The sequence below is a fragment of the Calonectris borealis genome, chromosome 4, assembly GCF_964195595.1.
Source record: "Calonectris borealis chromosome 4, bCalBor7.hap1.2, whole genome shotgun sequence".
NCBI classification, from domain to species: Eukaryota; Metazoa; Chordata; class Aves; order Procellariiformes; family Procellariidae; genus Calonectris; species Calonectris borealis.
Window position 1 is genome coordinate 612,720 of NC_134315.1, and position 66,715 is coordinate 679,434.

General features: G+C 65.6%; 3 protein-coding genes across 5 annotated transcripts; 2 read left to right on the forward strand and 1 right to left on the reverse strand.

The window, feature by feature from the left end:
• The first annotated feature begins 455 nt into the window (after window positions 1–455).
• On the forward strand, window positions 456–13,874 carry ADISSP (adipose secreted signaling protein). Of its 3 annotated transcripts, XM_075148315.1 has the most exons (6): window positions 456–519; window positions 2,467–2,568; window positions 5,578–5,720; window positions 8,300–8,438; window positions 11,997–12,119; window positions 13,075–13,874. In XM_075148315.1, exons 2-6 carry the CDS (start codon window positions 2,550–2,552, stop codon window positions 13,173–13,175), a joined length of 525 nt encoding a protein of 174 aa, XP_075004416.1. In that variant the 5' UTR covers window positions 456–519; window positions 2,467–2,549; the 3' UTR covers window positions 13,176–13,874. The 3 variants fall into 3 exon arrangements, with proteins under 3 accessions (XP_075004416.1, XP_075004414.1, XP_075004415.1); XM_075148313.1 differs by lacking the exons at window positions 456–519; window positions 2,467–2,568 and adding an exon at window positions 2,579–2,817; XM_075148314.1 differs by lacking the exons at window positions 456–519; window positions 2,467–2,568 and adding an exon at window positions 2,579–2,761.
• A 999-nt stretch (window positions 13,875–14,873) lies between these two features.
• HSPA12B (heat shock protein family A (Hsp70) member 12B) lies at window positions 14,874–27,145 on the reverse strand. The gene is made up of 12 exons (XM_075150497.1): window positions 27,103–27,145; window positions 23,980–24,080; window positions 22,317–22,441; window positions 21,697–21,883; window positions 21,153–21,257; window positions 20,860–20,976; window positions 20,179–20,350; window positions 17,980–18,066; window positions 17,332–17,436; window positions 15,948–16,206; window positions 15,641–15,744; window positions 14,874–15,517 (listed from the first exon to the last, which is right to left on the reverse strand). The coding sequence occupies exons 1-12, from the start codon at window positions 27,143–27,145 to the stop codon at window positions 14,874–14,876; spliced, it is 2,049 nt and encodes a 682-aa protein (XP_075006598.1).
• Window positions 27,146–47,648: 20,503 nt separating this feature from the next.
• SIGLEC1 (sialic acid binding Ig like lectin 1) lies at window positions 47,649–65,665 on the forward strand. Its single transcript, XM_075150498.1, has 21 exons — window positions 47,649–47,697; window positions 48,482–48,838; window positions 48,920–49,216; window positions 49,703–49,966; window positions 50,758–51,012; window positions 51,556–51,855; window positions 53,030–53,284; window positions 54,032–54,334; window positions 54,983–55,237; window positions 56,007–56,306; window positions 57,259–57,513; window positions 58,558–58,860; window positions 59,481–59,735; window positions 61,180–61,485; window positions 61,771–62,022; window positions 62,329–62,628; window positions 62,758–63,012; window positions 63,463–63,759; window positions 64,548–64,647; window positions 64,751–64,823; window positions 65,208–65,665. The coding sequence occupies exons 1-21, from the start codon at window positions 47,649–47,651 to the stop codon at window positions 65,223–65,225; spliced, it is 5,049 nt and encodes a 1,682-aa protein (XP_075006599.1). The 3' UTR covers window positions 65,226–65,665.
• The last annotated feature ends 1,050 nt before the right edge of the window (window positions 65,666–66,715 follow it).

A 66,715-nucleotide genomic window follows, 5' to 3' on the forward strand; every position in this document is an offset into this window, starting at 1 on the left:
CCGTTCCTCCCGCTTTTCCGCCTCTGAACGCCGGCGGAGGCTCCGGCCCGAGCCGAGGTGTCGTCGCGCTGTCGCAGCTCGGCCGGGCTCGGAGATTGGGGTCTGAGCGGCAAAGATTGTCAGGGAATGACAGGTTGCCATGGCAACCGCATCGCCCGGGGATGGGGGGGACCGGGCGGGTGCCCCCCCCGCCTCCACGGCGCTGCGCACCCGGCCGCCCACACGCGGCGCCCCACCGCGGGGCGCGCCCGCCCCCTATTGGCTACCCCAAACCATCGCCACGCCCCCTAGCGACAGTCCCGCCCCTTGGAGACGACCCTACCCTCTCGCGGCCGCTCGGGAAGCGGCGGCGCCGGAGCCGCAACCGATGGGCGTGGCGGGGAGGCGTGACCGCCGAGGGGGCGGACCAATGGGAACGGCTGAGGGTGTGTCGGGCCAATGGGAAGGAGGGGGGCGTGTCCCGGTAGTGGGAAGCGGGGAGCGGGGACCGCGGCGGCGTCCGGGACGCACCGGCCGGGGGTGAGTGAGGGAGAGACGGGGGGAGCGGGGCCGGACCCCCCCATCCACCCCCCCGGGCTTTCCCTCTCCCCGGGGCGGCGGGCCCCCTCCCCGCATTGCTCCATCCCGGCATGACCGCCCCGGTGGGGTCCCCGGTCTCCCGGTCCCGGTGGGCTGGGGCAGGATGCTCGCCCAGGCCGGTCGCTGGCCCGTTGCGCAGCGGGGAGCACCGAGGCCGGGGACGCATCCCCGCGTCCCCTCTTACAGCACCGGGGCTGAGCCGGTGGCGGGGATACCCACACCCACGCGTGACGGGGACCGGGGCTACGCGGGTGATGGCGGAGGCAGATTGGGGCCACCCGGCGCGGATCGGGCGGGGAGGCGTGCGTCAGCTCCGCCGCCTCCGTACTGCCGGCCTCGGGGTGCCGGGTAGCCCCAGGAAGGGGCTGAGCGCTGGAGACCCGCTGCCCGGGGCTGCAGCCGGGAGGGTCTTGACCCCCTCAAGGGCACGGGAAGCCCGTGGGCCCCGCGTTCGCCCCTGCTGCGAGCCCAGGCGCGGTGCCCACCGTGGTCCCCAAGCCCCCCGCCGCCGGCTCCACACTTTGCTCCTGCTCAGAGGCCGCTTGCCCCGTGCCCCCCTCCCCACCCCAACCCTCCCGTGGAGCCATGTCCCGTCCCGGGGTCTCCTCCCGCCCCGTGCTGCCCATGGACACGTTTCCGTGTCCCCGGCACATCTCTCGAGGCATCCCCAAATCCTGGGCTTTTCCCTCCCGGCTCTTTTCCAGGCTGGATCATCTCGTCTTTGGGCAGCAGCACCGTGGGGGCCGCAGCAAGGGTCTGCCACCCACATGGCCCCCCTGGCTGCGGGAGAGGCTCCCCGCCCTTTCAGCTCTGCTTTTTTATAATCTTATTTTCCCCCAAGGCTGACGCTGTTGATGCTTTTCCCATGAATTTCCCTGTGCTCGGCAGGCCGGGCTGCTGACGGGGCCGTTTTGGGCACCTGCCTCCTACTGCCGGATTCCTTGGGTGCCCGGCGCGGGACCGGGTGCCTGGTGGTGTTACCAGCCCGTGTTTGGGCTCCCATGGCCTCCCGTGGGGCGGCGAGGCTGGGTGAGCCCCAGGGAGGAGGTTTGAGCCTCAGCTTCCATCAAAGGGGTCTTTGGGGGGGAGGTGGGGGACGTGAGCCCCGTCACCCCCAGCCTGGCTCCGGTGGTCCCCCCGCCTTGGTGCAGGGGCAGTGCCCACCCTGGGGCTGGGGGTGCTGGCAGGGGCCCCCCGTTATCCTGTGGGGCTGTGGGGGAGCGCAGCCCTGGGGAGGCAGCGTCAGAAGGGCCGGAGAGAGCAGCTTTTCCTGTGGGAGCCGTGCTGGCAGGCCTGGGGAAAGGGGCTTGGGGGGGTCTGGGTTTGGGGTCCCTGCTGTTGCTGACAGCCTTTAAGGCTTCCCCAGCTTGGGGCTCAGTGTGGTGCTGCCAGAGCCTTTGCAGGGGGGGAAATGGGGAAACTGAGGCACGGGGCGCTCTCTGCTCGGTGCTGATGGCTGGGAGATGCGATGGTTGTGTCCTGGCCGCTGTGCCGGGGTGCAAATCCTCCCTTTCCCGGGCAGGGGCTGGCTGCATCCCCGAGTGCCGGCGGAGCAGGAGCCGGGGCTGGCCGGGTCATGCCGTGGGCTCGTGGTGGAGCGGGCAGAGGGGCTGCTGGTCCTGCCGCTGCTCCTGCCCTGCCTGCGCCCATCACGCCCCCGGGTAGGGCTGGGCGCAGGCTCTGGCGTGCTGCCCGCCGCTGCCCAAAGCTGGGCTGCCTGACGCCCCTGAGCTGCAGGCAGGCTCCTCCCCGGCAGGTCTGTGCCGGAGCAGCGCCGGAGTCGCAGTCGTGCCGTGCCGTCGCGTCCGCGGTGCTCGGCTGGCTCCGGGACCCAGCCAGAGGCAGCGGCTGCCTGCTCCTGCCTAACCCTGCCTGTTCCCTCCCCAGCTCCGGCGCTCGGGAGGCCCCGGAGGATGGCCTCCTGCCCGTGCCTTTGAAGTTTCACGCAAGGACAACCGCTGCGGGGACACATGGCTACGGCGAGCAAGGGTGAGTCCCCGGCGTCCCCCTCCTGCCTGCCCGCACCTCACCCCCTCCCGGGCTGCCTGCCCTGACCTGGGGCCAGTCTCCAAGTTTGATGCTCCTTCCTGGCGAAGCCCCTCTGCCCGCGGCCCTACCCGGGGTTCCCTCTGCCTGCAGCCAGGGATGCTGCCCGCTCCATGCCCGGGGAGCAGCCGAGCAGGTCAGAGGCTACGGAGGACCCAGGGGGACGTCGCTGCTGTTTTTCCGCTGCAAGTTGTGAGTGAGCAGCCACTGAGGGGGCTTGCGGTGGGGTGGGGGCTCTGGTGGGGTTCTGCCTGCACCACTCAGCCGCGGTCCCCCCTCTATTGATCGGCACAACCCCCGGCACCCCCCGCCCCAGGCAAGGCTGCTGTGGGAGGCGATGGGTGCCAGGTGCTCCCAGCCTCTCCCAGACCCCGGCTGCCTCCCCAAAAGGCTCTGGCAGTGCCAGGCTCAGGGAGTCAGGTGCTTTGTGGGTGCCGGGAGGGGACCCCGAAAGGCCGCTGGCGCAAGGTGCGCTGCAGCGGCAGCGCCCGGCTCTCCGCTGTGCCGAGACAAAGACCGAAGAGGCCCTTTGTGCTGCTGCTGGGCGTGATTTCGTCTCCCTTTGTGCACCCGGGTCGTGGCTCCAGCCTCTACGGCTCCTTCCCCGCTGCCGGCAAGCGGGATGGCTCCATCCCGGGGGCTTTCCTCCTGCTGGCGGTGAAGCCCCCTCCAGCTTCCCGGCGGGATGAGGGCCAGGCGAGCGGTCCCTCGGTGGCAATGCCAAAGGACAAGCAGGTTGCCTGCTCTGGGCTGCCTTGTTCCTGGCAGCATGGGGGAGAGGGGCTGGGGGTCCCTGTGGGGAGCAGCGTGGTGGGGGAGCCTGGAGCCCCCGTGCTTCCCACTCTAGCCCCGCCTCCCTGGGGACACTGGGACCTGGACACCCTCATTTCGGGAGAGACATGGTGACTCTGAAGGTGGCACCCGCTCCCAGGACTTAAATAGCTGCTGACACGTGCAAGGCAGGCGTCCCCCGCCGTGCCCCCCCTCCCTGCTACGAGCGTGGGACGGACCCCCAAACCCACCCCCCCAGGCGCCTGGGGAGCGCGGCTCCAGACTGGGTGTCAGCACGCTGACCGTGCAGGGTCCGGCGCGTCCCAGTGACCCTCCTGCCATGACTGTAGTGGGACTCGGGGACTCGAGATAAAACAGCTCTGGGTGATTTTTCTGCCCAGCCCCTGCCTGATGGAATCTCTGCCTGTACCCCCGCCTGTGCCTCCCCGCGCTGCCGGTGGTGCGCAGGACGCACAATTGCATTTCGCCCCTAATGAGATTTCCATGCTGGCTGACTCACAGCAGGTCCTGCGTGGGTGGGTGCCCCTGCCCTACGCGCCCGGGGCTGCGGAGGTGCCACCATCACCACCCGGGCTCTGCCCGGGGCCCTCGGGGCTGTCCCCTCCTGCCAGGGCGAGGACCGTCCCTGTCGGCCCCTCCTGCAGCCTCTCAAGGTCAGCGGGGTGCGTGCCGGCGGGTGACCCGGTTCCCGGGACAGCCGCTTCCCGGGACAGCTGCCCGCGGTGCCCAGCATCCACCCCCGGCTGCCGCCTTCACCTTCCTCCGACCTCCCTCTCTCCAGAGGGTCTTCACACACCGTGCCGGGGGGCTAGCCGAGCGCCGCGGCGGCTCGGTGCCCTCTGGAGACGCTCGTCCCCGGGGGCCGCCTGGCTTCCCGGGCTCCGTGCCGGGCATCGGCTGCACTGCCTCCAAGCGCCGCGTGACGAAGACGCATGTTTGGGATTTTCCCTGCCGGTCTCCTGGCAGTCATCAGGGCTTGGCTCCTCCGAGCCCGGTGCTGGCATCGGGATGCCCGGTGGCAACCACGGGCTGGGACCTTGCTCGTTGCCGCAGCTCCCAGCCGGCGTACGGGATCCACGCGGGTCCCTGGGCTCGTCCTGCCCTGTGGCACCCCTAAAGGCTCTGTGGGGCAGAGGGTGGCTGTGCCCCGTCACGGGGGGCTGGGACCTGCCTGCGTTTCGGCAGGGAGGGTCCCATCTCTGTCTGCTTCCCCACCGCAGCCACGTGCAGCCGCGTCGCTCTGCAAGCGGCCGAGTCTCTTGTTTTCCCTTGCGTGCAGGGAAGGGATTTCTGCCGAGCTGTTCCGGCTGAACAATGCCGAGTTATTAAATCTCCGGCGTTTCCAGCCGGCTGAGGCACAAAGAGCCTTTTCTTTAAGGAGGCGGCAATCTGCTCCCGGCCGCTGCCAGATGGATGCGATAGGCGGCCGGACCAGGGGGTTTCTTGGAGTGTACCAGGGAGGAGGAGGAAGAGGAGAGGCTGTTTTTTCTTGGAAGCTTGCAGAGAACATATTGCAAAGGTGCAAGCAAAAGGGCACGTGGTTTTTGTGCCTCTGCGTGGGCTCCTGCCGGCTGTGGGGACCTCGGTGTCCCCAGGCAGGTGCCTGTCCTTGCAGGGCTGTTGCATTTTTGGGTTTCCCTGGGGGGTTTGCTCCCCAACATGCTGACCAGCTTTGCAGCCCCGGAGAGCCCTGCCCAGCATCCTGAGATGCGTGGGAGCCCTTCCCCGGGGAAGCTGATCTTCCCCACCGTCCTTGTCCCACCCGTGTCCCCCTCCCAGCACAGCCCGTGTCTCCGCTCGTCCTGCTCCTCTGCCCCAAGAAAATCACGGGAGCGAGCAAATGCTGCCGAGCTCAGGGGACAGACGGGACCCTCGCAGCCTGTGACATCGGCTGGTGGCAGGTCCATGCGCTCCCCGCCGCTTGGAGGGCGAGTTCTCTGTGGCCACTGGTCACCAGTGTCCATGTGCCCCAGCCCGTGGCGTGGGGTGCTTCTGAAATGAGAAGGGGGGGAAACTGGGGAAGCCCCTCTGTGTCCAACGATTCTCTGGCCTTGGTCCGTCCCTGGGGTCTGTGGGGGGACACGGAGCTGGGGATGGAGGGGGTGCGTTCCAGGTGGGCAGGGAGTGACGCCCGGGCTCTGTCCTCTCCTCCCTGCGCAGGCAGCAAGGCGAAGGGGGGGGGCGTGCGCTTCGCCCCCAGCCAGCCCGCCGAGGGGGCCCACGGCCACGTGCACTTTGACGAGAAGCTCCACGACTCGGTGGTGATGGTGACGCAGGAGAAGGACGGCAGCTTCCTCGTCAAGGTGGGAGCCGGGACCTGGGGATGAGGCGGATACCAGTGCCACCCTGGCCTGTCCCTGCACCCGGCAGCGAGGCGGGGTCCATCCTGGGGGCTCTGTGGGGTGGGGGACCCCCCAGTGCTGCCCGTTGTAGCCTCCGGAGCTGTGGGGCTCCTGCTGCCCGTGGCTTCTGCTCCCGCGGCTCTGCCCGCTCCAGGGAGGTTTCCATTGCTGCCCCTCTGGACGTTGCTCTGTCTCCGTTACAGCTGTCAGATTTGGGGGTGTTTCTGGCCCCGCTAGCTCCCTGGCGTACCCGGGGGGCCTGGGAGCACCCCGAGAACCTGGGTCCTTCCCCGCTGGCAGCTGTGATGCTCCTGAGGGCACAGGTATAAACATGGGTGCTTTGCTCCGGATTCACCCATTTAGCACCCGATTCCTGCGGCTGCATCCAGCCTCTGCCAGCGACGGGGGCAGGTTTGGGGCTGATCTGGGCAGCGATTGCGGGGCCAGATCCGACAGGCTGGGGTGGGACGCAGGCCCCCTCTGGAAATGAGGGTCTGGGGGGGTCACGAGCGGCGGAGCCCAGTCCTGGCAGGGCGGGCTGGGGGACCCGCTGGCCCTGCTGTGCCCTGGGCAGGGGAGGGGGACGTGGCACTGTCTCCTCTGCGCCCTTTTTGGGGGCTGAGCTGGGTCTCGCCCTGCGCGCCAGCGATGCCGTGGCTTCTCCTCGCTCCCCTCCAGCCACGTGCCTGTGGCCGTGGGAGGGTGTTAGCGTGGGTTCAGGTTTGACTGTGGCTCCCAAACCATGCCGGGGGACGGTGATGGCAGTGGGGACAGCGAGTCATCTTTAATGACACCTTATGCTTCATCCCGGCAGGTTTGCAGAGCCGAGCACGCGCTGCCTGCCCCGTCCCGCGGCTCCTCACCCCACGCAGCAGGGCTGAGAGCCGGGAGCGGAGGCTTTGGTGCCGGCGCGCTGTGGGCTTTGGTGGCAGCGGGGTCTGGGTGCGAGATGGGCACGTTGGCAGGGACTCGGAGGTGCAGGTCACCGGTCCTCTGCCTGGAGCCGCTTTATTGCGGCCGCTTCACCTGGCGCGAAGCCGGCCCCTCCGTCCCAGCCTCTCCTTTGGAGACCCTTTTCTCCCAAGAAATAAACCCCTCGGAGAGCATCGGGGTTGCTCTGGCGTTGCGTGCAGCAGAGCAATCTGAAGCTCGCTTTCAGCTCTGAGTCAGTTATTTGTATCGGGCGGATGATGGGTTAGCGCCCTAAAAACGGCACTGAATTGCTTAGCAATTGCCGATCTGTGGGTGGTTGTTATTATTTTTCCCACCTGTGCCGTGCAGCGTGCCACGGGCGCCCCGGCACTGCACGTGCCTCTCTGGGGAGGGGGGGCAGCTGCCTGCTGCCCTTGGCGCTGCCAGCCCTGACGGCAGAGCAGGACCGGCTCGGCGCTGGCAGCCGCCCGCGCCCAGCTCAGCGTGCCGGTGCCGCGTGGGTCTGTGCCGGGGCTGTGTTTAACCGCGCAGCTCTTCCTTCTGGACAGGTTTGGGGTGCACCCCGCACCCCGCCATGCTTATCAGAGGCAGGAGGAGACCCTCATCCTCTCCCCCACGGAGAAAAGGCTCTTTAGGGCCGATCACCACATGTCTTTCCATGGCTTTAAAATCCCCAAAGCTGCACATCGCTGTTTCTGTTGGTTTCCGTGTTGCAGTGATGCCTCGGAGCTGCTCGTGGACAGGAACGTGCAAGCATATGGTGTGCATTTTATATCTGTGTGTGTATGGATAGATGTGTGTGTGTATTATATATGTGTATATATCTGTATTTACGTGGTGGTTGAGGTACAGCTTGGGGCAGGCTGCACACGTGTGCATGGAAGACCGAGGGTGCCCGGCTGAGTTGTGCCCGTGGCAGGGCTTGCCGGTGCTGCCGGCGGGGTTTGCGGCAGTCGGCGAGCAGCGGGTACCCTGCGTCCCCGGGAGGGGATCGCCCTCTTGGAGGGCTGGGTCCTGGCTGTGCTCTGGGCTCTGCCGCAGGGAGGGTTTGCAGGCGCGTCCGGAGCTTTGCAGCAGGCGGGGAGCCCCCCGTTCCCTTCCCCAAATGGCTTTTTCCGAGCGTGCTGGAGATGGACCCTGCTCCAGAGGCGGCCGGCTCCAAAAGGGCTCTGGTTTTCATCAGGGCAGCGGATAAATGATGTTTGAAGGTGTGCTCTTGGAAACGTCTTGGCTTTTAGAGACCAGAAACGGCAGCTGAACGCGTTCAGCTTAGACTGGGAAAATTGGTCTCTGCTCCCACAGCACCGAAGGTGGTTGTTCCCAGGGCTTTGCCCAGAACTGGTTATTTTTGCTGCTTGTCTTGTGCAGCCAAAATAGACGTGTTTGTGACGTTTTCCCAATTGTTTAGGAAACAGCCTCCCACGGCTACTGCCCCCCACCCTCCCATAGGCTCTTGGGTCCCCGATGCCTGGTGGGTCCCTGTCACCGGGGTGGGACATGGAGGGGGATGGGATGAGATGATGGCAGCGTGGGATCACCTCTCGCCATGGCTCGGCGCCCGCCCGAGGCATGGTGTGACCCCCGCCGTGTCCCCCCCTGCCTTGCAGGTGGGATTCCTGAAGATCCTCCACAAGTATGAGATCACGTTCCTCCTGCCCCTGGTGCAGAGGCTGGGGAAGGACATCTGTGCCGTTCCCCTCCCCAACCTCAACCTCCGAGTCATCGGCATCACCTCGCTGCCGGAAGGTAAGGTCCCCCCCCTTTGTCCCCCCCCTTTGTCCCCCCCCTTTGTCCCCCCCCTTTGTCCCCCCCGTACCTGCTGCGCTGGGTCCCGGATCCTGCCCTTGCTTCGACGCAGCCGGCGAGGGGTGAGCAGCGAGGGGGGCACTGCCCGGGCCGGGGGGGCTGCCAGACCCAGACGTACTCCGAAGTGCCCGTGGGGGTGGCAGGGGTGTCTGGCTCACGCTGGAGCCCTGTGGGGAGCATAAACCAAGTGCTCCCGTGGGGTGGGGGGCAGCTGGCAGCCCCCTGGTCCTGGGTGCACCCATGGCCGTCCGGGTTGAGCCCTTGCCAGGCGTGGGGGGTGATTCCTCTCGCCTGGGGAGCCCGGAGCCCCCCGGGAGCCGGCAGGGACGGCTTTTATTGCCGGGGTGTCTCCTGCCTCGTGGGAACTGAGTGTCCTCCAAAGCGCTTTCCAAACCCCAAGCCTCATCCTTCCCCTGAGCATGGGGCTGATCGGGCTGTATTCGACCCGCGGGGCTTTGGGCACAAGTCCCGCTGCAGCCGCTAGCGATGAGGGTGGCATTTGGTCCTGGCACTGCCCAGGGTGGCTGGGTCGGGCCGCGTCGCGGTGCCCGTCCCTGCAGCGCTGCATCGGAGAGCTTTACCCCATGGAGAAGGAATCTGTGTTTCCACTGCATCTGCCGGGAGACGCCCGACCCCGACCCGCGTGCTTGGAGAGCGGCTTTTGTGGCATTTTAATCCAGGAACCTGCTGAACAGAGTCCAGACGTGCTGGTATTTTTAGCACTTGCTCTGTCTGTTCTTTGCCTGCGCCGAGGGTCTGCCTAAAGAAGAGGCTGGAGCCGAGGGGGGGTCGCCTCTCTGTCTGTCTCCAGGCTTCTTGCTAATTCTCTTGTCGTAGAGGAAAGGAGAAAATGTCCTGCAACGTAAGCACTTGACGTGGGTCTGTGCAGGGCACTATCTGGGCTTTGCTTTGTGCCGTGTCTGCGGCAGCTCAGCCCCAGCCGAGCCTGTGCTGGGGGCCAGGCATGTGGCAGCCCCCCGGGATCGTGGCTGCAGGGCTGGGGGTCCCGCTGGCTGCTCTGCCCTTCCTTCCTCCCCGTCCTTCCCCATCCCCTTCCCAGCTCCCCCAGCCCTCAGTCCTGCTCAGTCTGTCCTATCCCCGCCGGCAGCGTGGGTTCGGTCGCAGCCCGCAGCCGCCCCACGGCTGTTGCTCCGTCCCCTGCAGACCCGTGTCTCTCCATAACTTATCGTCTGCAGTGGGGAGGTTAAATGCCCTTTTATCCCAAGCGTGTGTCAATCAGCTGCTGTTTCGTCTGGGTTCAGATCCGTCTGGGAGGCGGGAGGTGAAGAGCGGCCGGGGGTTTGTGGAGCAGAGCCCACAGGCCGGTGGGGACGGGGACAAGGACAGGGACAGGGTCTGCTCCGAGAGGCACCAGGCTCATGCACCAGCCCGGCTCTGGTCTGGGGTCTGTTTGCCACCGGCACGTCCGTGGGAGAAGGGAGCAGAGCCGTGCACGGTGGCCCTGGCACGGCAGCTGGGGCAGCCGAGCATCACCCTGCGCTTGGTGGCAGCCGTCTTGGGGACATGGGATCCGCTCTGAGGACACAGCGGGCTGCAAAGCGCCTTGGGGCCACCTCGGCTGGTCCCGTGCCAGCAGCTCTGGTTGACAAGCAGCTGGTGGATGCTCTTTCCCGCATCCCTGTCCCTTCCAGCTCCCTGGGGCTGCAGCTCGCCGCCTCTCCCCGTGCCGCCTCCCGGCAGCCGAGGGTGCGGGAGCGGGGCTGTGGCTGGCAGGGCTGGGCTCTTCCCGCGCTGCCGCTGGCCCCGGCCCAGCAAAGCACTTAAGCGTTGTTTGCTTGAAGCTTCCCACCTCGGGCTGGCATGCCTGGCCAGGGCTCGGGGCCAGGGCTCCCAAGGCTTTGGGGAAAGGAGCCCTTCGGGGACCCCGAGCAGCTCCGGTGGGACCCGGAGGAGTCCGGTGCCTTGCAGCGGTTCAGTGACGTCTGTCCCCGGGGTCCTGGTGACAGCCGGGGCTCCCCTCGGGGCTCTGCTTCCCGCACCCTCGGCTGCGGGCAGGGATGGGGCTTGCCCAGTTTGTCCAGCCATGGGGCAAATCCAGTCCCTGCGCTGCCGGCAGTCCCGGGCAGAGCGCGGTGCCTGGCTCCCGGCTGCGGTGACGGCGAGCGGGGCTGTGATCTGAGGGCACCCTGGCACGGACACAGAGACAAAGCGGCCCCGGGTGAGCGTGGGCTGGAGATAAGGGGGCTCCCGGCGCTCGGGAGGAGGAGGTTTTGCCACCGCTTTCTCCCTCCTGCCTCCAGGTACGACCTGGCACGGGGAGATTCACCGTGCCCGGTGGTGGTTTGCGCTCTCCTCCATCCGCCTGCGCTCCCTGTGTGCGGCCGGTGTTTGCGAGCCCCGGGGCTGAGCCTCGCGGAGCCGACAGCCGTGTGCGCTCGGAGCCTGGATGGTGCTCCGTGCGTTTTTATTTCTTTTCTTCGTGCCGTTGCAGCATCCCCCGGTGCCAGCCATGTCGGGCTGAGCCCGGTGAGCTCTGCGGGGCTGCCTGGCTGCGTGCTCACAGCTTGCGCCCCCTCCGCCGGGGTTTGACTAATGCCTTGCTGCAGCTGATTTCATTTTCTGCCTCCTTTAGTTTTACATTCTGCTTTTTCCCTCCGGATCAAAAGCAACTGCCTCCTTCAGCCCTGCCAGCTGGGGGGGCACGGGGCCAGGGTCAGCCTTCACCCCCTCCGAGCTGGGGGCTCCAAGGGCTGTTTCCATGTTCCCTCTGCTCTGCAAGGAGGAAGACCTGGCAATTTTGGCAGGGGCGTGCCCGGCTGGTGGGAGATCACCGTGTTTGCCTGGCCGGGACGGGGTGCAGGCAGGGCGGGGTGCAGGCAGGGCGGGGTGCAGGCAGGGCAGGGTGCAGGCAGGACGGTTTGTTGTGTCTGTGGGGTCCCGTGTGCTGGGGCCGTGCGTGGGGCTGGAGGGTCGGGGTTTGGGCTGGATGGGTGGGAGGTGGGACCCCCACCCTGGGCTGCAACGAGGGGTGCAGAGCAGCCGTGCCCTGGTGTCCTGCTCTGCTGCTCGCTCCCTGTGGGGCTGTGCAAAGCCCCCGTGGCCTGGGGCAGGGTGGTGGGGACAAGCGGGTCTCAGAGGAGCCATCGGCTCAGGGGGATGCTCAGCACCGGCGCTGGGAAGAGCGGCGTCCCGCATCCCCCGACACCTTGCCCGCATCTCTGCGGAGCTTTATGCGCTTCACCACGGCTCAGCATCCTTGTCTCTGTCTCACAGGTGGGGAAACTGAGGCACAGGGTGGGGAGGGAGCCCAGCAAGACTTGTGCTGTGTTGCTCAGCACCTCGGTGGTGGGGACGGGACTAAATCAGCTCTGCTGCCTCGGGGTGCCTGCGGTGAGGAGGGGCTCCCGGGGTGGGGTGGGAAAGGTGCAGGCAGGGTAGGAAAGGTGCAGGCAGGGTAGGAAAGGTGCAGGCAGGGTAGGAAAGGTGCAGGCAGCTCTCGCAGCCGGAGCGCAGCTCCCAGGGTGTCTCTGTCCCCAGGCTACAGCGTGAAGTGCGAGTACACGGCGCACAAGGAGGGGGTCCTGAAGGAGGAGATGGTCCTGGCCAGCGAGGCCGGTGAAGGCGCCTGTGTGAAGGTCGTGGTCCAAGCCCGTGTCATGGGTAAGGGTCTGCCGGCGGGCAGCGGTACGGGGGCCTCGCGAGGTTCCTTGGGTTTCGGAGCAGTGATTCCTTCCCGGCACGGCCGGTAACAGGGAGACCCGCTGCTTTCTGGGAGCCAGGGCTGCCGGTGAGCGTGGTTGAGCCCCATGTGGACCCTGCTCCCTCCTCCCCAGCACATCTCCCTCCTCCGGCTCTCCCAGTTCAGCCCTGCAGACGTTCCCCACCTGGTGGACATTTCTGTGAAATTGTCTAAACCGGATGACTTTCACCCCGAAAATCCCCGGCCCCGGGGGACGAGGCTGCGGGGCCTCCCCGGTGAAGGGGCGCATGGAGCGGGGTGGGTCGGGGGCACCCCCTGCCCCCCTTCTCACCCCAAGCCCCCTAGGGTCCCCCTCTCCTCCAGCCACGGCTCCTTGTTAGGCAGCACAGCAGTCTTTAATTTTAATATTTTTTTTTCCCCTCCCCCACCTTGCTGCCTAATTTGGGTTTGTTAATTAGAGCAGCGTTTCGTAGCTCGGCTTCCTCTGCTTCATGTGACACGGCGCCTGCTTTCACCGGCATCTTCCATGCGGCCGGCCCCAGGGTCCCAGTGCCTGGTGGGGCTGGCGGTTCGCTCCCCGGCATCCCCCCGCTCTCTCATTGCGTCCCCACCCCGTGTCCCAGCCCGGTCCCCAGCGCCCCATGCACTGCAGCACCCGAGCCTTGGCGCGCCGGGGGCTGAGCACTGTCCCCGTGCAGCCACCGCAGCGGTGACCTGGGGACAGGGTGCCACATCCCTGCATCTCCCAGCCCCTTGCGTGGGGACCACAGGGGGGAGGACAAGCACCTGTGAGCCTGAAAACTCCCCAAAAGGGCTCTCAAAAAGCTGAAGCAAGGCCCCCCGGGCCAGCCTGAGGCCGTATGTGGCTACACCGAGGCTCTGTCCCCGTCTCCACTGTCCCCTCCTGTCCTGCAGACCGGCACCACGGCACGCCGATGCTCCTGGACGGGGTGCGCTGCATCGGCGCGGAGCTGGAGTACGACTCGGAGCAGAGCGACTGGCACGGCTTCGACTAGCCCCCCCCGCCCCCCACCGCAGCCTGCGCGGCTCCCAAGGACGAAGCTCAAAATTAAAAACGAAGAAACCAACCCAAACCCCCCCGGCCCCGGGGGCTGTGGCTCTGCGGCCGCCACGGAGCTGGGGGTGAGCTGCTGCCGCCCCCTCCCCAGCCACTCTCGCCACCGCTGCCATGTACGGAGCGCACCCACCTCCCCGCTGTGGGGTTGGGTGGTCCCCAAAGTGCAGGAGGGGTTTCCCAAATGCCGGAGCATCTCTGCCTGGAGCCTCGGGCAGGGATCCCGCTCGCTGCCTCCAGCTGCTGCTGCTTTCCCCTCGCTTTTCTCCCCCGTCCTCCCCGGGAGAGGTGGCATTTGGGGATGGCGGAGCCCCCCGGGCTGAAATTTTACCTCCTGGGGTTTGGAGCTGAGCTGGGCCCTGGGCCAGGGCAGGATCCAGCAGCGGGAGGGAGGGTGGGAAGCCGGGTCCCCGGGGGCTCCGGGGCTGGTGCCGGTGTCCCTCTGGCCATGCCCATCCACCTCCTCACGTCGCAGCCATCCCCTTAGTCTCCTTCCCTTTTTCCTTTTTTATTTTTCCCCCTTCCTTTTTTCCCGGTAAGACCCATGGTACAAGGACCAGGAGAAGTGGCTCAGTTTCGAAAGCAACAGGAGGCTTTATGTGCCTATATATATATATAAATATATAGATATATATATATATACACGTCTGTGTGTATGTGTGGGGTTTTTTAGGTACAAAAATCTATAGAGGTAAATAATAAACTTCAGCTGAGAAGGGGCTGGAGCTCAGTTTGCCCCCATTAAACCCCCCAGGAGCGTTGTAGCTGGTGGCTGCAACCTGATTAAAACCCACAGAGGGGAGTCGGGGGGGGCAGGGGACACCCCGGGGGGACAGGGGGGCGGCCAGCCCTTCTTGCAGCGCTGTGCTGTCTCAGAGGGCCGGCACGGGGGGGTCACGTCCGTGTCCATTTATTTGCGCACCCCAGGGTGCGGGGGCTGCACGAGCCCGTCCCTGCGGACACGGCTGGGCCCTTCGGGGAGAGGGGCCCTGAATGGGGTGAGGGGCTTCGTGCTGCAAACTGCCTCCCGTTGAAAGGGGTCCAGGAGCAGGTGAGGGTGGGCTGCTGTCCCCCTCCTCCTGTGCCACTGTCCCCGTCCTCGCCGGGCCGCCATGGCCACGTCGAGCTCTGCCGCTCGGGGGACGCCAGCTGCGAGGGCGACGTGCGATATATGGAAAAATTAGAAATGTGGGTTTGCGGAAAGCGTCTGCACTGGTATTCTCGGGAGCTGGGGGTGCTGCGGGCTCCGGCGGTGGCATTGCCCCTACTCGGGGGGCAGACTGAGCCCCCAGCCCCTGCTCGGCCGGGCAGCACTGCGGGGGGGGCAGCCCCCCTTTCTGACTGTCGGACCCCGACCCGTTTCTGTGGGGGATGCGGCCCCGGTGCAGCGCTGCCCGGCAGCACGTGGGGAGCATCTTTGGGGTGACCCATGAGAAGGGGGGGCCACCAGCATGGTTCCAGCGGGGTCCGGCGGCAGCCTCGCAGCGGTGAGCTGCTTGTTCCCTCTGCCCGGCTCCTCGTGCCCATGGGGGTCCCGTGGGGCCGGAGCCCAAAGCGGGTGCTGGTGGGGGTCCGGAGCGGGCGGCAGGTTCCTGGGGTCCCCATCCCTCCCCGCACAGCCTCGTGCCGGGCGGGGGGATCAGTTGGAGAGGAAATCGATGGTGGCTCGGACCGTCTTGGCGGTGCGGATGTCCATGGCGGTGACCTTGATCTCCGTGTCCCCAAACTGCATGCTGGCGCGGATCTCGCGTCGGCCGCGCGCCGGGCTGCCGGCATCGCCCAGCGCCTCCAGCTCCAGGCTGATGGTGCCGCACTTGCGCACGCCGGGGTCGGTGATGTAGACCACGTCATCGGTGGCGCAGCAGTAGATGTTGATGATGGTCTTGCGCTGGCCCGGCCGGGCCGGGCAGTAGCTGCGCTGGACCACCTCCCCCAGCGCCACGGACTGGTCGACGGAGACGAACTTCTCGAAGATGTCGGTGCACCAGTTCTTGCCCTCCTTCACCAACAGCTTCTCCCGCGGGTGCTTCCCCTCCACGAACTTGTTGAGCACCCCCACGCCGTAGGTCAGGGGGGAGCGGCGGACGCGGACGATGGTGGGGTCGAGGCCGAAGAGCACGGCCCCTTTGAGGATGGTCAGCCCCACATCTTGGGGGATGATGACGCGGCAGGTGGGGCCGAAGGCCGCCTGGACGGCGCGCTGCAGCATGGCCGACTCCGCGAAGCCCCCCACCAGGAAGAGGAACTTGATGCCTTGGACCTCCGGCTTCTTCAGGAGGTCATCTGGGGAGGGAGGGCGGGCGTTGGGCACGGCTCGGGGTGCCACTGCGGGGTGCCAGGGCCCTGGGGAGAGGGGACCCCCCCTCGCAGGGGGTGGGCAGGGGCTCTGGCGGCCCCAGGACCTACTGATGTGTTTGATGATCTGGCTGATGGTGGGCTGGAAGAGCTCGCTCATGGCCTCCGAGGACATCCGCAGCATCCCTTGGGACGACCACTTCACAAAGTTGACGCTGGGGAGGGAGAGAGGGTCCGGGGCTGCCCCTCGCCAAAGGGTCCCCCCCGCGTCCTCCCCCGGGGACCCCCGCAGCCCAGCAGACCCCGGAGCAGAGCACCCCACCTGCCTGTGCCTTCTCCCCCCCGCCCCAAGTTAGGTCCCTCCAGGGCCACGTGCTCCCCAGGGGTCCCCTGTTGTCCCCCCCAGCCGGGGTCTCACTTGCTCTTCTTGAGGGCCGTCTCCACGTTCTGGCCCCGGTGCTTGCGGTAGAAGTCGATGAAGGAGAAGGGCAGGGAGATGTTGAGGGGGCTGGCGCGGGAGGGGGCTGCCGCCCGCTTGCGGGCCTCGAAGGCGATGGTCAGGTCCACCCAGGCGGCGGGGCGCTTGGCCTTGAAGGTGGCGATGAAATCCTCCCCGAAAATGTGGCACAGCAGCTTCTCGAAGGCCAGGTCCACCCCCACGGCCCCGTAGGGACCCCCTGGGGAGTGGGGGGGGGGGCTGCGTCAGGCAGCGTCCCCACGGCACACACGTCCCCATGTCCCACATCACCGTGTCCCCAGACCCCCCCCAGTGTCACCTAGCAGAGCCTGGGGTGCTTTCTGTGCAAGACCGTGGCCCCCAGCCCCACTGTGGCCTTTCTGCTGGGGGATCGGGGTGGGGGGCTGTGAAAGGGAGCCCCCCACCCAGGGGACAGGGACGGGTCCCGCACTGGCAGGGGGGGCATGGAAATGTCCCCCAGGAGCAGGACCCCTGTTTCTCCAGGGGTGCAGGACCAGCAAAGTCTCACTCCCAGATGGGCTGAGGCTGGGGGCTTCGCGTGCCCCCCGGGAGTAGGGTGGGAAGCCCATGGGCACGGGCCAGGACACGTCCCACAGCCCAGGACACGTCACAGCCCTAAGTCACCCTGCGCCTTCCCTGCGTGCCTGGGTGGCACTGGGGACATCGGTGGGGTTTCATGTCCCCAAACCAGGGTGCCCTGGGCCTCAGCCTCTGCCCCTGACCCTGTCCCACCCGCAGCCACCCCGGTACCCCTGTCCCTCTCCCACCCACAACCCTGTCCGACTGGCACCCCCCAACCCAGCACCCCTGTCCCACCTTGTCCTCTCCCAAGCCAGCAGCCCTGTCCCACCTGAGCCCCCTGCAGCCCAGCACCTCTGTCCCTCTGTCACCCCACAACCCAGCACCCCACCCCTCTGCCACCCCTGTCCCACCAGCACCCCCAGCCCAGCACCCCTGTCCCACCTTGTTCCCCTCCAACCCAGCACCCCTCTCCCACCTGAACCCCCCCAGCCCCACACTCCTGTCCCCCTGTCACCCCCCAACCCACCACTCCTGTCCCACCTGAACCCCTCTCCCACCTGAACCCCCCAGCCCAGCACCCCTGTCCCACCTTGTCCCCCCAACCCAGCACCCCGTCCCACCGACACCCCCAGCCCATCACCGCCCCCCAGCCCCTGCCCTGCTCCCTGCTGACACCAGGTGGTGCCACAGACCCAGCCACGACCCTGCAGGGGCCAGGGAAGGGACCCCGGCCCAGGAGGGGGTCCCGGGGGGGGATCCCCGGGGAGGGGGGGGCAGGATGGTTCTGGGGGCCGCAGCCCACCTGAGGCTTTGTACAGCTCCTTCAGCGTCCCCTGCGGCTTCTCGATCTGGTGCACGGTGAGGTCCACCGTGCCACCGCCGCAGTCCGCCACGATGTAGCGGTCACCTGCGGGCAAGGACAGCGGCCGAGTTGGGGTCCCGGGTGTCCCCCAGCCCCCCAGCACCGCACCGGGGCTGACCCCCTGGGACGCCCATCCCGTGGGCTCGGAGCAGCCGCCGGGACACGGCCCCCGGGCTGCGTTTTCCCCGGGGAAAAAAAAAGCAGCTTTAACCAAAATAGGGGGTTTTGGGGTTTTTCCCCCAGCCAAAAAACAGCTGAAGAAGTTTTGGAGGGCAGGAGGGGGGCGTTGCGGTGTTGGCTTGGGAGGAACCGGGTGACGGCACGGGAAGGTGGCGGACAGACCCTGCCCGCCCCAGCATCGTCTGGGGGGTCAAGACCAAGTGTCACCCCCACGGCAGGACCCTTCCCACGCTTGGGCTCCCTGGGGGGGGGGTCTACTGTGGAGGGGACGTCCAGCCCCCGATCCCCTCGCCCAGGGTGACCCCAGGGACCAGGCAGCACCGATGGGGACTCCTGCTCATCCCCCCTCCCAGTGAATCCTCCCCGGGGGGCTGGGGTCTGCTGGGGGGGGGGTGTCACCCCTCCTACCTGCCTGCATTTCCGACCAGAGCTCCCCGACTCCCGACTCCACCAGGAAGGTGCGGCTGTGGCGGGACCGCCGGAGCTGCTCCCGGGCTGCGGGACAGAGCGGAGGGACCGGGTGAGGCTGGGGGGCACCGGGGCCAGGAGCATCCCTGGAGAACGCTGTAGGGGGCTGCTGGGGCTTACTGGGAGCACCGGTTGCCCGCTCCCCTCCAGCCGGGACACCTGACATGGCCCCAGCTCCACCATGGAGGAGCTGGTCCAGCCATCCTGCTGCTCTGCCCGGGATCCCACAGGATCCCACGGGATCCCACCTCGCCCAGTGTCCCTGGGCGATGCTGCCTCTTCGCCTGCTCTCCCCAGCCCGGGTGGGGTTTCCTCTGCTCCCCCCGTCCCGGGGCAGTGGACATCAAAGCAGCCCGGAAGGGCAGGGAGCTGTTTGGAGAAGGTGGGGTTATCCCGGTCTATTTTCGGCACCCCGAGATGGATACGGCGTGTTAGCTTCGTTAGCTTCAGCCCCGGGATGCCGCTTAAACCTCTCCGTAAATCCGGATGCGACCCTGGCTCTCCGGCCGAACGCAAGACAAGGGCTGCGGACACCGGCAGGTCCCAGCGCCGGGGCTTGGTCCCGGCTGGGCAAACCGGCTCTGCCCCGGTAAAGCCCCGGCTCCGCGGCCGAAGCAGAGGGGACCCCCGGGCTCCCACGCATGGCGGGAGGGTCAGGCAGGCGGCTCAGCGCAGGGTCTCAGCCGGCCCCGGAGCAGCGGGTGGATCCTCTCCCTGATCCCGGTTACGGCATCGACCGGGGAGGTCGGTGTGGGATGGGGAAGCCCGAGGGCTCGGCCCGTAGAGAGGGGCCGGGCGGGGGGAGAGGGGAGGCGAGGAGCCGGGGAGCCGAGCGGAGCTGCTGGGAGGAATCCAGGGCGGCTCCGGCTGAGCCAGCAGGAACGGCTCCGGCTGGAAATGCGGGGAGAGGGAAGGGGAGAGGCGGCCCGGGGACCTGGGGTGGTGTGGGTGGAGGTCAAGGGCGGCTTGGGCAGATGAAAGGGGCCACAGCCATGGGGGACACGTGGCTTGGATGCCGCCCGGGAAAGCAGCCACAGCCTGCCTTGGCCCTGTGGGCTCGGGGAGGGGGGAATGGGGGGGGCAAAGGGGGGAGCGGGGTTCCACGGGGCTGCCAGAGGGGGGAGCAGCCACGGCCTCCCACTCACTCCCTTGGCATGGTGCCCCACTCATCTCTGCCTCAGTTTCCCCCGTCACTAGAAGATGCTGCGGGCTGGGGGTCCCTGTGGCGGTGGAACCAGCCCTGCCCTCGCACGGGGGTGCGGGATTGCTGCGCTGGCTTTAGGGCTGCGGGGCACCCGCCGAGGACTCGCCCCGGCGCGGCTTTTGCCAGAATGGGTCTCGTTTGCTAAAGTACCAGAGGAGGGAAAACTATAGGGAAGGGGACGGGAAAGTGGGAAAGAGCCGGGAGCGGAGGAGGATGGGGAGGGAGTCAGCCCCTCGGCAAGGGGCCACGGCAGGAGAGGGCCAAGTGCCCGTGCCAGACCCAGGAGGGGAGCACGGGGGTCTCTGGGGAGAAACACCCACGCTGGAGAGCCCCGGGGGGGCTGCCCGTGCACCCCCTGCTCGCAGGGGCCGGGAGGGCTGAGGCAGAGCCGGCGCCGGGAGCAGCAGCAGCTCCCCAGTAAAAGCCCCGGCACTGACCGCTCCTTTACCAGCCCTGGTTTTGCTCCGTCCCTAAAGCCCAGCGAGAGGCACACGCCAGGACCGGAATTCAAAGCAGCTCCGTGCCAGGGCTGGCGGGGACCCGCTGGGGGTTGGGGAATGGACCCCCCTGGGCGGGGGCTGCTCCCAGAGCCCCTCTGCTCCCCAGGCAGGACCTGGACCCCAGGGTGGGGGTGTGAGAGCGCCGGGATAGATGCACCCTGAGTCTGCAGCCTGGCCCCTCTCCGGCCAGCTCCCCGGCACCCCGCTCCAGGGTGATCTGGGTGCCCAGCCCAGGGACCCCACTGCTGCAGCCCAGGCTGAGCTGTGCCCCAGGGCTGCCTCAAACCCCTTCCCCGCAGCCACCGCCGCTGACGGACCCTCAAGACCTGGCTTGCGGGGCCAGATCCCTGCCTGCTCCATCTCCTGCTATTCCAGCCTGCCAGGACCCTCTGCCAGTGCCCACCCGGCAGCTCCCGGTGCCCTGTGGCCCCTCACCCTGCCGAAAGCTGGAGTCGATGGCGTGGTCCGGCGCCAGCCCGTTGGCCGGGGGTTTGCAGCTCAGGTCGATCAGCTGGTGGAGGCGAAGTTTCCTGCAATAAATGGAGGCGGCTTCGGGCTCCAGCGCGATCAGCAGCTGCTCCGGGTTCTCCGGGGACACCAGACCGGCCTGCGGGGAGGACGGGGCGTCAGGGCAGAGAAGGTGCCGGTGCACCACGGCGTGCTCCGGCAGGGCTTTCCCATCCCTCGCATCGCTTCTGCCTGTATAGGTACTATACGTTGCACAGCAATCCTACGTGTTACGGCTGTGCACCAGGCACCACCCGTGCTGTAGGGATGGGCTCCCGCCCGTCCCAGGGACCCAGCGGTGGCACCAAGCACCCAAGGGGCACCCCCAGCCCTGGGGGAGCTGTTCCCAGCACACGTCCCCAGCCCCAGCCCCCGCTCGCTGCACACCCAGCTCTGAAATCCTCCCGCCCCACCAACGCCAGGTTTCCAAGCTGGCCCATGCCCAACAGCCAGAGTCCAGCTTTTGTCCCTTAGGCTACCAGGACAAGCCAGAGACCCTTCGTTATGTGGGCAGCACCCACAGGGAGAGGGGGGAAGGAGGTATCCCCCGGAGAGCACAGCCCCCTGCGAGGGTCACCGCGTGGGACAGCCCCCCCGGGGTCCCCTCACCTTGTAGGCAGCCTCCCGCATGAACTGCTTGGCCGGTTGCTTCCAGATGGCGGGCACGGTGATCACCCAGCGGATGGCATCTCTCTCTGGCAGGGACGGGCACTGGTCCTTCAGCTCCTGCCGGGCAAGAGGCAGCAGGTGACCCCCCGGCTGGAGCATCGGGGCCCTCGGGGAAGGGTGAGGAAGCACCACGTGGGCGGGACGACGTGCATGACTTGTACTGCGTTTGGGGAGGGAGAGGAGGGCTGTGTGACGGTGCGGGGAGACCCGGTTCGGGTGCCAGGGTGCCCTACCTGCACGGCGTGCTGCTTAAAGAAGCGGAGCGCGTGGGCAAACACCTCCAGCGCTTGCATTTTCTTCCCGTTGACAGCTTCCAGTTCAGTTTTCATGGTGAGGTCCTGCCAGAAAGAGCAATAGCTTCAAACGGATCATGCAGGGTGCTGGGACGTGGCCGGTGTCCCATCCCCGCTCCGTCGGCGAGCCTCGGGCAGGGTGCTTGTCCCCCCCGTGCCAAACAGACCGGCTGGGGCACGGGCTCTCTGCAGCTGCGTCCACCTGCCCTGAAGCAGCTCGGATGGGGGAAACCAAAAATCACCCCCCTCCGAAGGGTTAAAACGTGGCTATGTGTGAAGCGTGTGTAAAGCGAACAGGGAGCTGGGTGCGCTCGGTCGGGATGCTGGTGGTCAGAGGTTTTGCTTGTAGCCCCCCTCCAGCCCTCCCGGATTTCTGCTCCCCCCGGTGAACCCCTCTCTGCAAAGCGGGATAAATCCTGGGACCAGCTCAGCTCACGTCCAGCCTGGGTCCCCTGGGGAGGTGGGGGTGGGAGCAGGGACTTACGCTGGTGCTGTGAATCTTCATCTTAAACTTCTCGAAGTAGAGCCAGTCGCGGGCTTCCTCGGGGTCCAGGTCGTGGTAGCAGTCCCTGGCAGTGTAGCCGAAGCTGTGGAAGACGCCCTCCGGCGTCAGCAGGAGGCTGGTGGGGGTCTTCTGGTTGGCCACCCCCGGGTCCCCTCCTTCCCATTTCCTGCAAACGGGAGCCGGCAGCAGCCCGTGAACCTCCGGGCCAGAGAACGGGTCCTGCCCCGTTTCATTTATTTATACGGGCACAACCTCAAGCACCTTAAATAGGGCCAAAGAAGGGACCGACGTCCCTGGGACGAGGAGCGCTCTACTCCCTCTGCAACCCCTGCAGGGCTCCTCTGCACCCGCGCAGGTCGTTATAGCAGAGTGCTAACGAAGAGGTGCTCTCAGCCCACCCTCCCGCTCCGCGCGAGACCCTTCCACGGGCTCCTTCCACGCGCCGCTGCCAAGCGGCATCCCTCACCCGTGATGGTGCGGGTGCTCGTTGCCCAGCCCGGCTCCGTCCCGCCCTCCCAGCAAGCCCAGGTCCAGCTGCTTTGGGCAAAAAGTCCTTTAACAGCCCTGGGAGCGGCTCTCGGCCCCCGGCCGCTCCGCACCTCATCATGTGGATAGCCTCGGGGTCGCTGGAGAAGCTGAAGGCGTAGCCGCTGGACGTGGTGCCGAAGTCGATGGCCACCACCACGGCGAAGGAGGCGGTTTGCTGGGAGCGAGCCTCGCTCCTCTGAAACGCAAGGGCAGCCGTTAGGGACGGGCGCCGTCCTGGGGGCGAGCAGCGAAGCAGGGCTGGCCGCTTCAGGAAGGGGGTAAAAAAACCCAAACAACCAAAGCAAAGCCGTGAAGGGGTTAATTCTTCCTGGATCAGGGGACGCAGTGATGTCCCGCTTCCTCTGCAGTGATGCCGACAACACGGGGCAATTCCTCCTCCTACGCAGCTCCAAATCACGGACAAGAGGGACTGGGGCTCTGGGGGGTCCCTGCAGCAGTTCCCAAGGGACAAGGGGGTTTTGGGGGGGTCCGTGCAGCAGTTCCCAAGGGACAAGGGGGTTTTGGGGGGTCCCTGCAGCAGTTCCCAAGGGACAAGGGGGTTTTGGGGGGTCCCTGCAGCAGTTCCCAAGGGACAAGGGGGTTTTGGGGGGTCCCTGCAGCAGTTCCCAAGGGACAAGGGGGTTTTGGGGGGTCCCTGCAGCAGTTCCCAAGGGACAAGGGGGTTTTGGGGGTTCCCTGCAGCAGTTCCCAAGGGACAAGGGGGTTTTGGGGGGGTCCCTGCAGCAGTTCCCAAGGGGGTTTGGGCAGCCCCGGAGGGGGATGGATGCCTGTGGCCTCTGCCCACCAGAGCTGCCTGGGGCGGTGGTGGGGGTCCCTGTTTCTTCCAGGGTTGGGGTGGCGAGCCCTCCACACTTGAACCCTGGCAAATTTTGGCTGAGATTCTCCAAAACCTTCCCTGTTCCCGATCTCAGTCCAAGGGACCTCGTCCCAGGTGCCCCCACGGGTCACCCAACCGAAAACCTTCCTGGCCCAGGTGCTTCAGGGGGTTCCCACTGCTGCCTCCTACAGCCGATGCTTTTGGGCCCCCCCCCTCGCCTCCTGGCCGGCCCCCGCGATGGCAGACGGAGGTGGCAGGGAGCGGCGGTGCCGAGGGAGCCGCGAAGACGCAGCGAGCCCCGTGCCCGTGTCACCGCCGCGCGCTGCCGCCCTCGCCTGCCGCAGCCTCCCAGCACGCGGGGCAGACACGGAAAGCTAAAAGCCCTCATTAACTTTTCACGTAGCCGGATTTGATGAGTGCAGACATTAGCTTGCCCCGAAAAAAGCCGGCGATTAGCACGGGTGAAGTGGTTGTCTCAGAAATGTGCATGTTCAGGGAGCCGCAAGGACAGCGAGCGCCGGGGAGGAACCGGCCCCGGCACGCTCCCGCCTGCGTCCTTCCGCACCGGGCGGTCCCCTGGGACGTTCCGGTAGGAGCAAGCTGAGGCCAGGAGCTTTGCAAAGAATTAAACTTATGCTGGTGTTTCCTCCGGCTCCTCTCCTGTAACCTCCTGTGCTGGAAAAAACCCAGTCCCCTAAATCCCACAGCCAAGGGGGATTTGGGCCCCGGTGATAGACCGACCCAGCCTTCGGCTGATACCGGGCTGCGCCGTGGGGACGGCAACCGGACCGGGAGGGGAGGCAGCGGGGGGTCACCCCCCATCAGGGATGGATCAGAGGGGGCAACGCCGGGGAGACGGAGCCCGGCAGCCCCAGGGGACCCCGCAACTGCCTTACCGGGGACTGGGAGGGCGTCAGCGGGGCGATGCTGCAGCTGTCGTGGGGCGTCCCCGGGGAGCCGGGAGGGGACGGCGTGGGGCACCGCTCGCCGTTGGCACCTGGGGACACAGCAGGGTGAGGCTGGGATGGGAACGTGCCCCGGCCCCTCCTGAAGACCCTTCCCCAAGGTGAGGGCAACGTGACATCCCGATGAAGGTGCAGCCGGTGCGGATGCGGGTTTGGCAGCAGGGGGTCAGAGTCGCTGCGGGGGCTGCTGCCGGTGGGCTCCGCACAGGGCGATTCTGGGCTTGGGGAGCTTCCTACAGTTTTTTCAACCATGTGTAAGGAATGATCTAATCAGCACTGATTAAATTAGCAAATGAGGAAGCCCTTGGAGGTGTCATAAGGAGGTGCACCTGGTGTTAGCACTGGTGAGCTCAGAGGGATCCCTCCCTCCAGGTCTGGGGCTCACAGAGAGGGTGGCCACAGTGGTCAGAGAGGAGCCGCAGGGCTGGGGGACCTTCTCCTGCGGGACTGGGGGACATGAGCTCTTGCTCAGCAAGAAGATGGGTCAGGGTGAATTGGTCGTGGTGTTTCAGGGAGGGGTTCGGCTCACTGGTGCGGGCAGGCTTTGGTGATGAGCCTGGGCTCAATCTCTTCTCCATCACCAGACAGGAACTGGCACGCGGAGGAAGAGTCGTCTCATCCTGAAGCCAGTATCTAAAGTAAGTCAGGTGAACCTGCAAGCCCAGTTTCTCCCCGTGGACTCTACAGAGACCCTTGGTGGTGGCTGCAGATGGAGACGCTTCCCCTGTAGATGAGCAAACCGCGGTGGGATGGGTCCTGCCTTGCACGTCTGAGGGGACCAGAGAAGTGGAAGTGCAGTGGTCTCCGGCAAAGGAGCAGCCGGGTCTAATTCCTTGCAGCTGACGACAGAAGAGTCAGGACTAAAAACCCGTGACGTGTTTGCAGCACTAAGGGACGCGGTGGTTCTCCAGAGCTGCCTATTTTTAAATCAAGACAGCCATCATCACATAAATACACACTAGCTCAGCTTGGCAACGCCTGGCAGGGATGACGGCAAAGGATGCCAGAGGCTGCTCTGGGCAAGCAGCTGAAACACTTGTATCCAGCGGGAATGGGGGAAAAACTTGGGAAGGAGATGCTGGTGAGCTACCGAAGCAGAGCAAGTTTCCTCAGCACGAGGCCACGGAGACCCAGCTCCTTGGTCCTCGGGGAGGGGAGGGGTGCCCGGCTCAGACCCGTGGCCACGCTGCAGAACAGCAGTTTGGTGGAGACCGGTGACTCCTGCGTGAGCCCGCAATGACTCGAGGTTTAGCCTGCGTGGGGAGCTCAGGGAGGCTCGTGCTGTCTCGCTGCCGTGAGACATGGGGACAGGCACCGTGGTGCAGCGGCTTGCTCTGCAGCTCCTGGCCCGCCAAGGCTTTCCTCCTCCTCCTCCTCCTCTTCCTCGAGACGCCAGCCAGCTCTGCATCTCCTCGGGTGACCCCCACCAGCTCCTCCAGCCGCAGAAGCCTTGTCCCGGGGATCCCCGTTAATCCCGGTGTCTCAGTCCCTGGTGGGACGCCTGGCCCCCAGCCCAGCCAGCGCCGGGACGGGGCGAGCCCCGGGGCCGTCCCGCACGCCCGCGGCGCGGGGGCTGCCGGCTGCCTGCACTCCTCTTGCCACATGGCTCCAATTAGCAGAGGGGATTAATCATCTGCCCTGTGAAAGCACAGGCCGATGGACCGGCTCCAGCTGTTGGTGGGGGGCAGCCGGGAAGGGGCTGGTGCAGCTGATGGAGCGGGCCCGCCTTTCCCAAGGGACTTGGCCGGCCCTGGCTCTGGTCAGGGTACGTCCGTGCTGGGAATGGGACATGGGGTCCAGGCGGTGACACGGGGGGGGGCCGAGGGACTCTGCCGAGACCCACGCTTTGGGCTTGCCTCCCCGGCCAGGCAGCTCCGTGCCGGGAGCCTGCCGGGATCTGGAGCGCGGGAGCAGGGATTAGCAGCCACCCGCTCCCAGCTGGACTCCGGAGAGGTTTGGGGCCGGAGGAGGCTCCTCGGTCTTTCCTCAGGGAAGCGCAAAACTCCAGCTCTCCCTCTGCCAGAGGGTGCGGCAGCTGCTCTCTGTGTCCAGGTGAATCCACCCCAGCTCCCACCGCGACCAGTTTGCACCAGGGGCAGCTCCCTGAATCCCTCTGGCAGCCCGGGAGCCTGCAGTGGGGGTGCTCTGGGACCCCCCAACAGCAGCAGCCGTGGGGCTGGGGCTGGGCTTGGCCGCGTGGGCACCCCCAGTCCCAGCAGTGGGGGTCGCGGCTGCTCCCCGCTGCTTTGTCTCCTTGGCCGGCCGAGAGCCGAGCCGCCGGCACAGCGCTCGCCCCGGGGGGAGGGCCACGGTGTCAGGGACGGTGCTTTGCCACGGGCCCCCGGGGGGGCTCGGCCGTTCCCTGCCGCGACACGGCTCCGGTCCCTTCACACCTGCTCCGTAAGTGCCTTTCGCTGTATCCCATGTCTGCGCCATGAATATTTGATCCCTGACAAACTGGAACGTCGCTTCAGGTGTCTCTGTGTGCCGGCGGAGACCCGCAGCGGGGGGAGGCCGGTGTCCCCCAGCCGCGGGGGAAAGCATCGCCCAGGCTGGGCAGGGAGCCGGCAGCTCAGCCGGGCTTCGAGCCCGGGGCTCCGGAGACCCGACCCGGGGCCGTGCACGGGAAGCATCTTCCCTGCGGGTCCAGAGCCGGAGCCGGCACCCGCCAGAATGTGGGCACTGGGCTCCCGGTGATCTGGAGGGGCTGGGGGGACCCTGCAGGGGGTTAATTCTCGCAATCTTTGCTCAGGCTGCTCCCCGGCTTGTGTTCGCAGGGTCAGGTTTCCTCGCCGCAGCTGGTTCTGGTTACCCCAGCGCAGGAGCAGCGTGGGGGGCTCCTCCGGGCCGCAGACGGGAGGATGACTGCGGAGGGGACGGACGGCTGGGGGAGCGGTGGGGGGACACCCGGGTGTGCGGGGAGGCGAAGGGAGAGGGGCCCGGAGCGTCACGCTTGCAGGGAGCTTGTCTCTGCCGGTGGTGGGTTAGGGGGAGCAGGGGAACCCCCACTCACTGCCGTCCCCGCCGGGCACCCTCCCTGGGAAGCAGCCTTACCCATCCGGAGACTCTGCATCCCGGGCTCCAGGAGCATCGCCATGGCGGCCTCGCCTTCCCGGCTGCAAGAGAAGGAGGAGGGACGATGGGACAAGTGTCCGTGTGCCCAGAGGTGCTGGCTGCCCCCTCGGCAGCGGGGTGCACAGCGTGCCATGTGCTGGGGTGTCCATGGGGTCCCCTCACCCCCCTGAGCGTTACTGGGTGAGCCCAGGCTCGAGCCCCCCCTCGAAGACCCAGCAGGGACAGGGCTGGCTGTGACCCTGCATCCCCGCGGGGGCTGCAGGTGGGAGACCCCAAAGTCCCGGGGGCTCAGGTTCCAATAGGGTGCAGGAGGGTGGGGGCTCAGCCCGTACCTGCCTGCCTGTGGCGGGGGGCTGTCCCGGCTCAGTGCGCACCCCCTCGGCACCGGCCAGGCGCTGGCAGAGCCGCTGGCCCGGCCTCTGTGTGTGTGTGGGGAACTGGGTTCCCTTCATTAAGCAGGTCAGACAGATGTGCGTGATACAGATGTGTGCATTCATTAGGCAGGTCAGACAGATGTGCGCGATACAGATGCGTGCAAAACGCCGTTCCACCAGCGTGGGGTCCACGCTGCAGGTTTTTAGGCTTGATCAAAGAAAGAAACTGAGGGCAGGCGATCCTTTACAGTTATTTTCTTAATCGAAGCAGTCACTGCCCAGGGCCAGGCTCCCCGCAGCATGGTGGCCACACTGGCAAGAGCAGGAATGGCCGAAGGCATCCCTGCCCGTCCTAGGAGCCGTGACCCAGCGTTGACCAGCTCCAAAACTGCTTTGCCAGCTAATAAACCGGCTCCTGGCTCTCTGCCTGATGCAAGAGCATCCCATCGCCTCCGAGGGTGCCTGCCCCGCACCGGCCGCTTTCATCCTGCGGAGCTGCGGGCTCAGGACAGGGCTTATCTCATCGGGGAGAGGCTTTGCTCCAAGCCAAACCCACCCACGCGCTGCCGACCCGGCAGCCAGATCCCACTCTCGGCAGCCTCCCGAGGAAAAGCCTTGTGCTAAAAATGGCAGGTGGCGAGCCTTTCCCCGGAGCGGGGGGCTTCCACTCCGGCCACCCCGGCGGAGGCGGCGGCGAGGGGCTGAGCGAGGAGGAGCCGTGGCCGATGCGGGCTGCGGGGCAAACCCCAGCGGGGAACGTGGTGCTGGTGGTCCCGGGAGGGCACGGGGGGGGGATCTGGCAGGTTGAGGCTGTCAGAGGGGCTTCTCCACCAAAACTGGGCTTTCCACGAGGTTGTGAGCGTGCCCTGCAAGGACGTGCTCAGGGAATCGCCCCTTCAACGCTGGGAATTTGTGTCTCCTCTGGCAGAAACTCTGCCCGGGGCTGAGCTTGCATTTTTGGTGTCCGTTTGTCCTGTCTGCAGGTCAGACACCCCCCATGTAGCTCTGGGGCTGGGTGGGGGGTAACCCCAGGTCTGCCACCCCGGAGCCCAGCCTGACGGGGCTGTGCAAGGACGTCCTCTGTGTCCCCATCCCGGGGGTCTCAGCTCCCGGGGGAGGCCGCCCGCATCCCCCTGTCAGCCCGAGCAGGGGGGAGCAGCGAGGCCCCGGGCTCTGGTGACTCAATGGTTTTGGTCCCTGCCCCTCTGTGGCCGTGGGATGGTCCCGGCAGTCGGTGCAGAGCCTGTGCAGACCCTCAGGCTCCGGGTGGCTGAAATCCTCCACCTCAGCAAACCAAACTGACAGCAGGTCTCGTCAGGGGACGTTGGCTAATGGCCACCTTTGTCCCCAAGCTACCAAGCCCCTGCCTGGGGTCCCGGCAAGGAAGGTGAGTGGGCTCAGCCCGTCCTGGCAGCTGGTGGCAGCGCACCAAGGGGCCGAGGTGTCCTCCAGCCCCCCCGAGGGGTTTCGTCTGGCCGTGCCTCTCCTTGCGCAGCGCTGGAGATCAGACCTCTGCACCCCGTGCCGGCCAGGCGCTGGCGAGGCTTTGGGGTACCCAGTGAGCTTGGCACCTCCGCAATCCCGGCCGGTGAACACGAGTGCATCCCTCCCTTCCCAGGCACACGCGTGTGAGCAGGGCACACGCCTGCGTCGAGCGCAGCCGTGCAGAGCCCTTGTGTCCTCCAGCGCCGTCCCCATGCAGATCCCGGGCAGTGATCGCTCTGCCTGCACATGAAGCTGCCTGCACCCGTGGCCCCCCCCGGGGACATGGACTGAAGCCCCCAGCTCTGGGGGGCCCTGCTGGGAGAGGGTCCCGGCAGCTCCCGGCGCTCGCTCTGGCAGCTTGTGCAGGAGCAGCGTTTTTGAGGACTTTCCACCATTTCCGCCCCTGCAGGGGCTCACGGAAACAGGGAAAGGAAACAAGTTTGGGATGGCTTCAGGGCAGGCGGACAGGCAGGGCACCGGGGCCTTGGCATGGCCTCGCCGAGCGTGGCGTGGGGACACCGGCTTCGCTGGGCACGGTGCCCCGTGGCTCAGGCTGCCCCAGCGGTGTGGGGGGGGCTCGGGGCAGCTGTGGGGCTGGGCTCCAGATGTGCAGGGAGCGGGAGGAGGCATTTGTCCCCACAAGCCTCTTGTACTGGGAATGAGCACGTCTGTGGGGTTGGGGAGCCCCCGAATCCTCCGGGCAAAGCTGTTGGGTTTCCATAGTTGTTTGTAGGAGTCCCCCCCTCTTCCCGCTGCCCTCTCTCGGCCATGGCTGGGACACTGGAGCTGGCGGGATGTCCCCGGCATGGCTTGCCCTGACACTTGCCCCTGCACGGTGCTGGGACGTCACGGCACTGTCCCTGTGGTTCGCGGGGGTGTCCCCGCCGGTCACAGCAGTACCCCCTCAGGATGGGGTGCGCAGGGGACGGTGCCCATGGCGGCACAGGAGGGGCTCCACGCAGCAATCCCCACTCCCACCCATGCCCGCAGCCCGCATCCTCACTGGGGAGAGGCCGCAGGAGTCCTGACACCCCCCCAGTGCCGCTGTGCTCGCTCACCAGTGCCCCCAAACTGGGGAGAGACCCCAGATGTCCCGCCGGCTGGGGAGGTGGCACCCTCGCCCCGACCAAGGGAAGAGCCGGGCGATGCCGGGTCCCCCCTGTCCCCACACCTCGGGCGGTGTCTCCGCTCGTCCCCAGCTCCCACGAAGCCCCACGGCCGCTTACCTCTTGGGGGGGGACAGGTTGGGGACCCCTCGGTCCGGGCACCGCCTTCTGGCTCCAGCTGCGCCGGCCGGGTGCTGGCTCCCGCCGCCACCGGCGATGCCCTCCTGCCCACGGCTGCCGGCGATGCCCCCCGGCTCCGGCCCCGGCCCCGGCCCGCCCGTGCCGCCGGCCCCGCCGCGCAGCCCCCTGCTCTCCGGCTTCCTCTGGCTTCCCCGAGCGCCTTCCTCCCACTCCCGCTCCCGGCCGGCGCCCAGCCCAGCCAGCGCCTCAAATTGCAATTCCAGCTGCAGATGTGGGAGCGGGAGGAGGAGGCAGGGCCAGCGCCGCCGGGAATGAAACCTAAACTCCCCGCTCGGCCCCGGGCTCGCCGCAGCCTCCCCGAGCCGGGGGACCGCGGGCTGCCGAGGGGGATGAGGCTCCCGAAGCAGCCGGGGACGGGGATGCTGGGGGGAGAGGGGAGGGACACGGACGATTCCGCACCTCTGCCGGCACTGTCGCCCCGTTAATTTGTCACTTCCCCGTCCCCACACACGTTTCTCTCCCAGTTTTTGTCACTCTCTTCGCCCTGGCTGACACATCAGACGTAGCCCCGTGGCTCTCTGCGCCCGTCTTTACCTGCGCTGGCTCTCTGCCCGTCTGTCTGTCCTGCCTGTCTGTCCATCTGTCCAGACATCCAGCCACCTCCTGACTTCAGAGCCCCGTTCCTCCCGGCCCCGCAGCCCCCCCGAGCCGTGCGGCTCTCCAGACGGGGCTCCGGGCTGGGCGGCACAGGGAAGCGGTGCCGGGGTGTCCCGAGAGCAGAGACAGGCGAGGGCTCCGTCCTGCGGCTCCCGAAGGGCTCCGGGCCAAGAAGAAATGATCCGTGGGGGTGTCAAAAGCACAGGTGGGTCATTGGGATCACTGAGATCATGGGGATCATTTGGATCACTGAGATCCCTGAAATCATTGAGATCATTGGCATCATTGAGATCGTTGGGATCATTGGAATCATTGAGATCATCGAGATCATGGGGATCATTTGGGTCATTGAGATCACTGGAATCATTGAGATCATTGGGATCACTGGGATCATTGGGATCGTTGGGATCATTTGGATCACTGAGATAATTGGGATCGTTGGGATCATTGAGATCATTGAGATCATTGAGGTTAGTGAGATCATTGGGATCACTGAGATCGTTGGGATCATTGGCATCACTGGGATCGTTGGCACCACTGGGATCATGCCTCGAGATGAAGAAGCCCCTGACCTGCAGACCGCTGCAGGCTGAAGGGTGGTCTTATTAAAAACCTGCGCAGGTACATAAAATGAAGGTGTATAAAATTAACAGAGTACATGTAAATCGGATCCCCGAGGGATTATCTAGCAGGTCCTAAACCGTCATGGGGAGCGCAGACTCCGCGCTGCTGGAGTCGTACCAGGGGAAACCTTGGTGTCATTGCTGGGACAGTCCCTGGGGGGCACGAAGCTGGGGGGGCCCAGCTGAGAGGCAGGACCGCGGGCAGGATGCGATCACAGGGTGGGCATGGAAAGCCCCGTGGCTGGGAACAGGCATCAGCCGGAGACGCGGTGGCCTGGAGCAGGACATGCCGGATGATCAGCTGCGAGCAACGAGGCAGGAGCAGAGGGGCCGCCGCGGCGGCACCGTCCCGTGCCAGTGCCTGCCCTGCCAGGGGGACGGCCGAACACCGAAGCGGGCAGGAGGGTGAGTGCTGAAGCAGCGGCGAGGAGCTGAGCTCTCTGTGCAGAGCCCAAGTCCCTCCCGGGTGCTCAGGTCTCTGAAGTGGAGATGAAGTTGCTGGGCCTTTGGTCTTCTCCCCGGGCAGCCCAGACGCCCTGGTGATGGGCTCTGGAGGGTGAGTGCAGCCTGAGGGCCACGCTCCACGCTTGCCTGCCCGGACTGTCCCCTGGGAGGGCGTTAGGGGACTCTTCCTCATGGACATGGAAAAGGACTGGTGTGCCTGGGGTGTGCTGGTTGTCTGTCCGTCCCCCCGCACACCTATGGATGCACGCGCGCATCTATCCATCCCCCATCTCACCATACCCGTGCACCCCTCCTGCCTGCACACACACACCTTTATCTGCCCATTTGCTGCCTGCTCCCTCCCCTCCTCCTCTTGCTGTAGCAGTGCCTGAGACACTGGTCCCAGTTTGGGAACTGGGAAGAGCCTAGAAGGTGCCTGGATGTGTGCTGGACTGGGAGGGGGTTGAGCAGGCAGCTCCTGCAGGCAGGTCAGGCAGGAGCTGGGTAAAGTAGGGAGTTAGGGCTAGTCGCTGCGGGGTCCTGAGCAGGCTGTGCATGCACACAGACGTGCATGGGCATGTAGTGCATGTACACACACATGCATGTGCAGGCACACACACATGTGCAGGCACACACACGTGCATGCACACATTGCATCCTGGTTCCTGCTCCGGCTGGACAGAAAAAGCCGCTTTCCAGGGCATGCAGGGAACAGGTGCCCAGCTGTACTGGGGCTGTACTGGGGCTGCACCGGGGCTGTACTGGGGCTGTACCGGGGCTGGCAGGAGTCGAGGTGACGGGCTGGGTGGCAGGAGCAGGGAGGTCTCAGTCCCCCCAGGAGCCCTGCCCGGCATCGCTGCCCCGGAGCCAGGGAAGCTTCTGGAGGGAGGGGAGGAGGAGGGGAAGAGAGGGGCGGAGGGGGCTACGCCTGTGTTTTCTTCCCTGGCGCCCCGTCAAGAGATGAGGTAGCGCTTTCCGGTAATTGAGGCAAGGCCCATGGAAATGCCTCGGTGCGACAGGAAGCTCGGGAGGAGAACGGAGAACCGGAGCTGGGAAGCGAGCACCGGACCCTGGCCAGGACGCAAAGCCTGTGCTCTGCCGGGGGGAAAACAAACCCGGCGCCAGGTCTGGCTGGTGTGTCCCCCACGCCGGTACCCCGTGCTGCTCCCGGGGCCGGCACCGGTGCCCCCTCCCCGGGAGCTGGGGCAGCCGCCGGCCTGGCACAGCCCTGCGGGCACACAGGCAGCCTGTCCCCTCCTGCCCAGTTCACCCAGTTTGCTCCTCCAAAGGCAGGCAGCATCTCCCGTGTCGAGCAAAGCAGAGAGCTTGTCCTTCGTGTGCCAGGACCTGCAGCGTGAGGAGGGCAATCTTCATCATCATCATCACCATCATCATCATCTCCCATTGCCAGGCATCCCTGCATGGGGCCGGGGGAGCGGGATGGAGAGGCAGGCGGTGGGGCCGGTGCAAAAGGGGGCGAAGGAAGGTGCCACCAACCAGACCAAGGTCAGCACGACCTCGATGCCAAGGGGAGCCCACGGGGAAGGGGGTGCTGTCGCCCGCGGCCCCCCCCTCCCCGCGCCGGCACACCGGGAGCAGGGAGGGAGCACACCCAGCCTGGGAAGGGCCAGCTCGCTTCCTTCTCACAGCACAGCCCGTGCTTGCAGCCGGCGGGACGGGCTCTGGCCGAGGGCGGCGTTGCAGGAGGCCGCGGTGGTGACGGCCGGGCGGGGTGGGTGCCAGCCAATTTACGAATTTCCCCGTTGCTGGCCGTCCCACCCGTCCCCGTTGTTCCTTGCAGAGCTGCGGCCCCCTTGGGCTGTTTTGGGTCCCTCCGAGGTCCTGCCCTGGCCAGCGTCCCCCCGTGCCCCATCTCACCGCACTCTTGGAACGTGCTGAGGTGGCTGAGCGCTGCCCCGGGGGGGCTTTGCGGCTTGGCGGCCCCCGCTCCGGCTTCCCACGGAAACCACGGGGAGATGGAAAGCACCGGAGCACAGGGGCCATCTGCGGTCCTTGTGCACATGGTTTGGGACAGGCTGTCCGCAAACAGCTGTCAGCAAACAGCCCGTGCCTCAGTTTCCCCATTGTCCCCATGCCAGAGGTTTTGGGGAGGGCTGCACTGGGCAGGGGGTGCAGAAACTTGGCTCTTACCAGCTGAGCCCCACAAAGCTGCCTGCGGCTGCCCCCCAAACACCCCTCCCTGCCTGCCGGTGGCCATAGGGGCTGCTGAGTGGGGCTCGTGGCTCCGGTATTTTGCTGGGCGACCAGACAGCCACCAGCCAACGTGCCGTCACCGTGCCTGGCTGCTGGGTCTGGCCCCAAAGTGGTAACGTCCCCGAGGACGCCGGGAGCCCCGCGGGCATTTGGTCTCAAGGAAATGATGGGGGGCTGTGACCCCCCAGCTGTGATCCACCCGGCTGTGATCCACCCGGCTGTGATCCACCCGGCTGCCCGGCACGGGGCTGATGCTGGGAGAGGGGCAGCCCCACACGCACTCTTGCACACACACACACACACACACACACACATGCTCTTGCACACACACGTGCTCTTGCACACACAGACACATGCTTTTGCACACATACACACGTGCTCTTGCACACACGTGCTCTTGCACACACACACGCACAGAGCGAACCACAGCCATGCACAGCCCTGCACAACCGCCCTTTCCTGCCAAACATGCCCTGCACACGCATGCGCATAGGCACACGCATGTGCACACGCGCCCCCGACTTCCCCAGGAAACCGCGGCAGCTCACAGCGCCTTCGCGGTCCTCACCGGACCTTTCATCTCCCCGGGACCGGCATTGTCCCCCTGCCCTGCGGCCATGCCAGCTTCCTTCCCGGCCTCTCCCCTTCCCCTGCCCGGCCCCGGCCGCCGGCACAGCCGAGGCCAAAGCCCAGCGGGGTCCCGCCTGCCGACCCAGCCGGACCCCCGGGTCCTCGTCCCAGCCCTGGGGTCCCTGCCGTGATGGAGAGAAGGAGGAGGAGGATGCACGGGGAAGCAGCGCTGGGGCCAACCGATGCAGGGCCACGGGTGTGCGTGCGGTGGTGCGTTACACCCGCACGCCGCCTGTCCCAGCCCCGAGCCCCCGCCAGCCGGGCATCTGGAAAGCATTAGCCAGCCGGGATGGTTCGTTAGCCGCTAACGAGGAGAGGACGTGAACGCTGCTCCGGGCGCGGAGGCACGCAGAGAGGAGCCGGCGCTGCGCTCCCCCCCATCCCCACGGCTCCTGCCACCAGTCAGCGAATATTTCCTAAACTGGGTCAGCTGGAGTTCTCCAGGAAAGCAAAATAAACCCGTCGAGAGGGCCCGAATGGGGGGCACAGGGCTGGGGGAGGACAAGCACAGCAGCTCTGCCTTGGGGACCCTGCACCGTCCCAGCAGGGGGGGGTCAGGACTCCTGGCCTGTGCCCAGCTGTGCCCAGCTGTGCCCAGCCTCTGCCTCCATCACTCTCTAGTGACGGTCCCCATCTAGGTGGCCCTAATTCGCTGGTAAAGCCATCATGGGGCTGTGCACTTGGGGCTGCCTGTCCCCCGGTCTCTCTGCGGGGCCCCCAGGTACCCCCATCCGAGACCCCCTTTCCTCTGTGGGCACTGGGAGCCAGTGGTCGCAGGCACGTGGGGATGAAGGAGCCGGGACGACTGCCGGACAGGGGGGCTGCAGCAGGGAGCTGCTATTTCCCTGGGATTTTTGCCACCCCTTGGGGCTCTGGGGGTTTAAACCCAGAAAAATCCCATCACGCAATATCGCGTGTGTGGGGGAAACGTTTCTGCCTCCCTGTCTGTGGGTCTGGTGCAGCCCCACCATGGCATCACCCCGCTGCAGCATCGCCCTGCCATGGCATCGCCCTGCTGCAGCATCGCCCTGCCACGGCATTGCCCCGCTGCAGCATCGCCCTGGTGCAGCATCGCCCTGCCACGGCATCGCCCCGCTGCAGCATCGCACCGCTGCAGCATCGCCCTGCCACGGCATCGCCCCGCTGCAGCATCGCCCTGGTGCAGCATCGCCCTGCCACGGCATCGCCCCGCTGCAGCATCGCCCTGGTGCAGCATTGTCCTGCCACGGCATCGCCCCGCTGCAGCATCGCCCTGGTGCAGCATTGTCCTGCCACGGCATCGCCCCGCTGCAGCATCGCCCCACCACGGCATTGCCCCGCTGCAGCATTGCCCTGCTGCAGCATCACCCTGCCACGGCATCGCCCCGCTGCAGCATCGCCCTGCCATGGCATCGCCCCGCTGCAGCATCGCCCTGCCACGGCATCGCCCCGCTGCAGCATCGCCCTGCCATGGCATCGCCCTGCTGCAGCATTGCCCCACTGCAGCATCGCCCTGTCACGGCATTGCCCTGCTGCAGCATTGCCCTGCCACGGCATCGCCCCGCTGCAGCATCGCCCTGCCATGGCATCGCCCGTGCCGAGCCTGCCGGGCTGCTGCCCAGGTTTCCCAGCTCTCCGATGTCCCGGGGGAGACCCCGTCCTCCATTAACCCACCCTGCAGGTGGGTGCTGTGCCGTGCCCCACGACAGGGCTGGAGACACAGGCAGAGCTGGCGGCTGGTGCCAGGGCTGGCAGATCGGCAGCAGGAGGGTCTGCTCCTACCGCTGCTGCTCAGCCCATCCCTGGCCTCTCCCTGGAGCACCCGTGGGTGCTGCCGAGGCCGCCCCGGGCGGTCGCCTGCCTCTCCCACCCTCTGCCTGGGGCGGGCCAGGCACGGCTGGGACAGACCAAGGGCACCCCGCGCTCGTGGCTCCCTTTAAGCCGCGCTGCTGGGTGAGGTCAGAGGAGTTTGGGATGCTCTGAATTCCCCCAGGACCTCACACCCAGCTCCCGGCTGGCTGCTCAGGACCCAGGGAGGGGAAGCCCCTGCAGAGCCGGGGATCCTCTGCCGTCCAGGGCATCGCCGCTGACTGGCCCCAGCCACTCCCCGGGAAGGAAAAGGAGGATTTGAAACCAAAATGGACCTTTCCACCCTCCTGTATCCTGGGGCACTCCGTGTCCCGGCCCTGCTCAGCACAGACCCAGCAGCCCTGGCAGCACGGTGGGAAGGGGGGGCTCCCGTGGGGCTCCAGCTACAGCTCCTGAGACTGATGTTTCAGGTCCTGATAACCGTGAGCGGTGAAAAAAGGATGAGCAAAATGCAAAATGATGTAGCAAAGTGGCTGCAGCCAGGAACAAGGGAGCTGAGCGGCGTAGGAAGGATCTTTAGCCTCTTCCCCGCCATCTCGGCCGCTGTTAGTAATGCGATGCAAGGCGAGAGCCGTGTCGGGGACATCGTCTTGACAGCGGCCGTCCCTAAGCGCCTTTAAACACGTCCTTTGCTTCAGGCTCAGCATCCTCCCCCGTGCTGGGAGGGATGGTCTGGAGCGGGTCAGGAGCATCTCGTACCCTGCACGATGGCCGAGCGTGGCCCCACCGGTTCGGCTTCAAGCACTGGAGCTGGAAGGGGCTTTGGGGGGGAAAAGGTGCCCGGTGGGGGGTCCCCATCTCCCAGGCGGTGATGGCCATGGGGTGTCCCAGGTCAGCCCCTGGCTGCCCGGGGGATGGGCAGCAGTGGGGCGAGGGCACCCTTCACGGAAAAGCCGTGTTGTGGGAGGATGCCTTAAAACCTTCCCGTGAAGCTGCTTTCTCTTAACTCCCCCTGCAAGCATTCAGATTTTCAAGGCAATGTTTTACTGCCAGCAGTTTTGGCAGAAACTGCTTTTTCCCCACCAGAAAACTTGCAGAGAAACCCCAAATCAGAGTATTTCCATCCAAAGCTGCTGCTGTTGTTCTTCACAAAACCTCTCGTGAATGGGAAAGCCGTTCTCGCCCCGCGGCGGCTCTCTCGGCAGGCACCGCTCCGTCCCTCGGCCGCCGGCATCACCGGCAGCAGGATCTCCTGGTGCCGAGGGGCTCATCCCGCAGAGCCCGAGCAGGTCCCGGGGGTCCGGGTGGGTGGTGAGAGGACAGGAGGGGTGGACACCACCACAGCCCCGGGGGAGATGGGTCCCACTTGCTCCCTGGGCAGACACACAAGGGCCAGCTCGTCGTGGGACGGCTCCTGAAGAGCGATGGCTAATGCTAAGGTGGAGAGCCAAGGGTATTCTTCATCCTAAAAATGGGTGTAACAGAGGGGACTTGTGGAGCACAACCCAAGGAAGGAGAATTGTGGCCTCGGCCGTCGGGCATTGCTCCCTGCTCTGGGAGAAGAGGCCAGGAGCGGAGCTGATGCTCCCTCCATCATTTCTGATCCTTCCCGGCTGCTGCCCGCTCGCCGCCCCCCTCCCCAGCCCCGTGTCCCCGTGGGACCGGCACCGTCTGCCCCCGCTGCGTTACAGCCCTTCAGGAGTGCAGCGGCTCCGGCGCTGACAGCGAGCAGGGCTCCTCGTCCGCCGCCGCCAAGAAAGCTTTTAGCCCGGGACAGGGGGGCCGCAGGCACATTAGCAGGTCCGTCCCCCCCGTGCCGGGGGCAGGCCAGGCTTCAGCTCGCAGCAGCAAAACCCTCCCTGGCTCTGCCACCGGGAAAATGCCTTCAGCCCATCCCAGCATTGCCGCAGATGGGAGCGAGGGGGCACGTTGTTCGTGCCAGGGGTGCCAGGCCTCCTCCGGGCGTGAGAAGGCAGCGTGTGGGAACGGCTGCCTGCGGCCGGGGGAGTTGGGGACTGAGGGTTGGATCCCTGTCCTCATGGCTGGCTCTGCCCGGTGCTGGTCTCTGCGTCTTTTGCGGAGACACCAGCAAAAGACATGGAGCTGGCCTGGCCCCCGTGCCCGGGAAGGCAGAAGCAACCTCAGGATCCTGGCCAGGACGGGCGAGGGTGGCCGGGCACCTCCGTGGCTTTGCACTGTCCTGGGGGATGCTCGAGCATCCATGTGCTCTCGTCTCATCTCGCCGTGCTCGAGCATCCCCCGCGGCCTGGGGAACGCTCGAGCGGTCTGGAAGAGGGAGGTGAGGTGAGAGCTGAGCTGGACCTTGGCTGCCTGCCGTGGGAGGCTGCAGCAGCGTCGGCACAATCTGATTTCTTCCCCATGGAGCTGATGGTCCCCCAGGAGCATCCCTGGGGGCTTGAAAGGCGGCTTCTGCCTCCATGGAGGAGCTCTGCAGCCTGCCCTCCGCCCGGCGCTGCAGCAGAGGGGTGCTGGGGGGTTCCTCTCCCCATCACCAGCCCTGTGCGCACACGCGTGCACAAACCCTGCGGCGTGGGGTGGCTGTGGACTAGCCAGGACCTCGGCGTGCCGGAGCTGGGCGAGGGCGGTGGCGTTTCCTTTGCGCACAGCCAGCACCCCCCGGGTCCCATCCAGCCTCCCCGAGCTCGGAGGAGCCGGGTCCTGCCCATGGGGATGCAGCGAGGCTGCAGCCGACCCCAGACCTCGGAGTATGAAGCTCCCAAGGTGTCCCTCACCTGGCCTCGGGGCTGCGGCGGCTCGTGGCCCATCTCGCTGGCACAGCCTGGGCTGGCTCCACCGCTGCCCGGCAGCAGCGGGGACGAGCGGCGGCTGCGGGCGCAGCTCCCTGGCAGCGCAGCACCAGCATTGCCATGTCATATCACATTACATTGTACTTTATTGCTCATTGTGTCACAGGAATAATTTAAGTCGCTTTTCTCATCTGCAGCAAACCCCGTCTGGCTCTTGAACTAATGAAGCGTCTGGGATCAGTGACTCGAAATGCTTAAAACACTTCAGTCCAGCATTTCCTAAATTTAAGAGTCAGATTTGTGCATTTGAAATTAATTTTTCACTTGAAAGCTTACTTTGCTTCTACATATGTGAATGTTAAAATCTCCTGGAGTTGTTGAATCCAACCCAAAACATTTCCTTCGAGTCAAGCAACAGCTCAGCCTGAAACTTCTGCTCTCACAAGCACAGAAACCAGCTGTACCTTCCAGGGCGATCCCAAGTCAGGGCTTTTTATTTTAGCTGGATGCTCGTGCATACCCGGGCTTAACAGGGGCCAGCCGGCCAGGCGGTGCTCTGCCCGAAGGCACGAGCAAAGGTTTGAACCTGTGGCGCAGCCCCGGTCCTCAGCGCCGCAGCATCCCCTCGCCCCAGCAGGTCTCTCCTGCCCTTCCTGCGCTGCCCCTCCGGCTGCTGCCCCCCACCTCTGCCTGAGCCCCGTGGCCCCTTGTCCCCAGCTCTGCACCCCCCCAGCAACCCCCATCCCAACCCATCCCATCCCATCCCATCTCATGCCATGCCATGCCATGCCATGCCATGCCATGCCATCCCATCCTATCTCATCTCATCACATCCCATGCCATCCCAGCCCATGCCATCCCATCCTATCTCATCTCATCACATCCCATGCCATCCCATCCCATCCCATCTCATCTTATCCCATCCCATCCCAACCCATCCCATCCCATCTCATCTTATCCCATCCCATTCCAACCCATCCCATCCCATCCCATCTCATGCCATGCTATGCCTTGCCGTGCCATGCCATGCCATCCTATCTCATCTCATCCCATGCCATGCCATGCCATGCCATGCCATGCCATGCCATGCCATGCCATGCCATCCCATGCCATCCCATCCCATCTCATCACATCCCATCCCATCCCACCCCATCCCATCCCATTCCATGCCATGCCATGCCATGCCATGCCATGCCATGCCATGCCATGCCATGCCATGCCATCCCATCTCATCCCATCCCATCCCATCCCATCCCATCCCATCCCAGGGGCACCCCCTTGAGTGAGGGCGCATCACCCCACCATGCTCTCTCCTCTCTTCCCACGCTGTTGGGGTGAGGACAAGCCTCCCCCCATACGGGGTGGGGGACAGACAGCGGGGCTGGGGCATCCCCTGGGACAGGCTGCCATGCCGCAGACCCCCTTACTGGCTCACCCCCCGCTGCAGCCCCCCCAGCCCCACCGGCTCTGCAGAGCCCAGCCCGCGGCCAGAGCCCGGGGGGGCTGGGGGCCGCCTGGGTGGACCAGGGGCCTCGCACCTACCCCGCTGCCAAAAAAAATATTTACCCAGCGCTGAAATGAGCTGGGCCGGGTTCCCAGGGCTGGGTGACCCTTGGCGGCTCGCCGGCGCTGGGGACGGGGATGGGGCGGGGGGACGACGGCGGGAAGCCGGCTCTCGCTGCAAGCCTGAACCGGCTCCGTGGGGCTGGAGGGGAAGAGTTAAATACCTGCCAGCCCCCTCGGCATCCCCCCGCACATTCCAGATAGAGGGGATCCATATGTGCCTGGCCCTGCGGATGCCGGGGGTGTCAGTGCTCAGTGCAACGTTGGGGGGCTTGGAGAGGTGCGGGGGGGAGGTCCCCAACATCTGTCTGACTCCAAGCAGGGGGGACAGGGTCCCGGGAGCAGCCCCTCTCCCTGCAGCCCGACGCTCGGCCCCCCACGCTTCCCAGCCTCCCCTCCCAAAGAAAAATAAATCTCTGTTGACTCAGGTGCCAGTGCTGAGCGCGGCGACGCCGGGCCTTGGCCGCGGTTTTATAGCCTGTCTCCCAGTGGAGCGGGTATTTATTTTATTTGTCCTTTTCTTTCAGCCTTTCACCCCAGGAAGGTTAAGGTGAGGCTTCGGGGGAGATTCGGCCCCATCCTCGGCACCGCCTCCTCTCCCGCCTGCTTCCTCCAGCTTCCAGCGACGTCCCGCTGAAAGAAAGGCAAAAGGCAAATTTTGCAGGGGGGGAAGCAGGGTTTTGTCCCCCCGTTCCCGCCGCGGAGCTGGATTTGGGGTGCCCTCAGCCAGCGGGGACTGCGGCGAGCGGGGGGGTCCCCGGGGCCGGCGCCTGGCACATCCCTGCCAGCCGGGGCGGAACGGCTGATTTATGCTCGCTCTTCCCATCGATGTTTTCCTCTCCTCTCCCTCCTGACAGCCCACACCTCAAATTCCTGGGATGCCCCCAGGCAGCCCCTTATCACTCTGGTATGCGGCCAGCCCACATTCCTCCTGGGCAAGGAGCAAGCTGCCTCCCACATCTCCCCCTTGGTTTTTGCCCTGTCCTGGCCCCTGTCCCCCCACCAGCCCTGGAAAGCGCAGCCGGACCCGCGATGTGCTCAGAGCCACGCCAGCAGACGTCACGGAGGGGGGAACCCCACGGGGCCAAGCGGGGAGAGCTTTGCCCCCAAGAAGATGCTTGTCCCAGGCTGCAGTGGTGGCCACCCCCCCCTCCCTGGGCGCAGGGCATGGGTTTCCTTGGCACATTGCACTTTCACTGATTTCCCTGATTTTCTTCATTTGTTTCAGTTTCCCCAGAAGGTTCCCCTCTGCAGATGGCCACCACCCTGGGGGAACGTGTCTCGGGACCCGGAAAGAGGAACTGGATGGGGCTCTGCCCTGGATGCTGCCCACTGCCCACACAAAGGCTGGGGACAGAGGGCTACGGAGGCAGGCAGCCTCTGCGTGCCTGGCACCCCGCGAGCGGCTGATCCAGCGGGGACAGCAGGCTCTGCTGCTGCCCGTGTCACCGATTTGGGGAAGCCCGTGGGTCCCTGCGGTTTGGCTGGCTGGGGGCAGGGGGGGTGCAAGCGGGTAGGGATGCTGAGCAGGCGCGGGAGCCCCTGCCAACATCGTGCTTCAGACGTGTCTGCCGAGCTCCTGAGCTTCTGCAGGGCTTGGGGAGCTGGCAGCAAGGGGGGCTGTTGACCCTGAGGACATGCCCACGGGGTGGGTCGAGGCTCCGTGGGGGCTAACCCAGCCTGGTAGTTCTGGAGGTGGGTGCAGGTTTCCAATGGCTCTTTGGAAGGGACTCGACAGGACCCATCGTCTCCGGCACTGGCAAACCTGCGCTGGGTCTGCCCATCATGCTTGAGGAGAGCTCCCCGGCTCTGCTCGCAAGCCCGACCTGACCCCATCCTTTCCGAGACCCCCGGGGGAGAAGCCCACTGCATCCTGGCAGGAGCAGGCTCCGCTCGGGCAGAGCTTGCTGTGTGGTGGACCTGGGCCGGCTGCTCTAGCCCGGACCTTGCACGTTTGGGCTCACGCTGCTGCCCACCTTGGGGACACATTTGCACCAGAGCTGCAGAGAGAGTCCCTGGAGAGTGAAGGGTGACATCCAGGCCCGGCAGCACCAAATCTCAAGTGGGGACGGCAGCACCCAGCACCGTGCTGTGCAAGGGCACGGCAGAGACAGTGTTTGCTCCGGCAAAAGCGGTGCAGGGGGACCGAAAGGGAAGCAGAAGCTTAGGAAGCTGCTGCACAACAAGGGCTGGTGCTGGGTCGAGCTGCCTCAGGCTTTCCTGCCTCGGGGCCAGATGGCCGCTGTGGCTCTTTGCAGAAGCCCTGGCACCAGCCTAAGCCCAGATGCCATATGGCCGCATTTGCCTAAGTCAGGGTTTCTTCGCTCGGTTCTGCGTCAGGAAACGCAGCTCGGCAGCTTCCCGAACCGAGCTGGCAACGTGCGGTGCCCCCGCCGCAGGGGGTGCAGGCTTGGCACAGCCTCCCTCCACCGACAGCCTGGCTCCCTGCTCGCTGGTGGGGTCTGGGACCGGTTTTCCAGCAGTGCTGCTTGGGTGGCACAGCCGGAGGGGCTTGCCGGGATGGCTGCGGGCAGCTGCCGCTCCTGCCCTGCTGGCTCAGCACCCAACCCAGCCGAGTCAAACCTGGCACGGGCACGGAGCGGCTGGGGAGGGGGCGGTGGGGCGCTGCACAGCGGCACGAGGTCCCGGAGGGCTGTTTCCTACACTCCCAGTCCACGTACACAAGGTCAAGCCTTGACACTGAGCCATCAAATTTGAGTGCCAGCTTTACCCGGTGCACAGACGGGCTCGTGCCACAGCGCCGGGTCCCTTTACTTCAGATACAGGCACCCACGGCAGAGGCTGGATCTGGACCCAGCCCCAAACCAGCCAAAGATCAGCTCAGCCCCTGCCTGAAGGTCAGGGCCAGGCGTGGGACAGGGGATGGTTTGCTCCTGGTTGCTCCTCGTACAGGTTCCCCCAGGCCCCTCCAGAAAACCCATGCGGATGGTGCCGCGGCCGCAGTGCAAACCCCCCGGGCTTGGCCAGGCAGCCCCAGCAGCCTCCGCATCGCCCCGTGTTTTGGCACGGCCTCGGTGCCGAGCTGGGAACCCCCTTGGGGAGGGCTGGCCGAGTCCTCTCCTCGCTCTGGGCATGCTGCAGTGAAAGCCCACAACGTAACAGCGGGCATAAGTTCTCCGGGTGGCCGGTTGCCCCAGGGAGGACTCGGGCAGACAGCTCGCCTGCTGCAGCAGCATCCCGGTGGGGCACTGCCGTCCCCGCAGGCACCTGCACCGCCAGCGTGGGCTCTCCCCACTAAACCCAGAGACCCTCTGGGTGTGCCGGGCGGGTGGGTGGGTGCCCCCGGGGCTGGGGTATCGCCCTGCTCTGGCTCTGGCACAGCGGAGGCCAAGGATGCCCCGAGGGGCTCTGGGGGTGCCAGGAGAGCGATGCTGGTTGGGCTGCAGCGGTGCAAAGAAAATGCAGCCTCCCAATGACCCTCGTAGCCCGGGGCGCCGGGATGCTGCAAAAGCCTCCTGCGGGGACGACCACCCCTGCCCCAAAACAGCCCCGAATTGGTAAAAGGCCAGAAATAGCTGACGATGACAGCCACTTCCCAAAAGCAGCGGCAGGGACAAACCCCTGAACAGGGAAGTGATGCGGTTTTGGGCTCCTTACCCCCTGCACCAGATAAATAGCTCTCCCCGTGCGACGAGGGGCAGGCGCCGTCCACGGACGTTGCGGCTGAGGACCCCACACAGGCACAGGCACTCCCAGGTAATGCCGCAGTGGAGGTGCTGGGACGGGGACACCCGGGGCAGAGACTGGCCCTGGGGTTCACCCCCTGGGGCTAGGGCGAGCTGCCTGCATGGTGTAGGTGGCAGGGTGGCACGGGCTGCTCACGGGGACCTCGCCACGGGTGGATGGCTGCCGGTGGCGAGAGCATCTCTGTGGGGCTGAGCCTCGTCTGTCTTCTGCTGGGGCCAGGGAAGTTGCCCAGACACTTCTGGGCCCCGGGTCCAGGCTCGGGGCTGGGTTTGGAGCCAGAGATGCACCCGACCTGCACCCCTTGGTGCAAGACCCTGGATGGCAGAGATTGGCAAAGCCACGACGGCGGCAACGAAGAGGGTGGTGCGGGACTGTGCAGCCTCCCAGCCCAGCTCCCCTGGCCCCCGCGCAGGATCAGTGCCAGGGTGGGTGCAGAGCAGGCAGCGGCGGAGCAGGGCTGGGGTACGGGGCTGCCCCCTTCCCTCCCTGCTGCCAGCGCTGCCCTCGCTGGGTCTCGCAGGCAGAGGATGGGGACAGGCAGCGGGGAGGGGGGCTGCCCAGCCCCGAGGAGCCGTCTGGCGGGTGGGAGCGTTGGGGGACCCTTCCACCCACCCTGCCCGACCCGTGGTCCCCATTCCTGTTGCTCTCTCTGCATTGGGACATGGTGGAGGCTGAAGGCACCAACACCAGCAGTGTTCCCTCTTCAGGCTCGGCCCCGGTTGCCGCATTTCTATGCCAACAGGTGATTTTTACTAAAACTTGAAGAACTTAGAGATCTCCCTTGCGCTTGCTGGCACGCACAGGAGCCCTCGCGGGGGTTTTGCTGGCTGTCCCGGTGGCAGCTCAGGCTGAGCGAGACTGTGGGTGCAGAGGAGAGGGTTACAGGGTCCTTCACTGGGTAGTCACCTCTTTCCCCCTGTTTTCCAGTGCGTGACATCTAAATATTCTTGCCTAGTTGGTATTAGGTGATAATGCATAACATGTCCTGCTCTGGCGTGTGCAATGTGGCTCGCCCAGACCGCCCCTGCGTTGTGCACGTGCACACAAATGTTTTTGTCAAGAAATCTTTACAAATGTCTTAATTTCGTGGAGCTAACAAGCACCAGGGCCCCACCACGGGCTGCCGTGTTCCCCAGCCGCAGCACGGGGTGGGTGGGCGGAGGGGAGCTGGGGTCCCCATCCTGCGCCGAGGGTCCCCTCGAGGCCACGCCACCCAGAAACCGAAACCGGGAGAAGCGCGGCAGAAGAAATGAAACTCGGCGTCAGCGTGAGCGGGGCACTGGGGAGCGGACCCCGGCGCTGAGCCGGCGCTTCCTTCCTCCTTCGCCCCGAGCCCAGCGGCCCCCGCTGATCCCACGGCTATTTCTGGCCCCCGCGCGGTCCCCGGCTCCCCCCAGCCCCTGGGCAGCCCTCCAGCCCCGCGGTGCTGGGGGGGCCGGGGCGGCGGGACCCCCCTCACAGGGCGCTGGTGGGGCCGTTTCGTTTGCTCTTTGTGCTTCAGTTTGGCTGGGAAAAATCCCAGGCAACACTAAAGCTCTCACGAGTGCTTTGGAGTCTAAAATACCTCCCTAAACCAAATTAGCAGCAAGGAAATTCAAAGCATATGTTAGAAAAAAAGGTGTTAGCGAAATAACAAATCGTTGAAGGAGGGAAAGGTTGGCTCAGGGAGTGAAGAGCTGCCTCTTTCAATATGGAAAGATTGCTAAGTTGTTTGATAAAGATCTAAATTGAAATCAATCAGTTAATTGATTTCTGTGATAATGAAAGAAATTCAGAAAAAAAATCTGGTTTATCACAGATGAAAATTTTTTAAAATGAAAAAAAAATTTCATCAGTTTGCTTAGGTCTAGAGCTGCAAAAAGCCACTAAACCTACTAAAAATTGATAAATCCCTAGTTAAAACCATCCCACCTGAATGTACAACACCAAAAGTCAGTGCAGCGGGCACTGGCTGCCCCGGGCTCGGGGCTGTGGCCACGCTCCTCCTCACCGCAGCCGCTCTTATCGAAATCGAAACTGCGGAGTCTAAAAATCCGCGTCCTTCGGTCCCACTTCCAGGACCTGACCCTCAGCCCTCTGCAGCCCACGGTTCGGTGGCTCCCACGGGGCACCGGCACCTTTTTGTCTCCGGCGTTTCGGCAGCCGCGATGCCGTGTGCCCCGTGGAGCTGCGATATCGGGACAGCTTTAAGACGAGCCCGGCCGTGTCCTGCTGCCCTCCGTCCCCACGTCTGTGCCCCCCGCAGACGCCCAGACCCTCCGGAGCTCGGCTGGCGGCCGTGAGCAGGTCGCTGGGATTTCTGGCTTAACGGGGATTTCCCTGAGATTTCTTCTTTAGAAGTATCTCTCCTCTTAATTTCAGGTATCCATTTGCTTTCTTTTGCCCTTATTTTTGTTTTTTCAGCTCAGACTCCCATAACCAGCATTTGCACGACCCCATCCCATGCCGTACGCACCATTTTCCATGTCAGTATTTTGTTATTCTTCATTTGCTCCCCGCGTTGCACGGCTGCAGCTAGCACGTGAATAAGCTCTGTAAACCTCGTCACCTCGCTGCAAAACCCGGACTAGCTCCTTAAACTCCCGTGAGAGTTCAGCGGGGCCGGGGCTCCCCCTCACCCCGCACCAACCCGGCCCGTTGGAGGCTGTGCTGCTGCTGCCGGCAGCGCCGTGCATCCCGAGCGATGTCGGCGTCGTTGCAAGCAGGATTCATCCTGCGTGGATCGATAATACGTTTTGCTGGTGTGAAAGTGATGCGAATGAGCTGGGATCGAGGTTTTCCCATTCGGTGCAGAAGGAATTGCCTTTGGCCGGCTCTGGGGCGGGCTCTGGCAGACCAGCGCGGGGGCATGGGGTGGGAAAAGCTGGACTGTGCTGATGTGCAACGTGTTTCAAGGACTTTGGCCACCTCTTCTTGTTGTCCAGGTCCCCTCTGCCGACCACTGACCTCGAAGACCGGCAACCTCCCACCCTCGCGGCGTGAGCCTGCCCTGCCCCTGCCCGCAGGGACCCCTGCGGTGCTGCCATGCGCCTGCCCCGGTGCCTCATCCTCCTGGCCAGCCTCGTCCCGCCAGGTACGGTGCCACCAAGAGACCTGCTGCCTCCTGCCCCGCCGCGGCCCTGCCGGCACGGTCCGGTCTCCTGCGGGGGCCGGTTGCCCGGATTTACACCAGGAGGGGTGGGAGCAGGAGCGCTGATGCCCTGGCTGTGCACGATGTCCGAGGGACAGGCAGGACGGGCTCTGGGGACCCCGAGGCTGGTCCTGGCTCTCCCGCGGGCTGTGGCACAGCAGATGCTCTGGGGGGATTTGCTGGCACGTGCCGCACTGTGCTGTGCTCCCCCATGGCAGCTCTGCCCGTGCCCCCCCCTCCTGACGGGCAGGCGCGGGGTGCCCATGGGCAGGGATGGGGCTGGGCTGCAGGATGGGGTGGGCATGGGGTGGCAGGGGCACAGCCAGGGCGTGAGAGAAAGGACAAGGAGGCAGAGAGGGGGGTGAGAAAACCAGCTTTTGGAGGGCAAATTTTCCTTTTTTACTAGTTTTTTTAGCCCTTTGCTTTTCAAATCCGGCTGGTGCCTCGCGCCATCCGAAAGCACCACCGACAGATGCAGCTTTTCCCCATCATCCCCCCCTTCTCCACCTCAAAATTTTCCCCTGGGCTGTTTTGTCTCACCCCTCCATTCTCCTCTCCCACCTCTCCCCCTCCGAGTCCCTCCCTGCCTGCCAGGACCCCTGCCCCTTCAGGCAGCTGAGGAGATGTGACGCAGCCCCGGTGGGTCCCAGGAGGGGAGCAGGGGGCTGCGGCCCCCGGCACGGCTCACCGCCTGACCCCCCCTTCCTGCTGCCTCCCCTCCACACAGCCCTCGGCTCGTGGGGGGTCACCTACCCCGAGCTCCTGCGCGGTGTCAGGGACTCCTGCGTGGTGGTTCCCTGCACCCTGAGCTACCCCGCCAACGTGGCGGACGGCGACGGCGTCGTGGCCATCTGGTACAAGGACTACGACAGCCAGAAGACGCTGGTGTACCACTCGGCGACCCAGGAGGTGGACGCTCACTTCAGGGGCCGTGCTCAGCTCCTGGGGGACCCCGCTGCTCGCAACTGCACCCTGCTGCTGCGGGGGGTGACGCCGGAGGACAGCGGGCCCTACAGGTTCCGCTTCGAGATCGTCAACGGTGACCGGTGGTCGGCGGCGCGGGATGTGATGCTGAGAGTTTCGGGTGGGTACAACAGCGAGACCCCCCCGACCCAGCTCCCTGCCTGCCCGCCCCACGCGGACATCCCACCCTCTCCATCCCCAGATGACCTCGAGCGCCCGAGCACTGCTGCCAGCGAGGAGCAAACCGAGGGGCAAACGTCCACCTTGGAGTGCTCCACACCCTACATCTGCCCGCCGGGCGACGTTGCCCTGCGCTGGGAGGGCTACGACCCCCAGGTCTCGGCAGTGTCCAGCCGGGTCCAGATGGACACAAGCGGGGTCGGCCACTACCTGAACCTCACCACCTCCTTCTCCTGGAAGGATCACTCCAAAAAGCTGCTCTGTGAAGTTTCTTATGGTTCCAGGAAGGCGACCGGGGAGGTCGTCCTGCGGGTGAGACGTACGTGGGGCGGCTCTGCACGGGGGCTGGCTGAGCGGGACGGGGAACAGGGCCACCTCTGCCATAGCCGCGCCGCCCAGGTCCCCCTCCTGCCACCCATCGTGCCTCCCCCTCTGCCTCCCTCCTGGTGTCCTTTGCAAAAAGCCAGAGCAGAGTTTCCTCCTGCTTCCTCCTCCCTCTCCCGTTCCCCCACGGATCTCCACGGCCAGGGCCAGCGTCGGTCCCACAGACGCTGCTGAAGTGCCAGCTCCAGCTCCGTGGCACGTCCTGGCACCCACCGCTGCGCCCACCCCTCTCTGCTGCCGGTGTGGCAGCTCTGCCCCCTTTCCCAGCTCTCCTCTGAGCAGAGATGCCCTCCCTGTGCCAGGGCCGGCTCCTGTGCTCGGGGGAGACCTTTGCTCCTTTCCCTCACGTATAGACGGCAGAGTCCCGCGGGTCCTGCCCCGCCTCACCGCTCCCCGCCGTGTCTGTCTGTCCTCCCCGCAGACGCCCCTAAGGACACCCAAGTGTTGGTCAGACCCCCCGCGCAGAACATCCGCGTGGGCGACACGGTCTCCCTCTCCTGCGAGGTGAGCAGCAGCTACCCCCCCGTCTCGGCGTACCACTGGTACAAGGACGGGGCGGCCGTGGGCAGCGAGCGGATCCTGACCCTCCGGGGCGTTCGCCGCGAGGACTACGGGCAGTACCGCTGCGAAGCCGAGAACGCCGTCGGGGCTGGCGCGGCGCCCGCCGTGACGCTCTACGTCTTCTGTAAGTGCCAGGGGAGCTCGCAGGCGGCCGGGACGGCCCCTCGGGGCAGCGGGGGCATTGCTGGAGGAGGAGTGGGGCCGCAGGAGCGGGAAGGAGTTCACCCAGCAAGGGCAGGGGCTGGCACTGAGGTGGCCGGTACTGGCTGGAGGTCCAGGAGCTGGGGGGTCCGTGGTGGAGGACTGCGATGCCTCCATCGTGCCATGCCTGCATCCTTCTTCATGGCATAGGGTTATGGTAAGCCCCAAAGACACGGCAGGGAGGGATTTCCAGCCAAGCCCGGGAGCGGAGCTGGCTGCGAGGCTTCGCTGCCGCCGCTGGGAAGGAGATTGTCAGCGCTCACGGGGATCCGGAGCCAGGGTGGTCTGTGGGGAGGGGGAAGCCAGGGTCCCCCATCAGATCCTGCAGTAGAGACAAGCCCCAGACCGCCGCATCCCCCAGACCGCCGCCCGTGCCGGGGCCCCACGGGGAGCACCTCCCCCGGCCTGGAGCAGGTGGGGCCGGTCTGCTCCCCCCAGACCCCCCGTGCCGACCGTGAGAGGCGAAGGACGCTGCTGCACCCGCCATGAGTTTTGCCCCTGGGGCTTTACATTAAAGCCAGAACCTGAACCCCAGCTGGCACCGTGCCGGCAGCAGGGAACAAACCCAAACGCTTCCCGCCTCCGTCGTCATCCCTGGGGGGCAGCGGGGCTCCTGCCTGTCCCCAGACTCTGTCCCACGCCGCGGGGGGCTCTGCGGCCGGGGGCTGCTCTCCTGCCTCCGAGGCCATCCTGAACATGTCCCATCTCCATCAGCTGCAGAGATCTCGGTGAGCCCCGCGGCCGAGGTGCGGGAGGGGACGGCCACCACCTTGTCCTGTGACGTCCCTGGCAGGGAGGACCAGGACCTCAACTACACCTGGTACAAGAACAGCGCCTGGCTCAAGGAGGGCACGGCGCACACCCTGCTCTTCCACCACGTAGCCGCCAGCGACACCGGCTATTATTCCTGCAAGGTGACAAATGACCACGGCAGTGACACATCCCAGGCCATCAGCCTGAGCGTGACATGTGAGTGCCCGTGGCTCCTGCCAGGGGACGGGGGGTCCCCGCCAGAGGAGGGTCCCTTTGTGCCAGGGGCTGCGCAAACCCCATGAGTTAAAACAAAGTCTCTGCCCCAAACGTCTTGGGTCCAATAGAAGGGGGGGTTTCAGCCCTGCTGGGTAGAGGTTGCGATAAATGCAGCAATTTCTGGTCATAAGCCGCATCTGAAGGTACCGGTCAGTGGTATTTGCCGCAGCAGGGACCTGTCCGTTCACTGCAGCATCTCCCATTCCTCCACTAATCTGTTACACACCGTAAACTGCTGGGAGGTTACTAACCGAGGAGCCGGCTACGATAATAACAGCTCAGGAGCTTTTGCAAGTCAGGGGAAAAATAAAATAGCCCTGGGTTTGGCTTTGACATTTCTGTGAGTAAATACAACCTGCTTACGCAAGGGGAAAGCAGCTCGGAGGCGCAGCTGTGCGGGTCGGGGGTGGACGTGCCCCACGTGCAGGTAGCGGCCGCACCGCTGGGACCTCCCGAGCTGCAGCATCCTCTCCCCTCCCACAGACCCCCCCCGGACCCCCACCATCACGCTCTTCCAGGAGACGCAGGGTGGCAGGCTGGCCATTGTCTACTGCGCCGTGGATAGCCACCCCCCGGCCACCATGGCCCTTTACCGCGATGGCACCTTGCTGGCGGCCAGCGGGTTGCAGGCGGCCCCGCGCCAGCGGCTCGGCGTCACCGCCTCCCGCAACGCCCTGCGGCTGGAGATCCGTGGCGTGGGGCCGCAGGACAGCGGGGAGTATCGCTGCACGGCCAGCAACGCCTACGGCAACGCCAGCGCCGCCAAGCCCTTCCTCGCCCGTGGTGAGTCCCGTGGGTCCCGGTGCAAGGGGGCTGCCAAGCTCCTGGCCCCGGGTCTTGGGTGCCGATGGACCCCGGGGCTGTTGGGGCTGTTTCTGCAGGGCTGGAGGGGGCCACGCAGCCCTGAGAGCTGGAGGGACCCGCGTGGCACTTGGGGGACATTGGTGTCTCGGGGACAGTGCGGTGGCAGTGCCCTCCCTGCAGCCCTTCCCCACCTCGGGGAGTCCAAGCTGCTTGCAGAGCTGGAGGTGCTCCTGAGTTTGGTCTTTCAAAACACCGCAAAGTTTGTCCAAACTGCTTCTTCCCGGTCCCACAAGCCCCCAGCGGTGCACAGCATCTGGGCACACAGCAGGGACCGGCTCCTCCTGCTCCATCCCCTAACCCTCTGCACCCCGCAGCTCCCCCAGCCTTGATGGTTTGGGGTGACAGAGGCAGCAGCCATGGAAAAGGAGGAGAGGAAAGCCCCCCAAAACCATGTCCAAGAGGACCCTCCCTTAGGATGTCAAAAGAAACCAAAATGGACCTCAGGGTCCAATTCCAGACAAAATAAACCTGAGTTTGGGTGCCACGGTAGGTAGTTGGGGTCCATTTCAAGTTGGCCAAGATGCCTCCAGCCCAGCCCATCACCTGCCGGTGGGCAGAGGGGACAGAGCCTGTCCTGGGAGCAATTCACCCAGCCGAACACGGGTGCTCGGTGGGAGCAGGTGAAGGCTCAGGAAAGGCCCCGTTCGTCTCTGTTGGTGGCAAACAGCTCGGGTGGAGACATCCCAACTGATGTCCAGGGAACGTCACCCACCAAAGATGTGCCAGGGGAGGTTTAGATTGGACATTAGGGAAAATTTCTTTACTGAAAGAGTGGTCAGGCCTTGGAACAGGCTGCCCAGGGAAGTGGTGGAGTCACCACCCCTGGGGGTATTTACAAGACGTGTAGATGAGGCGCTTAAGGACATCGTGTAGTGGGCATGGTGTGTTGGGTTGACGGTTGGACTCGATGATCTTGGAGGTCTTTTCCAACCTTAATGATTCTATGAAAGATGCAGCCACCGACGCCACGGGCTCCTGCCTTAGAGGGAAGCCCAGCGCGGGGCTTTGGCCGGACGGAGCCAGGGGAAGGGCACAGGTTTGGGGCAGAGGTTTCCCCTCCCTCCCTGATGTCCCTCTCCCATCCCTCCTTCAGCTACAGAGGTCCTGATCCAGCCCTCGGCAGAGGTGCGGGAAGGGACGGCCGTCACCCTGACCTGCCGGGGGGCTGGGGGCGCGGCGGAGGAGACCCTCTACACCTGGTACAGGAACAGCAAGCGGCTGCGGGAGAGCTCGGTCCCGATGCTGCGCTTCCCCTCCGTCCGCGGCGAGGACGCAGGCGCTTTCCAGTGCAGGGTCCGGAGCAGCAACGGCAGCGACACGTCGGCGGCCGTCCCGCTCCGTGTGCTCTGTAAGTGCTGCCGGGGGGTCTCCCCCCCACTAACGCCTGGACCAGCGAGGGGGGTCCCGGGTCTGGGATGGGTGGCCCTGCTGGGAAGCCCCTCTGCTGCTCCCACCCCGAGGTTTCCCCCATCATCGCCGAACGCAGCCAAGGAGCTCTTGGGCAGAAATGTGGAGAGGGCAGAAAATTCCCTTTTGCAGGTAAATCTGTGAATTTGGGAGAGGAGAAATTCAGAGAATCCCAAAATTCCCAAGAACCAGAGAGTTTTAAAATGTCCCATGAAATTAAATTCAATTTCTCAGAACAACAAATGGTCCCTATGAAAAATATGTTCCCGTTGGATTTTGCCTTCCAAATATTTTCTGTGCTGTAAAATAAATATCTTCCCTGATTCCAAACCAGGAAAAATACCGTTAGGAAGTTTCAGTCCTGACCAAATGGCATTTTTCTGTAGTCGTGATAGGAAATGTGCATCACAACTGGACCCCAGATGCCCGAACCACTGGGGTCTCTGCAGATCTGCCCCAGGGTTTGGGGTAGGGCTGGACACCTGCACTCTGAGCTCAAGCCGGGTGACAACAGAGGTGCCATCAGAGGTGCCTGGGGCAGGCAGGTCCCTTGCAGAGAGCCGGCAGATGTGGGACCCTGGGGTCGTGGGATGCCCAAAAGCTGCTCAGGAAAGCAGCAATCCCTCAGATTCTTGGGATTCTTCCCAGCCTCTATAATATTCTCACCAGAAGTGTTTTAACCTTGCAGTCCCACCGAGGCAACCGGTGATGAGCTCCTTCCTGGAGACCCAGGACGGGCGCCTGGGCATCATCCAGTGCACCGTTGAGAGTGACCCAGAGGCCAACCTGACCCTCTGGAGAGGAGAAGAAGTAATAGCCTGTACACGGGGCTGCCCCACAGCCCCCAACCCCAGGGTCCACGCCACCTTGTCCTACAACAGCCTGAAGGTGGAGATGCGGGAGGTGGTGCTGGAGGACGAGGGGACCTACGTGTGCCGGGCTGGGAACCCGCAGGGCAACGCCAGCGCGGCCGTGGACTTCAGGGCTGAGAGTGAGTGCGGCTGGGGGGACGATGGGCAGGATAGAGCCAAATGCCACGCATCCCCGCAGCGTCTGGGGAAATCCTGGGAGAGGGGAGGGTGCGGAGGGAACGCCCGGCAAGGAGGCAAGCTCGGGAGATCAAGAGCGATGGTGACAGAAGGACAGAACGAGCAGAAATAGGCCACGTGCCCGTGAAATTCAGGGTAGCAAACGGCGTCTGTCTCGAAAGAGCTGCCGTGCACAAGTCGCCCCGTGCTAGGATGGAGCACGAGCGGGGTTAAAGTGGGGGCTGCTACAGGAGGGGGGTGCCGGCCCCTCCAACCCCTCCAGCATTTCCTGGTGGGTTTGGAGGGTTCCCCCAAGGGCTCCTGGTGGGGATTCGCTGCTGACCCCTGCCCGTGCAGGACCGGGGATGCTGAGCAAAACGCTGCTGAGGGGGTTCCCATGGCACATCATCCCTGGGCTGGTGAGGCCCTGGGTGGCCGGTACCCCACCGCTGGCATTTGCCTTCTCCTGGAATAGCCGCAGTGTCACTTCTTAGCTGGCCGGCCTTGGTGCGGGGGGGTTGTTCACCCTAACCCTGCCGAGGCGGTGCTGGCCGTCCGGGCTGAGTTCATGCTGGCGCCTGTTTGCCTCCTGCCTCTGCCCCTGCCCGTAGCTGCCAGCGTCGCAGTGGCTCCGTCCTCCCGCGTGCTGGAAGGTCAAGCCGCCAACCTGACCTGCCGGCTGAGCAGCGATTCCCCGGCTCTGCCCAACTTCACCTGGTACCAAAACGGGCAGCGGCTCGCCGAGGGCTCGGCCGCCTCCCTGGTGTTTCGGCAAGTGGCCAGCACGGACGCGGGTCTCTACCACTGCAGAGCCACCACCGAGGGCAGCAGCCGGAGCTCCCCCGCCGTCTCCCTGGACGTGCTGTGTACGTAGGGGCTGCCGGGGGACGCTCAGTTTATTGTTATGTCAGGCTTTGTAGCTTACGTCTGTGCAAGCGTGCCCAGCTCTGCTCACACCTGTAGCTGTGCCCGGGGTCTGGCGCACGCGCGGATCTTTGAGTACATATATATGTCCTGGGGCTTCCTCCGTGGGCGTCCGTCCTTCCGTGCCACCGTCTGCAGCGTCTTTACTTTCCTGTTGAGCAAGCACGCGCTTAACACGTGCGAGGGCATGTGTGTGTGATCCTGCACCCCTGTATACGTTTGAGGGCCACTGTGTGGTATAGCACACCCCGAAAAGCCCAGTGGCTGCTGTGGGTGGGGAGCGTTGGTCATGCTGGGGATGGGGTGGTCCCCCTGGGTCTGGCAGGGTCCTGGCTGGCAGATACCTTCCCCTTCCCCTTCCCCTTCCCCTTCCCCTTCCCCTTCCCCTTCCCCTTCCCCTTCCCCTTCCCCTTCCCCTTCTCCTTCTCCTCCCTTCCCTTCCCTTCCCCTTCCCCTTCCCTTCCCCTTCCCCTTCCCCCTCCCCTTCCCCTTCCCCTTCCCCTTCCCCTTCCCCTTCCCCTTCCCCTTCCCCTTCCCCTTCCCCTTCCCCTTCCCCTTCCCCTTCCCCTTCCCCTTCCCCTTCCCCTTCCCCTTGGAAGGCGACGCAGCTTTTCCCTCCCTTTCTGGGAGGCCCCGGGCGGCTGCCGCTTTCCAGGAGATCTCGTTTTGGGGAGCAACCGCTGCACCACCGCCGCCCTCTGCCCTGCGCAGACCCCCCGCGGGACGCCCGCCTGACGGCCTTCCTGGAGACGGAGAGAGGCCGCCTGGCCATCTTCCAGTGCTTGGTGGCGAGCAACCCTCCCGCCCGGCTGGCCCTGCACCGGGGCGAGGAGCTGGTGGCCGCCAGCGATGGGGGGAGCAGCCCCAGCCCGCGGGTCAGCGTCTCGGCCGCCCCCAACGCCCTCAGGGTGGAGATCCGGGAGGTGACGCCGGCGGACGAAGGCAGCTACCGCTGCACGGCCACCAACGCGCACGGCACGGCGGCCCGCCGCCTGTACTTCCGCGTGGAGAGTGAGTACCGCGTGCCGGCCGGGAGCGGGACACGAAACGCCACTTTTTCCACGCGGTTCCTGCCTGCGTGCCGCTGTCTGGTGGTGACAGCGGGGCAGAGAAATGTCACCGAGCATCGGCCAGGTGACCTGAAGCGACTGAGCCGCGGTGGCCAGGTGTGATCGTGCCCCCGGGCCACAGCAGGGACATCGCTTTGAGCGAAACCACGTCGGACAGAAGCCAGCGCAGGGCAGGGGCCGGCACCGGCTGTTCAGCCGCTCCGCCGCCCGCCTCCCCAGCAGCTCGCCGGCGGGTGGGACGGGGCGTCCCCATCCCTGCTGGGGGGGGGTCCCTGTGCAGGGGCTCGGGTGTGACGAGCTGGGACCCAGTGGTCTGTCCCAGGGGGCTTTCTGGCTGCGGGTCGGCATCGGTGCCTAACCAGCACCCAGACCCTCTTGCCTCTGCACCCAGACCCTGGGGCGAGGCAGCACCCGAGTCACCCGGGGGGTTAGCAGGAATCCTGAACTGAATTCCGTTTTTGGGTTGGGATCTGGCCCTCAGACCCTTCAGTCTCCATGGAGGTGTCCGCACGGGATCTGGTGTCTGCGCTCCCACCCAGCGCCGCTGGATCCCACCCAGGCTCCGGCTGCTGCTCCGGAGGTGCCCCCCACCCACACCAGGCACCTGCATTCAAACAGCTCAGCCCCAGCCCTGCGCACCACAAGTGATGGGGCTGGGGGGGGTCAGCTAACGGGGACAGGGAGCAACACGTTTTCGTAAAAACGAATGTCTAGTGCCAGCCCCCGGGTTGGGAGGGTCCGCGGCTCAGGAGAGCACCAAGACCTGCAGCGCTGGGATGCACGTTATGGAAGTGATGAGGGTTTTGTTTCCATCCCACGCTGTGTCGGGGCCGCTCGGGGGCCGGCAGTGCCCAGCTCCACTGAGCTGGCGTCATCGTCTCCCCCTGCTCCAGCTGCCCGAGTCCTCGTCTCGCCGTCCGCGGAGGTGCGGGAAGGAGACGACGTCTCCCTGACGTGCCAAGTGGCGGGAGAGCCGCAGGACGACACCGTCTACTCCTGGTACAAGAACAGCGAACGGCTCCAGGAGAGCCCCGACAGCCTCCTCGCCCTGCCCCGCATCCCCAGCGCCGCCGCCGGCTCCTACCACTGCCGAGCCCGCGGCCCCGCGGGGACCAGCATCTCCCCGGCCGTCGCCCTGCGCGTCTCCTGTGAGTGGGACGCTCCCGGGAATTGAGGTGGGGGGGAGCGGGGTACCGGGGATGGGATGGGCTGGGGTGGGATGGTGCTGGGGTGGGATGGTGCTTGGGATGGGATGGGGATGGGGATGGGATGGTGCTGGGGGTGGGATGGTGCTGGGGTGGGATGGTGCTGGGGTGGGATGGTGCTGGGGATGGGATGGGGATGGGGATGGGATGGTGCTGGGGGTGGGATGGTGCTAGGGTGGGATGGTACTGGGGATGGGATGGGGATGGGATGGGATGGTGCTGGGGGTGGGATGGACCAGGGTGCGATGGTGCTGGGGTTGGGATGGTGCTGGGGGTGGGATGCTGAGCAAGGCCATTCGGCCGCGCAGGGCTATGGCTGGCATGTAGCGGGTGCCCCCGCTGCTGGCACTGTCCCCAAATGCCACGTGTCCCACGCACAGGACTTGAGCTAGAGCTCTGCATGCTTTGTAAGAAAATATCCTCCGCCCTTAGAAAGCGCCAAAGTGTTAAAAGTGGAAAGTTTATGGGAGCATATCTCCTCGGTAAACCCCTGGTCTGAATAAAACCCACCCTGGTCAGTCACGCCCCCTTTCAAGTGGAACTTTCGATGAGAAGCGGTGTGGCCACCCCACGTCTCACCTGCCTGCCGTGTCGCATGAAAAGGGGAAAAAACTGCAATAGCAAATATTTCGGTTCTGTTAAAACAACACGTTTCAATTGACCTGAAATCACTCCAATTTTTCAAGACTTCAGTTAGGAGAAATGTCTGTCTGGGATGGAGGGGAAAATCCTGGAAAGAGAAAGTCTGCCTTGCATTTTTGCTGCAGGTGTGGGGTGCTGCTGCCCCGGCGCTGGCTGAGAGGTGCCAGGAGCCGCTGCAAGCACCTCGGGGTGCCCGAGCAGCCTGGGGACGGCGATGCCACCCAGGACCTGGGGGACACGGGACCTGTCCCAGGCCGGAGCTGGGGCCAGGCAGCCTGTCCTCGGGGGGCTCTGGGTGCAGACTCAGGGTTTGCTCACCCTCCGTGTAACGTCTGGCCTGGGCAGATCCTCCGCGGGTGCCGGTGCTGACCTCCTTCCTGGAGACCCCCGAGGGGCAGCGGGGCGTCTTGCAGTGCACGGTGGACAGCAGCCCGCGGGCAGAGCTGGCTCTCTTCAAGGACCAGGCGCTGGTGGCCTCCACGGCGCTGCCCCAGCCCACCGCCCCGCCGCGGCTCAGCGTCGCCTTGGCCTTCAACACGCTGCGGGTCAGCATCCTGCCCGTGCTGCTGGAGGACGAGGGGGAGTACGTCTGCACCGCCAGCAACGCCTACGGCAACGCCAGCACGGCGGCGAACTTCACGGCAGGCAGTGAGTGCCGGGCAGGCGCTGCCTCCGGGGACGGGCAGGGTGCAGGCAGGGGATGGGGATGGGATGGAGCTGTGCGAGCAACGGGGGGAGTGATGGAGGCGGGGGGTTGTGGTGAAGAGGTGAAGGCAAGCGCTGCTGGAGGATGCTCGTGGGGAAGGGAGGGCAGAGAGAAGCTGGAATGGGATGGACAGCACAGAAACAGAGAAGAAACGGAGGAAGACGCGTGTTTATGGGGACGGAGGGCTATGCCAGAGGTGTTCCCGGGGAGCTGCGTGCATCCCCCCGCACACGGCGAAGGAACTGCAGCTCCTCTCGGAGGTGATGCAAAGGGCTGGCTTTGCCGTATCCATCCATGGCACCGTCCTGGCTGTGCTCGCAGAGCTGGCATCACCCTGGGCTGTCCTACGGCCGCCGCCGGGGCGGAGGGGTTAGCAGGGAGGGGGCTGCGGCATCTTCATCGCTTCTCGTCTGGAATGATGGGAAAGGAGCCCCAAGCTAAAGTCCCGGATGAGACCAGCTCTCCCACCAAGCAGCCCACCGCCCTCCTGCCCAGCCGCCCCTCCATCGCCTCCTGCCCATCCCGCTCTCCCGGAGCATCACCTCCTTCCCCTTCCACCCAGCTGCCAGGGTCTGGATCTCCCCCTCCCCGGACGTCCGGGAAGGCGGCATCGTCAACCTGACCTGTGCGGTGGAGAGCGGCGGCGAGGAAGCGCTGAGCTACACCTGGTACAAGAACAAGGTCTGGTTCAGCAGCGGCCCGTCCCCGTCCCTCGCCTTCCCCAGCGTCGCTGCCGCCGACGCCGCCTCCTACCACTGCACGGTGCGGACCCCGGCGCGGACCCGCAGCTCTGCCCCCACCACCCTCAACGTCCTCTGTGAGTTCCCGCGGGCAGGGGGCTTCACGCCGCGGGGGGAGGTCCCCGGCGCCCACCCGGGGCAGGGACCCAGCCGTGCTGCAGGGAGGTCCCTCGGGGGTCACTTGTCCCTTGGCCGGTCCCCTTGGCTGGGAACCCTCCTGGGGGCATGTTCTGGAGGGCTGGGGGGGAGCGGACCCTGCTTAGTTTTGGGGTCTCAAAAACAAAATTAGCTTTCGTCCCAGGTCTTAACCAAGCCGAGCTTTATACCCTGCTCCTGTGCCCAACCCCCGGCAAGCAGGCCTGGCCAAACAGCCCCACGTCGTCTGCAGAAGATTTCAGTGAAGCTTCTCCAAGCGCCCCAAGTTTGTCCTTATGCTTTGTACCAAACTGAAAGAGAAAAATCTTTGGCTTTCAGGAAACATTGCAGGATTTTTTCTTTTTTTTTTTTCCCCTGATTTGGAAAATGAAAACCAGACTTTGTTTAAAAAAAGACGTGCAAAATAATGTAGTTGCAAGTCAGAATGTAAGATTTTTTTCCTTTTTATTGGAAAAAGAAGGCTTTCACTTATAAATCTGCTGTGAGGAGTGAGTGTGGAGGAGCACTCCTGCAAACGTGCTCCAGCGAGCCTGAGACCCTGGCAACAAATCCGTTGCTTGTCTCCTTCCTCCTGATTTTGGATGGGGAATGCCGGATGGGTGCTGCTAAAAATATCTTGGCATTATAGGCCCGAGTTGCACCCTTTGCACAAGCCTCGCTGTTGAGGTTTGCCATGCGCGATGTGCAAAGGGTATTTTTTTCTGAGGCCGGGGTGCGAGCGGAGCCTCGTGCCGAGCCACGCTCCCACGCCCGGCCGGCGCGGCTGGAGCTGCCGCAACCAACTCGCAAACGAGCTGCAGGTTAGAAATGAGCTCAGCGAATGACCCTGCGCCGTGCTTTGAGTGTCAGTTTGATTCAAGGAGACCGTGGATGCTGAGGAGAGAGGCAGCGCTGCCTGAGCAGGCGCTGTGTTGCAGGCACTGTGTTGCAGCACTGTGTTGCAGGTGCTGTGTTGCAGCGCTGTGTTGCAGGTGCTGTGTTGCAGGCGCTGTGTTGCAGGTGCTGTGTTGCAGCGCTGTGTTGCAGGCGCTGTGTTGCAGGCGCTGTGTTGCAGCGCTGTGTTGCAGGCGCTGTGTTGCAGGCGCTATTTTGCAGGCGCTGTGTTGCAGCACTGTGTTGCAGCGCTGTGTTGCAGGCGCTGTGTTGCAGGCGCTGTGTTGCAGCGCTGTGTTGCAGGCGCTGTGTTGCAGCGCTGTGTAGTTGCAGGCAGCGGAGCCTGGCAGCAGAGCATCACCGCCCCAGCTCACAGCCCAGCCGAGACCGTGAGAGCAGCCGGCCCGACCGGAGCATGGCAGGCTGGGGATGCTCCGACTCGCCGCCGCTTATCCTACAGTCCACCTCTTTCCCCCCCTTTCCTTCCCGCAGACCCCCCCAGGAACCTGCAGATGAAAGCCTTCGTGGAGAGCGGCGAGGGGACGGCAGTCATCCTCCTCTGCGCCGTGGAGAGCAACCCCCTGTCCGAGATCACCCTGCTCAAGGGGGGGCAGCCGGTGGCCTCCAGCCCCCCCGCGGGAGGTGACCACCCCGGGCGGAGCGGCCACATCTCCCCCACTCCCAACGCGCTGAGGCTGGAGCTCCGGGAGGCTTCCGAGGAAGACGAGGGCGAGTACGAGTGCCGGGCACGCAGCGCTCTCGGCAGCACCCACGCATCCCTGCCCCTCCGTGTGCAGGGTGAGTCCGGCTTTGCTGCGGGCGGGGGGACAAGGGGCTGGGGACCCCAGGCGGGTTGGTGTGGGCATCGAGGGGTACGGCCCGGGTAAGTGTTGCCGTTGGGCAGCAGAGCATCAGGGGGGTCAGGAACGGTGCAGGGCTGGTGGAAGGGCAGGGGGGTGCTGCCGCCCGCTCGGCTGGGCACCCACCCCACGCACGCACCCCACTGAAGGGGGACAGTGGTTTCGGAGCCGGGAGGGCCAGCCTTGTGCCGGTGAGGGCCAGCTCCCGCTCCACTCTCCGCAGCCGTCAGGGTGGTGGTGAGACCCTCTGCCGAGGTGCCCGAGGGGACCGACGTGACGCTGACCTGCCGGGACGTGGGTGCCCACCCGGGCACCCTCTACACCTGGTACAAGAACGGGCGGTGGCTGGCGGAGGGGCTCGACGCCTCCCTCGTCCTCCCCGCTGCCCGCCGCACGGACGCGGGTGCCTACGCCTGCCAGGTGGGGAGGGGGCTGCGCGGCCGCCGGGCCCCCCCCGCCGCCCTGCGGGTGCTCTGTGAGTGAGGGGCGGCTCACGGCGGGGGGGACACACACACGACACCGGGTCCTACAGGCAAAGGGGGCCCAGGGCAGCCCGGGAGGGATGTCGTGGTCTCAGTGCTGCGGTTGGGAGGACGGTCTATGTCGCCACCTGGTGACATCCCACGACAGACCCGCGACAGCACGCGGCCGGCAGGGCAGCCCAGCCCCTGGCCCGGGGGTGGGGTGGTGGGGGTCCTCGCATCGTGCCCTTTCCCCCTGTCACCCCCCCACGGGAGGGATGGTCCCCTGCCACCAGAGCTGTTTGTCCCTGTCCTCGCAGATGCACCCCGGGAGCCATCCTTCATCTCCTTGGTGGAGCCCCGGGGGGGGCGGCAGGCCGCCCTGCTCTGCACCGTCGACAGCTTCCCACCCTCCGACATCGCCCTGCACCGGGGTCCCGGCCACGCGCCCCTGGCCTCCACGCGGGGCCCGGCCGACCCACGCTTCACCGTCCAGGCAGCCCCCAACTCCCTGCGGGTGGGGATGGGGGGGCTGGAGCCGCGGGACGCGGGGCTCTACGTCTGCTCGGCCAACAACAGCTACGGCACCGCGTCCTCGTCCCTGCGCCTGGACGTGGGAGGTGAGGGGTCCCGGTGGGCCCTCCCACGGGATTGTGGCTTTCGGGAGCCTTTTGGGGGTCGTGGTGTTGTCCTGTGCAATCCCACCCCAGGGCAACCCCTGACTTCCCGGCCTCCCTCCTCTTCCTCAGGGGTCACAGTGACAATTGAGCCCTCGCCAGAAGTCCCCGAAGGCACCACGGCCACCATGACCTGCTCGGCCATCCCTTGGGTGGGGGAAGAGGCCAACTACACCTGGTACAAGAACAGCCGGTGGCTGCGGGAGGGACCGGCCGGCTCCCTCGTCCTCGCCCGCGTCTCCAGCACCGACACCGGCTCCTACCGCTGCCGGGCGAGCGGGACACGGGGCAGCGCCGCCTCGGCCCCGCTCAGCCTCAGCGTGCTCTGTGAGTGTCCCCCGGCCCCGTTCGGACAGGCCACCGGGCAGGATGGAGCGCAGAGCCCCCAGCACAGGCTGCGCTGGGTGCATCCAGCCCAGCATCACACGTGTCCCATCCGCGCCGTCCTGCTACGGCGAGGGGGCCTTCCTCCTCTTCTTCCTCCTCTCCCTGCCCTGCTCCTCTCCCTTTGGGACAGGGGAAGAGGACGTCGGGGTTTTGTCTAGCAGTGGCTGCAGATGCCCCTCAAAAGTCAGATTTGGAGTCAAAGTGCTCTGAGCCGGGGGGATGCTCCAGCTGGGAGGGGGGGCGAAGCAAAGGGCTGGAGAGGCTGTGAAACCACCAGCCCTGCCTGGGTGGGCTGGAGCTGATCCAGACTGGAGGTGGGGTGCATCAAGCAGCCCTTGGTGAGGGGGTCCCACACCACAGCCCACCGCCAGTCCCGTCTCCCCCACGCAGACCCCCCCCGGGATGTGTCCGTCAGCACTTTCCTGGAGAACCGCAGCGGGCGGGTGGGCATCGTGCTGTGCACGGCTGACAGCCACCCGGCTTCCACCATCGCCCTGTACCGCCGCGGCCAGCTCCTGGCCTCCAGCCTGGCCCCAGCCGCTGCGCCGGGGCTCCACGCCTCCCCCTCCCACAACGCCCTCCGCGTGGAGCTGGGGGCCGTGGGGCCGGAGGACTCGGGGGAATACACCTGCGTGGCTGGCAACCTCCTGGGCAACGCCACGGCCAGCGCCTACTTCAACGTGCGCAGTGAGTGGGGCTGCCCCCCCCGGGGTGCTGTGCCGGGGGCCGTGGGGCTCGGCGGGGAACGGGGAGCCGTGCCAGAAAGATGATTTCAGAGCAGCGGGGCTGACGGGCAGAAGTGGGTTGAATGGTGGATGGAAAAGAGGGAGGGTTCTACTGCGAGAATTGGGTATTTCCTTTCGAGGAGCTTTCCTCCCGAAGCATCCCAGGTTGGTTTTTATGAAAGGGCTAAAAAAGCCCACAGAAACAGAAAAATGCTGCAGAATGATCCAAAAAGTGAGGAGGAATTGGCTTGGGTTTGACCAACTGCAAAACAGGATGATGCTGCTTGTCGCTGTGCGGGTGACCCCCCCGCCCCGCCCGCTCCCTGCCCAGCCCCGGGTGCTGGCAGGGGACCGGACACCGTCCGGCGTGGGGTGGCACACAGAAACGTGCCAGCCTGCCCCGACCCCTTAGTGCAGGGGACGGTGACGTGGGCAGGGTGTCCCCGCGTGGTCCCGGTGGGGTCCCAGCATGGTGCCGTGCCACCCTGTGACCCCCCCAGGGACCTGGCAGTGATGCTGAGGGGTGTCCCCCACCTGCAGCCGGCTGTCACAGCCACCTCCTTAGGGTCCCCTTCACGGGGCACCCCAGGGCCTGGAGGGGGTCCCACGTACACTGACCCCACACCAGGGCCACGCTGCAGCTGCAGCCATGGGGAGAAGGGCCAGGGGGAGGCCACCCCCCCCGAGACCCCTCTGGTCTTGCCGAGCCGGCAGCCCCGGTGCCAGCAGGGATCTCCCCTCTGCCCGCAGCTCTCGCCCATCTCCTGGCCTTCACCGTCCTGGCTGGGCTGCTGACGGCCGTGATCTGCGTGGCTGCCCTGGCCCTCCTGGCTGTGAAGCTGTGGCCCAGGTAATGTCCCCAGCTGGAATGGGGACAGGGGAGACAGGGACCCCAGGGCTGAGCCAGCCCGTGGTGGGGACCAGGGGTGGCAGCTCCATCTCCTCCCTTCCAGGATGAGGAAGTTTTGGGGCTGGTCCGGTGCCGAGGACACCTTCGAGCTGAGGAGCAAACAGGAGCAGGCACAGGTAGGCACCCTGGTGGGACCAGCTTTGAGGACCACTCCCCACCCCGAGCTCCCGGGGGATCCCTGTGGGGGGGTCCTTGGGGTGCACTGTGCTGGAGAGCATCTCAGGGGACGCGGGTCCGGGCTCACACCCCAGCCGGGATCTGGCCCAGCCCGGCTGCTACGTGCTGCCCCCGCGGCCTCGGCTGCCATGGCTGGAGCTGGGGAAAGGGCAGGAGGGGCAGAGCCTCCTGAGGAGCAGCATCACCCCTTGCAGGCTCATCCCAGAGGGGCTTCGCAGCACACACGGGTGCTGACCCCTCTAGGCGATGCTCCGGGTGCTCCCCTGGCCCGGTGGGCTCCACCGCAGGCAGGGTTTCCCCAACCAGCCCCCAACCTTTTCCAGGTGGATGGAGCTTCTTAAGCCGGTGGCTTTTTGGCCCAGGAGCGACCGTAGCAGCTGGTGCTGGAAGCGCACAGCCCCAGCCTGGCTGGATCCAGGCAGCCACTGCCCTGGGGATAACCCAGCCCTGTCTCCATCCCCCTCTGCCCCTCTTCTGCCCCGCTGTGCCCCTCGTCCCTCCCCGCCATGGATGTTGTTCTCACGCCGGGCACGGTCTGTGCGTGCCAGGCACCGGCAAGCTGTGACGGCTCGGAGCTGCTCTCCAGCAGCAAAACCCCAGAAAAAAAAATATCTCCCGGTGGCGACGCAAGCCTGGGGGCAGCCCCTCCATCGTCCTCCTGTCCCCCCATCAAAGCCACCACCCCAGGGTGCTGCCCGCCACGGTGCTACGCAGGCCCCGCATGCCAGGGTGTCCCTGTGTGCTATTCTTCTGTCTGGAAATAAAACCCGGAGCGACGCGCAGCCGGTGTCTGTTGGGATGAACTGGGGAGAGGTTTATTGCCCTGCTTTGGGAAGGGTGCAGAGCCTCCTCCGTGTTATCACCCAAAGCCAGTCCGCAGCCACGGCGGAGCGGTGGCTTGGTCTGGGGATGGGGCTGCGGGGCAGGTGGGAGATCGGGGACGTGATGTTCGGAGACAGCCCCCGCTCACAGCACCCCATTTGCCTGGCATCTCTCTTATCAGCCCGTGGGACAGGAGGTGTCCCCAGGCCAGACGTGTCCCCTCGGTGCCCGGGACGAGGAGGAGCCCTGTCCTGTCAGCGCCGTGCTGCCGGAGGGGAGCCGGGGCTGGGGGCCGCGGGAGGGCTTCGCTTGCAGGAGTCGCAGCCCCCAGCGAGGAAGGCGGCTGCTGGGCCGTGTCCCCTCCCGACCCGCTGCCGTTAGATGTCACCCTGCGGCCACCGCGCCGCCGGAGAGGGGCTCGGCCGTGGGTGTGCAGCCAGCCGGTGCTTCGGAGCACGGAGCTGGAGCTTCCCGAGCACGGCTCGGGGGCTCGGGGGCGATGCTCCCCCCTTATCTGCCTGGTTTGCAGCTCCTGTTCATGCACCGAAGCAACATGCTGCCGTTCCCGTGGGAGAGACAGCCAGCGCCCGCACCCCAACGCCCTCCTGCTTTTGTCTGTGTCCCCCACCCCTTCAGCTCCCTGTGCTCAAACTTACTGCTCTACCAGCCGTATTTCTAGCTAATTTCCCTCTTTCTCAGCTCTCAGGATCGCACAGACCCTCGTCCTCCTCGGGTGCATCCTCCCGGTGCTGCGGCTCGCAGTGCCGTGGCTCCCGGTGCCATGTCTCACAGGGGGTGCAGCCTCTTCCCCCGCGTGAGCGGGGCCAGCTGGGCAGCGTGGTCCCACGGGTGCAGGGCTGGTGGGACAGCAGCACCCCAGGGAAGCAGTTTTCACCAGCAGATGTGCAGGGTCCCTCTGTGCCCAGAGTGCGAGCAGGGCCCCACTCACCTGGTGGGAGGGCTGTCTGGAGATGCTGTCGCCATCCCCATCCCTGTCGCCATCTCCATC

Bases quoted from the DNA above. Each gene is read 5' to 3' on its own strand.
- ADISSP (XM_075148313.1), top strand. From the start codon at position 2,739: ATGCCCGGGGAGCAGCCGAGCAGGTCAGAGGCTACGGAGGACCCAGGG. The intron at 2,818-5,577 runs GTGAGTGAGCAG...CTCCCTGCGCAG, and splicing joins CTGTTTTTCCGCTGCAAGTT to GCAGCAAGGCGAAGGGGGGG. The intron at 12,120-13,074 runs GTAAGGGTCTGC...CCTGTCCTGCAG, and splicing joins GGTCCAAGCCCGTGTCATGG to ACCGGCACCACGGCACGCCG.
- SIGLEC1 (XM_075150498.1), top strand. From the start codon at position 47,649: ATGCGCCTGCCCCGGTGCCTCATCCTCCTGGCCAGCCTCGTCCCGCCA. The intron at 61,486-61,770 runs GTGAGTCCGGCT...CACTCTCCGCAG, and splicing joins CCTGCCCCTCCGTGTGCAGG to CCGTCAGGGTGGTGGTGAGA. The intron at 62,629-62,757 runs GTGAGGGGTCCC...CCTCTTCCTCAG, and splicing joins CCTGCGCCTGGACGTGGGAG to GGGTCACAGTGACAATTGAG.
- HSPA12B (XM_075150497.1), bottom strand. From the start codon at position 27,145: ATGGCGATGCTCCTGGAGCCCGGGATGCAGAGTCTCCGGATGG. The intron at 20,351-20,859 runs GTGAGGGGACCC...TCCTCCCCGCAG, and splicing joins TGCGGGAGGCTGCCTACAAG to GCCGGTCTGGTGTCCCCGGA. The intron at 18,067-20,178 runs GTGAGGGGCCAC...TCTGTCCCGCAG, and splicing joins CGACTCCAGCTTTCGGCAGG to CCCGGGAGCAGCTCCGGCGG.